This window comes from Gossypium arboreum, chromosome 10 (assembly GCF_025698485.1).
Source record: "Gossypium arboreum isolate Shixiya-1 chromosome 10, ASM2569848v2, whole genome shotgun sequence".
NCBI classification, from domain to species: domain Eukaryota; kingdom Viridiplantae; phylum Streptophyta; class Magnoliopsida; order Malvales; family Malvaceae; genus Gossypium; species Gossypium arboreum.
Window position 1 is genome coordinate 41,588,248 of NC_069079.1, and position 72,089 is coordinate 41,660,336.

The window sequence follows — 72,089 nt, forward strand, 5'->3', positions numbered from 1 at the left end:
ACTTAAATAATTTATCGATTCTTTTTATTTTATTATATTTTATTATTATATGAAATGTGGCTACCTATAGAATGATTTTTTGTTGTAAATTAAAAATTGAAAAAGGACTATGAATAAATTTGTAACATGTTGGAAAGTGAGAAATTTCCTGGTTGAGCCTTCGGAATAGAAACGATACGAATGATCTATAGTAAGGTCACGTGTGTAGTACTAAGTGCAAGCTACTACGTGTACCGGATAATTGATCGCATGTGTAGTACTAAGTGCAGGCTACTATGCATACCCAATAACTTCGATCACGTGTGTAGTACTAAGTGCAGGCTACTACGTGTATCAGATGGTTAGGTCACGTGTGTAGTACTAAGTGTAGGCTACTACGTGTACCAGATAATTGGTCGCATGTGTAGTACTAAGTGCAGGCTACTATGCGTACCAGATAACCTGGTCTACAAGTGTGAAAATATGTGCAGGCAACTGAATATCAGTCATTATTCCGAAGATTTCAACGGGAAAATCGATTAAGTAAAAATACATGTGAACATGATTATATGATGAATAAGTGCAGGTATATGTTTATGAAAATTATGAGCAATGTGCTCGACATTTGAGTGAACTTCGATAAGACAAAATAGATTAAGTGAAATTATGTAAGAGTGAATTTTAGTAGTAAGACAATGTTGGACAGTAGCAGTTGCGTGACTTTGAAAATTCACCAAAATTTGTATAAGTTGAATTAAATTTCAAAAAAATTATGTAATTAAATATTAATGAGTCTATTTTCATATAAAAGAAACATGGGGAGAAAAAGTGTTCTATATTATGTTATATTCTAATTTTTTTGAGATAGTGTCAGAATGAATTCGAGATCCCCTGTTCTGACTTGAAAAAATCGTTTAAAATTGTAAAAAAAAAATAACTATGAGTTATAATTTATATGAATAGAATCCTCAATGAGTCTATTTTCAGGAGGAATGGACAGGAACATCATTCGAGTCCCGAAATATGAGATAAATAATTTTTTGTAAAGAGAGGTCAGAACTGTTGGACAACAAAATAGGGGAAATTTTAATGAATAAACTGTACTAATTGGCTAGACCAAAAATTCTGGAAATTTTATGAGAGAAAGGTATATGAGTCTAGTTTTAAGGAAAATTAACAAAACTAAATTTTGAGTTTTTTAGCTCCAGATATGAATGATTTAGTAAATGTAACTAGATAAAACAGCTTAACCTGAACATGTGTAATTGTACAATTATAGCGTTTTATCTTGAAAAGCATGTTAGTAATTGCTTATTAATTTCATATGGACTTACTAAGCGTAAAGCTTACCCATCCTCTCTATTTCTTTAGTATTGGCAGGTCAGCTCGGGGTTGGAGATCGTCGGAGGCAAAATCACACTATCAAACTATCATTTTTGGGAGAATTAATTCAAATATTAGAAATATCAAGTGAGTGGCATGTATAGGAAGTTGGTTTATGATATTTATTATTATGACTTTGACCATACGTATTAGTCTGCATTGAGTTATCGTATATGATCATGAGATGTGGTCCTTATCCATTATGGTTTATAAGTTTAATTAATCATGCCATGACTTATGTTTTGATGTGATGATATAGTTAACTTTGTTTGTTATGCATGATTGGTAAAACATCAGGTAAGTTAAATGCAAGCCAGTGGATCATGAATTAAATGGAAATGAGTAATGTTGCCTTGAATATGGATGTTTAATGGACAAATTGGTAACTACATTATGATGGTATTAAATGAGAATAAAATTTAGCATGTCTAGTTCTAGTTAATGTAAGAATGTATATTATATATAGGATGGTAAGCAAATATGTTTAAATTGAATGACATGTTATTGCATGATTATGGATGTGTAATTGCTCATTTATGCCATGTTATATGTCTTTAAATATGAGTCTATGCATGTGTTCGAAAAGTTTTAAATTAAATGAAATTTTATGGCCCGGTTTTCGTCTATGTATATGGTTAAGTCTGGTAATGCCTCGTACCCTGTTCCGGCCTCGGATACGGGTAAGGGGTGTTACATTGTACATGTTCATCTAACCATTTTTTTATTATAAAAAATGTAGCCAAACCCAGTTGAGTCTTAGTTCAGTTTAAATCCAACTAAAAATACTAAAAATCATGAAGAAAAATCTAATTTATTATTCTATTATTTGAAAGGGACAAGAATAACGTGAAATCACATTTTCATACAATCCCTTGTCAAAAAATAAGGGTAAACAAACTTTTAAGTTTTCAATTCTTTTAAGTCTATAGGATTAAAATATGTTTATTGAGATAAATAATGTTCAAACAGACATTTTGCTTTTCCAAATCCTTAAAGTGTATAAAGGTAAAATTGATTTATTGCATACATAAAATAAAAAATAGTTATATCAAACTTAAATAATATTTTATATTTTTTCTAATTAATAATATTAATTGATAATAACCAAAAATTTTAACTAATATATTATTTTTACGCACCCTCAACAAATACATCTCAATAAATTATAAAGTATCCAATATTTAATCTTATTTCAAAATTTGTTATCTATTTTATTTACCTTCATTTCAAAATCTACTTTTTTACGAAGAAGTTTTTATTAACTTTCTCTACAATAAATTATATTGTAGTATTTCACATAATAAAACTTTGGATGATAAATTTTCTTAAAGCCTTTTTATTTTAGTTTTTGTTTTCATTTAAAACTTAAAAGATTTACAATTTTAAAAGCTTTTTGTTTTTCTTTTTTTTAATGTGAAGAATTTTTAAGTTTATTTCTAGCTTTTTATCATAAAAATAAATAAAGTAAAAATAATTATTTACATTTACTTTCTTTTGGTTTACAAGAATTGATACGAGTTAAATAGACTTTTCATTTACCATTAAAAAGATAAAAACATTTTAGTTGAGTATATTTCTTATTTTTGTTTAATTATTAAAACTTGTTATTTATACCCTCCACCAATAGGATGTGTGTCAGCAGCATAGCCAACATTGATCTCTTGATTGACTTCACTTAGAAAATACTTTACTTGATCATTCGCTCTTAACAGAAGAGTGTCAACCCTCTACGCCCTCAACCATTCACTGCACTAAGGAGGTCCCTAACTCCCTATTCTCTTCAGGATAGTAGGGCACTCACTTTTTAAGTATAAACACTCCTCAATTGTGAATACGACTTTAAATCTTTGTAGTGCCCACTTGAACAACTTTCTAAGGAGGTCCATAAGTGTTACATCCAGAAATGTTAAAGGTTAAATTCCATGATAATTATGGGTATTAAATTAGAAAAACTTTCTATTTAAGCAGGTTCTAGTGTAAATTAATAAATTTGATGGATTGTTTCACAAATAGTTAGATTTCAACTGTTAGTCATGTTACTTTAGAACTGGGTTACCTTTGTAGCGACGTAAAAATTTTGCTTGGCCGTTAATTGAGGCGATTTATTGAAAATTTGAAAACTGACTTTCGATTTTATTAAAAAAGAGAGTCGCCACTGATCCTTTTTCCTAGGTGTGATCGGACACCTAATAAATCCTCTTTTTTAAAAGAAAATTTATTTTTTTAAACAAAAAGAAGGCCGAGTTTAGGTCTACGTCAAAAGCCAGAGAAAAAATAGGGTTCGGGAGTCGGTTACACACAAGGAAGGTATTAGCACCCTCGTGACGCCCAAAATTGGTATCTCGTTAAACATGTGTTGTCTTAATTTTCAAAAATGTGAGTTCAATGTAACATTTAATCATGATCCGACCGAAACACGAGAAATTTCAAGTTTTTGGTTTTTTTGAAGGATGTCCCATTTTTAACACGAGCCAACGTGATTCACCCAACATAGCGATGAAATCACAGACTTAATGTTAAAATCGGTACGTTGCCTTATTTATTAAAATAAAAAATGTTTCTACAATAATGATAAAAAATTGATGATGTTATTGTAACAAAAATTCATAAGTAAATAAACGATGCAAAATAATGAGGTGATTAATAAAATATTATAACATAATATTAGGATATTAGAGTAATAATAAATAATATTTACAATAAAAGAAAAAAGTAAAAATGTATTAATACCATAATAAAATAATATATGTGTAATAAAAAATAACAATATGTACAAAAAGATATATGTATACCAAATAATACATAATAATATTAAAATAAAATAATAAGGGACAATAGTGAAAATAATAAGTATAATAATAAATATAATGATATATAAAAATAATACTATATATAAAAAGTATATATATACACATAATAAAATATATACTAATATTAATAATAAATATAATAGGGATAAAAATAGATATAATAATAATATGTACATAATATGGTATTAAAAATATATATAATATAGTATTTAAAAATGTATACATAATATATATTAGGACTAATAATAATAGTAAAACAACCATTAATAATGCTACATAAATAGATATATAGTAATAGTATATACATATAAAAATATACATTAATATTAACAATAATAATAATAATAGTAATACTAATAATAATAAAATACAAAAACAAATATGATATAATAATATTAAATATAAAGTAGTAAATAATAATAGCAGATAAAAATAATATATATACGATTTTAGAAGAACATCAAAAGATTATTAAATATAATATAATAATTAATAATAATATTAAAAGAATAACGATATGTTAAAGATAATAATAAAAGGAAAGTAATAATAATATAATCGATACTAAAAAGAAAATATATAAATATATAGGATAGAAAATAATAATAAATATGATAATAATAGATAATAGCAAAAATATAATATTACAAACAATATTGAAAAATAAAAATGGCAAAAAGGACGAAATCAGAATCAAAACAGAGTTCTTGGGGTGCAATTAGAAATAAAAATGGGAAACAGGGCCTTATTACAATGCGCGAAAATAGAGCAGGACCAAAAAGGAAATTTTCCCTTCCTTTCAAAACGCAGCACCTGGTACGGGACTAAACGAAATCCGCGACAACTTCACTGGGCAAATTTTTTTAAAAAAAAACTTGATTGCAAAAGCTTGAAAAAGCGGAAGGACCGCACGCGCAAATTCCTCTTTTTCAAAAAACATGCGGATCCTGAGGCGGGTCGGGTCGAACGGATCGGGTATGATCAAAACGACGTCGTTTTGGCATTTGGGCTTAAGTCCAAAACGACGTCGTTTTGGGTGCTATATAAATAGCTCAATTTTCCCCAAAAACTTCATTTTTCCTTAGATTTCAAAAAAAAAAAAACTTAAAAGCTCTCTGCCCTCTCTCCTACGATTTCCGACCAGAGAGCCGGCCACCATCCGGTCACCAGACCATTGTCGGCATTGTTGTAAATGCATTCATGACCACCACGAAAGTTAAAAAATAAAAAAGGTATTTTTATTTTTATTATTTTGATTTTTATTATTTTTAAAAATATGTGTGCTTTTATAAATAAGTGTATGTAGATTAGAAAATAGATTTTAAATAAACAAATGGAAAAACGATGGAATCGCCTTTGATGTTCAGATCTGGCTGCTAATGCTTTTGCTCTCTGATTTGGGTTGGATTTCTTACTTTAGATCTACTGTTGGTATTTAGAATATTTTCTTGTATTCATAAAAAAATCCCCCTCTTACAAATGTTTAGATTTGACTTTTATAGCCATTTTTACAAGCTTTTTTCTATTACTTTCTGTCTTTTTTTATTGCAGGCAAGTGGACGACGAGATGGTGCAAGTGGCTGATGGAGACAGTGGCGATGGAGCAAGTGCTACAGGTCAGTGACGGCTGGTGGCTAGGTGGCTAGGGTTTCAGCTTTTCTGAAACCCTAGTTTGACTAATGGGCTAATTGGGCTTGGGCTAGGTAGTTAGGTTTTTTTTGGGGGGGGCCTTTGGGATTTGAATTGGGTTAAATTTGGGTTTGGTTTTGGGTTTATTTGTATGGGTTTAATTTTAGTTGTAATGGTTTATTTTTGTAAAAGGCCCATGCTAATTTGGGCTTCTACAGCTGCCCCTCTTTGCTTATTGTCGTGCAACGAGAATAAAGCAAAGACTTTCAAGGAAGACCAAATTTGCCCGGTCTTGCGGAGTTTTGACTTGCCTTGGTGCTTTTCTTTTCAAGTAATCTTATTCCAGTCCACTGTATCTTGTTGCTTTGATCCACTCCACCGCAACTTCAGAGATATGCCTTGTAGCTTCAATCTACTCTAACGTAACTTCAAGGATATGAGATTTGTGGCTTCAATCTGCTTCACTGTAACTTTAGAAAGATAAGATCTACAACTTCAATCTGCTCTTCTACCGTTTCAGTGAGATAAGGTTTGTGGTCTTCTCTTCTGCAACTTCAGAAAGGCAAGATCTGATATCCTCGATCAGCTCCACTGCAACTTCAGGGAGACAAAATCTGGTGTCTTCGATCAACTCCAATCTTTATTATTTACTTGGCCCGTGACCCTCTCGCAATATGAGTTGATTTTGATGAAAAACAGAAATTAAAAATAACTCAGCGTGTCCTGAGGCTCAACTCACCTCTCGCAATATGAGCTGATTTTTTTGAAACATAAATTGAGGAACAAAAATTAAAATTACCTCAGCGTGTCCTGAGGCTCAACTCACCTCTCACAATATGAGTTGATTTTTTGAAAGACAGAAATTGAAAATACCTCAATGTGTCTTGAGGCTCAACTCACCTCTCGCAATATGAGTTGATTTTTGAAAACAGAAATTGAAAATACCTCAACATGTGAGCCGAGGCTCAACTCACCTCTCGCAATATGAGTTGATTTTTTTGATGAACAGAAATTAAAATTACCTCAACATGTCCTGAGGCTCAACTCACCTCTCGCAATATGAGTTGATTTTAAAAAACAGGAATTGAAAATACCTCGGCATGTGACCCGAGGCTCAACTCACCTATCGCAATATGAGTTGATTTTTGACGAACAGAAATTGAAAATACCTCAGCGTGTGAGCCAAGGCTCAACTCACCTCTCGCAATATGAGTTGATTTTTTTGGAAAACATAAACTGAAAAACAGAATTTGAAAATACCTCGGCATGTCCAAAGTTCAACTCACCTCTCGCAATATGAGTTGATTTTTTTGGAAAACATAGTTTGAAAACAGAATTTGGAAATACCTCGGCATGTGAACCTAGGCTCAACTCACCTCTCGCAATATGAGTTGATTTTTGAAGAATAGAAATTTAAACAACAGAAATTGAAAATAACTTAGTGTAACTTGAGGCTTAACTCGTCTCTCGCAATACGACTTGACTTTTAAAAAACAGGAATTGAAAATACCTCGGCATGTGACCCGAGGCTAGACTCACCTCTCGCAATATGAGTTGATTTTAAAAAACAGAAATTAAAACATCAGAGTACCAAAACATGTCATCTGGTGGAACTCAGGTGTCTTTTCCTTGATTCAGTACAACTATCATCACATCCTCTTGCACTGCTAGAGCACCTGTATATGTCATGCATGATGTTATCATGATATGCACATGTTTGCCTTAAATGCTTGCATGCCTACATGATTATGCTATGCGCCTTGGGCTTATTCGTCATGATTTTTGTGGTGATCTGCATTCTTTGCCTTAATTCTTAACTTTCTTTTCATGCTTTGTACCCTTCCTCAAGCTTTACGAGTAATCTATGTTTCTCAGATATCACTCTTTTCCCCCCGGTTGAACTTTGTCCTTGCTTTGAGGCTCTTGTACTTATCAAATTTTCATCTGGGTAATGCTCAACATTTCTTTTGTCCAGAGTATGTCATTTTACTATTTATTATTTAAATAAACCACAAAATGAGATGCATGAAAATGGTCAGGTAGGGACGAAAGGAATACCTCACATTTATTTATTTCAAAGGTAGCAAACAAAGAAAGTTAACTAAGGATAGTAAAAAGTGTCATAAAGAGAAAGGGTATCGCATTCAATGGATACAAATGCTCTAGATATTCAACACATGAACTCTTCCATGTTTCTTAATCAAGAATCCTTTCGAGTTTGGATTCTTGTGTAGAAGATTTCGATCTTTTAGAAATGTTCTAAATACTGTAGTCTCGCTGTTTGACCCACCGTTCAACCGCCTTGCTCTTTAAGCCTAGGTTTGCTTCATTAGGACGCCCTCTCGGGTTTTCATCCTAATTTCTCTTTTTTTTAGGCATAATATTTCTTCACAGCATCTGAATTCACCGGATTAGGTAACTCCTTCCCATCCATCTTAGTGAGAATCAAAGCTCCACTCGAGAATACCTTCTTTACGACGTATGGTCCTTCCCAATTTGGTGCTCATTTTCCTCGCAGGTCTTTTTGTATTGGGAGAATCTTTCTTAGCACGAGTTCTCCTTCGTGGAATTCTCTTGGTCGTACTTTCTTATCATGGGTCACGATCATTCTCTTCTAGTACATCCATCCGTGACAAATTGCCTTTAAACATTTTTCTTCAATGAGGTTTAACTGGTCATATCGAGCTCGAACCCATTCTGCTTCCTCTAATTTCGACTTCATTAAGACTCGTAGAGAAGGGATCTCAACTTCGATGGGTAACACAGCTTCTATTCCATAGACCAGAGAGAAAGGAGTTGCTCCCGTAGATGTCCGCACAGATGTGTGATATGCATACAAAGCAAATGGTAGCTTCTCATGCCAGTCTTTTTATGTCTCGGTCATTTTCCCAATAATCTTCTTAATATTCTTGTTGGCTGCTTCAACAGCTCCATTCATTTTCGGGCGATAGGGTGATGAGTTATGATGCTTTATTTGAAATTGCTCACACACTTCCTTCATCATCTTGTTGTTCAAATTCAAGGTGTTATCTGAAATGATTCTTTCAGGCAAACCATATCGACAAATGATTTCCTTTTTCAAAAACCTGCAAACTGCAGTCTTCGTCATATTGGAAAATGAAGCGGCGTCTATCCATTTTGTGAAGTAATCAATAACCACAAAAATGAACCGGTGTCCATTAGAAGCTTTTGGGGAAATTGGCCCTATAACATCCATGCCCCACATAGAAAAAGGCCACGGAGAAGTCATGAAATGAAGGGGCTGCATGAATTTTATCGTCATAAATTTGACATTTGTGGCACTTTTGTGCATAACTAATACAGTCGCTTTCCATCGTTAGCCAGTAGTAACTGAGTCTCATAATCTTCCTGGCCATAGTGAAACCATTGGCATGCGTCCCACAAATTCTTTCATGGACATCTTCAAGTATTTTTCTAGCTTCAACATCATCCACGCATCTTAAGAGCACTTGATCTTTTCCTCTTTTGTACAGGATGTCCCCATCAAGAACAAATCCCACTGCCATTCTTCTGATTGTTCTTTTGTCATTCTCATTTGCTTGTTCGGGATACTTTTGATTCTTGACATATTCTAAGATATCATGGAACCATGGCCGTCCGTCTGGCTCTTTTTCAATGCTGAAACAATGTGCAGGGACTTCATATATGCTCATTTGCAGAGGCATTATTTCTGTTTCTCTATTCGCTTTGAACATTGAAGCCAAAGTGGCCAGGGCATCAGCCAATTGGTTTTCTTCTCGTGGAAAGTAATTAAAAGTTATTTCCTTGAATTCTTTAATCAGTTCTGCCACTAGATCGTTGTATTTAACTAATTTCGAATCTCTCACTTCCCAATCTCCACGTATTTGGTATCTCACCAACGCTGAGTCCCCGTACACCTTTAAGATTTCGACGTTTCATTCAATAACTTCATGAAGTCCCATGATACATGCCTCATATTCTTCTATGTTATTGGTACAGAATAAATTCAGTCTAGCAGTGAACGGGTAATGGTTCCCTTCTGGTGATACTAAGACTGCTCCAATCCCATGCCCCAATGTATTCGATGCACCATCAAAGCTCATCTTCCGTGACTTCTCTTTGGATGACTCACATTCTTCTCCCGTAAGACACATCAAGTCTTCATCTGGGAAATCAATCTCAATGGTTCGTATTCCTCCGTTGTTCGAGTTGCTAAGAAATCAACTATTGCACTCCCTTTTATCGACTTTTGGCTCACATAGACGATGTCATACTCTGATAGTAAGATTTGCCACCGTGCTATTCTTCCTGAAAGTGCAGGTGATTCCATCATGTACTTTATTGGGTCTAGCTTTGAAATTAACCATGTCGCATGATACAACATATATTGCCTGAGTCTTCGAGCTACCCAAACCAATGCGCAACAGAATTTTTCAATTGACGAATACTTTGCCTCATACTCTGTGAACTTTTTGATGAGGTAGTAAATTGCCTTTTCTCTTTTCCCTGATTTATCATGTTGCCCCAGTACACAACCCATTGAATTTTCAAACACAGTCAGGTACAATATTAATGGTCTCCCTAGAATTGGCGGTACTAACACCGGGGGACTAGACAAATACTGTTTTATCTTGTCAAAAGCCACTTGACACTCTTTATTCCACTCTTTCAGATTATGTTTTCGAATGAGTCAAAAAAATTGGGTCACACTGGTTGGTAAGTTGAGCAATGACCCGAGCGATGTAGTTTAACCTCCCTAAAAATCCTCTGACTTCTTTTTGCGTGCGCGGAGGTGGTAGTTCTTGTATGGATTTTATTTTATCTGGATCAACTTCAATGCCTCTCTCGCTGACGATGAAGCCTAGTAATACACTTGGCTGGATTAAGCTTCAACTGGAACTTTCTCAGTCTTTCGAACAACTGCCTGAGGTTTCCAACATGCTCTCTTTCCCCCCTTGGATTTGGTGATCATATCATCGACATAGGCCTCTATTTATTTGTGCATCATGTCATGAAACAACATCACCATAGCCCTCTGATATGTTGCCCCAGCGTTCTTTAATTCAAACGGCATCACCTTATAACAGAATGTTCCCCACATTATTATGAAAGTAGTTTTCTCTATATATTCAGGAGCCATCTTTATCTGATTATAACCCGAGAATCCATCCATGAATGAAAATAATGAATTTTTGGCTGTATTATCCACCAATATATCGATGTGTGGCAAAGGAAAATTATCTTTAGAACTTGCTCGATTCAGATCGCGATAATCTACACACATTCGTACCTTGCCATCTTCTTTCGGTACTGGGACTATGCTAGCTACCCATTGTGGGTACTTGGAGACTTGTAGGAAGCCAGCATCGAATTGTTTCTTGACTTCTTTTTTTATCTTTAACAGTATTTCAGGTCTCATTCGTCTTAGCTTCTATTGAATAGGTTTGCATTCTGGTTTCAGTGGGAGTCTATAGACCACTACATCATCATCCAATCCTGGCATGTCCTGATATGACCATGCAAATACATCTTTGTACTCATGAAGCAAAGCGATCAAATCATGTTTGGTGTTGTCTGAAATGTAGGTCCCAATCTTCACTTCTTGCTTCTTTTCTTTATTTCCCAAGTTTACTGTCTCAACAGATTCTTGATGAGGTAGAATCTGTTTATCTTCTTGTTCTACCATTCTTAGTAAGTCAGGAGACGAGACATAGTCTTCAACATTTTCCTCAGCTTCCAACTCTCCTAAACAAATAGCTTTCTCAAAATCGATTTCAAGATTTGTAATGGGTTTGTTCATATCGTTTATATCTGAGCACCTAAAAGTTGAATGGAAAAGAAAACTATAGAGGAGCATCAAAGTATTGGGATCAACAAGCATAATTGTATGATGTGAGATATATGCAATGACAGGCTGTGAGAAGAGGGAAAAAGTATGAAGTTAATGAGAATGAAAAGACCATGACAAAATGCATCTCCATTAATGTTCATTTAAATGATAAAGAGCAAATCATAAGCTCTTACAAAAGAATCCCTACTATTACTTAGGGACACACAAAAAGAAGAGTGTTAACATTGAGCATTACTCTGGAGAAGACTTAGAAACTACAAGGAGATCCACAGCAGTCCAAGTTTTCAAAACAAATCCAGGAGGACAAGGGCGTATCATTAAAACATATTTAATTGCATAATTTCCTTTGTCAATGACATTTATACTGATATTCTGAAGACCCTTTTCAATTAATAACAGCGTGCTTCGTGGATTATCTTGTTCAGGGTATATCATTCCTGCAGATGTAAATGTTTTTGACAAAGGAAGGTACGTTATGGGCTCCCATTCTAATTCTTGGCCTAAGACTCTTGTAATCCGCCTTTCTCAATCTTTCTGCAACTATTTTCTTCTTTGTTGCATATCCGGTTTGAACCCTAAACCATATCAAGCCTTATAGGGCATTGGTTTTAGAGCTCTAACTATCCCTTGTTGATATCTTCCCAAACTTTTCATTGCTTGGGCTCCCTTTCCCACAGTCAGCTCAACTCCCATCTTGGTATTCCTTGACAGCTTAGGCATAGGAATTTTATTTCCTTCAGCAACGAATGTAGCATTGATGAATTCAAAGGAACGGAAGGAACATTTTACTGCATCCTTGCTTACTTCGAGGTATGGTGTATCAGCAGAGATAGATGCGACAATGTCTTTCTTACCCACGACAGTGACCAAAAGACCATCCATGATAAACTTCACTTTTTGATGGAAAGATGAAGGAACTGCCCCAGCAGAGTGGATCCAAGGCCTTCTGAAAAAGCAATTATACGAAGGCGTGATGTCCATCACCTGAAACTCGATGTCATATATATAAGGGCCCACTTCTAGAGGAATTTTGATTTTTCCCATGACTTCTCGTCTTGTCCCATCGAACGCTCTTACTGTAGAGTGATAAGGCCTCAGATAAGATAGATCAATTGGAATTCTAGAAAGCGTGGTCAAAGGCATGACATTGAGTGCTGACCCGTTATCAATGAGCACATTCAGTATTATATAACCCTTGCAACGGGTTGTGATATGTAATGCTTTTACGGAGCCCCTACCATTCAGCGGTATTTCGTCATCACTGAAAGAAATAAAATTATCTGCGTTCAGGTTATTCACCCACCTATCAAGTTTTTCGACAAATATATTGCTTGCCACGTAAGCTTGATTTAACACTTTCAGCAAATCATTCCGATGTGGTTCTGAATTCAACAGTAGGGATAATACCGAGATTCGTGTCGGTTGTTTTCTTAACTGTTCCACGACGTTATATTCACTATGTTTGATGAACTTCAAGAATTCATGTGCTTTCTCTTCATTCATAGGCCTTTTAACTTCTTGTTCAGACGGAGTCTCAAGTTCAACTTCAGCCTCATGCATCGGTGCCTTTCCTTTCTACTTCAAGTCATTAGTCTTCTTCATTGGTTCGACCACTTTAGAATAACACCTCCTGCTACGGGTAAAGTGTCCTACTTCACCAACATTTTCAGTCGTGACTTTGGATTTTTCACCTTCAGGTATGATAATGTTGACATCATATTTCCATGGTACTGCCTTGTTGTCTTTGTAAGGGAAAGGAAATGGTACTTCAATTATCATCTTTGGTTTCACTTGTTACTTTTTTGCATCATAATAAATCACCAATGGTCGATTGGCACTATAAGGGAAAACTGATGATTGATTTTCAGAAGTGCATACTTCTCATTCATCTGCCTCTTCCCTTTTGTTAAAGATCTCGACTTCCTTGTTGTCCATCATGTCTTGAAGTAGTTTTCTGAATCATTCACAAGACTGGATGTCATGCCCCTCGATCCCATGAAAATCACAAAAATATTGACTTTTTGTATTTCCTTCTTTGAAAATTCTGTTGGGCTGACAGAACAGCCCATTTTTAACCATTACCTCCCAAATCTTTCGCAGTGGTTTCTTTATTTTAGAAACACAACTTTTGGCACGCCACCTGTCTTCTTTTGTCAACGCGCTCACGTTTCCTTCAGTGTGGTTAGGGAGTGGATTTCCAGCCATATTGCCAGCACCATCAAATCGTAAAATACTTGCATCGATAAGACCTTGGACCCTCCTTTTAAAGGCCAAAACAATTTTCTGTAGAATACCCCTGGTTCCCAGCGTGGTACATGCAACTAGCATTAGGATCGTACAATTTTGGGTATGGGGGCTTCAGGGGTGCCATATAATATGGGGATATTAATTATTTTTCCAACAGTTTTAGGTATAGCTCTCCGTATGACACGGGAATTAGGGTGAACTGGGGTTTTTCAGGATTGGATCTTATCGGTCTTTGTTCATTTTTGGGTTGGCTTTGAATAGGCACGGTATTTGGTGGGAACATGGCAAATGGTCTTTGGTTATCTGTGGCGTAGATGGGGTAAGGAGGAGGTGCTTGATAGTAAGGGCTTTGGGGAGGATAATAAAAGTTTGGAAGCGGGCGATATCGAGGTCGTGGCTGGACTGGGTAAGGATTAGAAGTGTGGTGGCTCTCAGTTCCCACCATATGGGTTTCTGCCTCTTTTTTCTTCATGGGTGCTGTCCTTTTCGAGCTCTCGGGGCCTTCCATCCTTCCACTTTTGATGGCATTCTCTATAAGTTCCCCGGATATTACAATATCTGTGAAATCTTTCATGGCACTTCCTACCAACTTATCATAAAATAGTGCTTTCAAAGTGTTGATGAAGAGGACTGTTATTTCAGTTTTAGTTAATGAGGGTTCTAGTTGGGCCCAGATATCCCTGCATTTTTGGACGTATTGCCTAAAAGTTTCCGTCGGCTTCATTTCCATCATCTGCAGAGTCAGCCGATCAGGCACCATGTCAAATACATGCTTGTTTTGTTCACAAAATGTCGATGCTAAGTTTTTCCATAATCGAATCTTTTCTCTACTAAGCTGATTATACCATCGAAGAGCCGATTCGACCAAGCTATCTTGAAAATAGTGTATTAGTAATTTATCTTCATTCACGTAACCAGTCATCTTACGGTAGAATATGATAAGATGCGCTTTTGGACATCTCATGCCATCGTATTTTTCGAAATCTAGTACTTTGAATTTCGGAGGCAGAACCAGTTCGAGCACTAAACTGAGCTCTTTGGCACTCAATGCAGAGAAGGCTTCAGTACCTTCTATCGCTTTGAGTCTTTCTTCCAAACTTTTATACTTATCCTGAACATCATGATCATCCATTTTCAACCTGCCTATTTCTATCGGATCATCCAAATCTGGAATATTAGAATCGATAGGATTAGCTCCGGGGTTCGACACGAATATACCTTGCCCTAGATGAGCAGGGGGTACAGGTCGTTGTTCCAAGCTTTCAGGTTCTCCTTGAGGACATTCTCTTTGCATTACATGTGCATGAGATGGAGTGAATCCTGGGGGATAGAGCGGATCCTGATCATGATTAGTTCTTGGCTGAGGCTTCATAGTGTCAAGGCTCTGCATAGGCCCCTTTCCTTTAACCAAAGTTGACATCATTTCCATTATCTTGGCCATTTGGTCTTTTTGCTCGAGTGATTCCTCTCGAGATCTCACCACCAGATCTCATGTTTCTTATTATGATTTAGCCAACTGCTCTTGCAATTCTCTTTGGGTTCTTTCTATCCTTTCAATTCTCTCATTGAATTCGACCTCCATGGTTTGATTCCAGACTTGACGTGTCGCAACTGCGGATTATACGGTTTTAACCTCAGTGAATGATTATGGGATATGTACATACAATGAATAGATGAATGAATAAATGACAAATGAATGTTGAATAAATGACGAATGAATGTTAGTCATGAATAAATATGAAAGAATTTTGGTGTTGATTTCAGGATAGCCTCATACTTAGGCATTTCATTTATCAAAAGAGTCTATTACAAAACGTTTCGTCATTTTTTTTATTCAACAGTTACACAAATTTCCTAGCCACATCGCCTTGTTTCTTCACTCGCTCTAAGAACTCTGACATGCTTGATCTTTGGCTCGGAGGGAATTGACAATTGAGAGTTTCGGCTTCATCTGATAATTGCACAACTTGCATAGCCGCCTTGTGAATTTCATTGATCAAAAAGCTGAGTTGCATTTCCTTTTCTTGGAGAGCTCTTTCGTAGGTGTGAGTGTCTCGGTCGTACTGACTATTCTTTTCTTCTAGGGCCTTTAGGATATTATCTAACTGTTGCTGATGAGCTCGCAGTGTATTTTCTAAATCTCATACTTTCCCTCTTAGCTCTTGATGTTTAGACTAACTAGTCACAAATTCTGCAGACACAGTTTCATACTCAGCATTCTTCTTCCTTAACTCTATCATAACACGCGCAGCTTTTTCCTCTTCTTTCCACCTTTGATGTTGCTAATTTCTTCCTTCTATTCTACTGACGACTTGCCTAAACCACTATTTTTTATAGTGTTTCTTAGTTTCTTATTTTCCAAATGAAGGTCCCTTAAGTCGTTTCTCACGATCTCAACTTCTTTTTGAACTTTCATGGATTTGGATTCTTCAATTTGGACCCCGATCTTTAGCTGGTAATTTTCCTCTTGAAGAGAACTAATATCCTGTAACAGCTTGGCTTTTTCACGTTCGAATTCATGTCTCGCTACTTCCAGCTCGGATAGCATTTCTTCTGAGAAAGGATTCTGGAAAGTGTAACTCGTCGGTGAGATTTGTTGACTATTTACTCGTCGTTTTCTCCATAAGTCATAATCCTGCATGATAGTATCAGCATAAAGGGCTAACTCCATTAGGTGAATTTCCAAGACTTTGCAGTATCTCGGACTCTTTTCATGTAGCCTTCACCCGTAAAGGCGAACTCTGATTGTGCCAATCCTCCGGTAGCGGGTATGAACTGTCGTGAAGCAAACTGCCTTTGAACCATTAATGGAATATCCAATTCCTCCCCATAATCCTAATAAAAGCACCCAATCTTGGCTTCCACATTTGTATAATAGAACTGAAGGACGAATCCATGGTGCTCTCCAGGTTATATATTCGGTACGAAGGTTTTGAAAAACTGAAACCCAATGCTGTTTAGTGACATCCTTTGGCCAATCTTTCTCAAGGTAAGCTTTCAATGGAGCGAATGTTTTTGAAAACATGTGGAAAGGTGTGCGCTTCACTTTTCAGAAATGGCTTAGAATCCAGACATTAAGTAACTGCGCGCATCTTATAAAACGTCCTTCCCCTTTCCTCCTACAACCACTTAGAGATCTAAAAGTCTCGGCCAAGATAGTTGGGACGGGGTTGATCCCTTGCTTTAATCTTTCAAAGAAATCCACTACCGCAACTTCTACATGTCCGAGAACCTTTGGGAAGCCAATTAATCCATAAATGACCAAAGTAAATAGATCCATCCTCTTCACAATATCTGGATGGTTTTGAACTAAATCTCGCAGAAAAAACCATGGAACACAACTAACTTCGTTCTTTTTTTTTTATTTGTTTTTCAGCCCACATATCAGTCATTCCCGTCAACCTCACTAACTTTTTCTTGAAGGTCATTGGTTTGGGCTCTTTCACATATATCTTGCTGAATTGTACATTGTCAATGCGAAGCAAGGCAGCATACTCTTCTATGGTCGGAATCATATCTTCCTAATTGAAAGTGAAACATTGGTATGCTAGGTCCCAGAATCGAACAATGGCTTGAATCAGTTGTTTGTCTATGTTGACGGCAATCATGTGAGCTATATCCCCATACTTTTCGGTGAAGATGCCCCTAGTGTCTAAATCCCACTGTTTCCAAATCCGAGTCAAATCCTTGAGGTTATTCTGACGAACATTTGTAGTTACTTGCTCGGGAAGATTGGAGATATATCCTTTCGTTAAACTGTCTCCTTTCGCTTTCTGAGTCTTCAAAGACTAGTCTCGAATCACGGCATTTTTCTCGGTCACTTGTGTAATTGACTCCTCCATCAGAAACCCGTTTTTGGCAACCAATCTCTAATCAACACCTTCCTAATCAAGATGCCTATGATGCATGATGAAACATGAAAATGAAAATCAATAACCTTTGTTAGTAATCACAATAAATATGAACAGAGAAAAAACTATGAAGAATCTAACAAATTAAGTTACCCGGTCCAATAGACCCGATTCCTTTGCAAAAGTATAAATGTAAAAGAAATGAAAGGTAAGAGGCGTTTCTCCCGTGTACTTATTTTGGTAATTATTAACGGACGGAGGTTCGGCAAGGCTCTAGTTAGGTGGCTCATATGGTTCACTATATGCGGTTTCAGTTCTAGACAGGTACTCGAATTGTTCGTACTATCGTCTACTAAGACTAGTACAGAGCCTCGATCGTAGCCCATCACAGAATCGCGAGTTTAATTCGAAGGATTACATTTACTTATGCCTATGCGGAAGGACAAGTTAACTCACGAAAGCATAAGTTATATGTAACCCGGAAGTATTCACTAGCCTGTGTGGAGGGACGAGTTAACTCACGAAGGCATAGCATTTACTTCCACTTAAACGGACGAAGCCCGGGTAGAGAGCTCATCTTATGCAACAATGCAAGTGCGCGGTGTGTGGGGAGAAACTCACAAACCTTTACGTTTTATTTAAAAACCAAACCCAGACTAAAACCATAAAAATTTAGAGCTGAAAAACAACCAGATAAAACAAGTTAGAAGAATATTTACAACACAATACAAATGCATGACTTTTCAAAAACAAAATTTAAGGATCACGACTAAATATTAATTTGAACAAGGAATTTTGAAAATTTTGACAACACGCGTTTAATTCTAGACTAAACTCTCGGAAAAAAAGTTCCCTAGTGGAGTCGCCAGCTGTAGCGACGTAAAAATTTTGCTTGGCCGCTAATTGAGGCGATTTATTGAAAATTTGAAAACTGACTTTCGATTTTATTAAAAAAGAGAGTCGCTACCGATCCTTTTTCCTAGGTGTGATCGGACACCTAATAAATCCTCTTTTTTAAAAGAAAATTTATTTTTTTACACAAAAAGAAGGCCGAGTTTAGGTCTACGTCAAAAGCCAGAGAAAAAATAGGGTTTAGGAGTCGGTTACGCATGAGGAAGGTATTAGCACCCTCGCGACGCCCAAACTTGGTATCTCGTTAAACATGCGTTGTCTTAATTTTCAAAAATGCGAGTTCAATGTAACATTTAATCATGATCCGACCAAAACACGAGAAATTTCAAGTTTTTGGTTTTTTTGAAGGATGTCCTGTTTTTAACACGAGCCAATGTGATTCATCCAACATAGCGATGAAATCACAGACTAATGTTAAAATTGGTACGTTGCCTTATTTATTAAAATAAAAAATGTTTCTAAAATAATGATAAAAAAAGCGGCGATGTTATTGTAACAAAAATTCATAAGTAAATAAACGATGCAAAATAATGAGGTGATTAATAAAATATTATAATATAATATTAGGATATTAGTGGAATAATAAATAATATTTACAATAAGAGAAAAAGTAAAATTTATTAATACCATAATAAAATAATATATGTGTAAAAAAATAACAATATGTACAAAAAATTATATGTATACCAAATAATACATAATAATATTAAAATAAAATAATAAGTGACAATAGTGAAAATAATAAGTATAATAATAAATATAATGATATATAAAAATAATACTATATATAAAAAGTATATATATACACGTATAATAAAATATATACTAATATTAATAATAAATATAATAGGGATAAAAATAGATATAATAATAATATGTACATAATATGGTATTAAAAATTATATATATAATATAGTATTTAAAAATGTACATAATATATATATTAGGAATAATAATAATAGTAAAAACAACCATTAATAATGCTACATAAATAGATATATAGTAATAGTATATACATATAAAATATACATTAATATTAACAATAATAATAATAATAGTAATACTAATAATAATAAAATACGAAAACAAATATGATATAATAATATTAAATATAAAGTAGTAAATAATAATAGCGGATAAAAATATATATATACGATTTTAGAAGAACAGTTATTAAATATAATATAATAATTAATAATAATATTAAAAGAATAACGATATGTTAAAGATAATAATAAAAGGAAAGTAATAATAATAATATAATTGATACTAAAAATAAAATATATAAATATATAGGATAGAAAATAATAATAAATATGATAATAATAGATAATAGTAAAAATATAATATTACAAACAATATTTAAAAATAAAAATGGCAAAAAGGACGGAATCGGAATCAAAACAGAGTTCTTGGGGTGCAATTAGAAATAAAAATGGGAAACAGGGCCTTATTGCAATGTGCGAAAATAGAGCAGGACCAAAAAGGAAATTTTCCCTTCCCTTCAAAATGCAGCACCTGGTACGGGACTAAAATGAAATCCACGACAATTTCACGGGGAAAATTTTAAAATAAAAAAAAAACTTGATTGCAAAAGCTTGAAAAAGCGGAAGGACCTCACGCGTAAATTCCCCTTTTTCCAAAAAACATGCAGATCCTGAGGCGGGTCGGGTCGGACGGATCGGGTATGATCAAAACGACGTCGTTTTGGGTGCTATATAAATAGTCCAATTTTCCCCCAAAACTTCATTTTTCCTTAGATTTCAAAAAAAAAAAAAAAACTTAAAAGCTTTCTGCCTTCTCTCTTGCGATTTTCGACCAGAGAGCCGGCCACCGTCCGGTCACCTGATCGTAGTAGGCAGATTCTTTACCACCGTGCGATTCAAAAAAAGGGTATTTTTTATTTTTTATATTTTTTTTGATTTTTTATTATTTTTTAAAAAATATGTGTGTTTTTATAAATAAGTGTATGTAGATTAGAAAATAGATTTTAAATAAACAAATGGAAAAACGATGGAATCGCCTTCGATGTTCAGATTTGGCTGCTAATGCTTTTGCTCTCTGATTTGGGTTGGATTTCTTACTCTAGATCTATTGTTGGTATTTAGAATATTTTCTTGTATTCATAAAAAAAATCCCCCTCTTACAAATGTTTAGATTTGGCTTTTATAGCCATTTTTACAAGCATTTTTCTATTACTTTCTGTCTTTTTTTGTTGCAGGCAAGTGGACGACGAGATGGTGCAAGTGGCTGATGGAGACAGTGGCGGTGGAGTAGGTGTTGCAGGTCAGTGACGGCTGGTGGCTAGGTGGCTAGGGTTTCAGCTTTTTTGAAACCCTAGTTTGACTAATGGGCTAATTGGGCTTGGGCTAGGTAGTTAGGTTTTTTTTTGGGGGGGCCTTTGGGATTTGAATTGGGTTAAATTTGGGTTTGGTTTTGGGTTTATTTATATGGGTTTAATTTTAGTTGTAATGGTTTATTTTTGTAAAAGGCCCGGGCTAATTTGGGCTTCTACAACCTTTAGTAGGAAAAATTATGATAAGAAACAGTAAATTTGATGTTGATGAATTGGTTTTAGGAACGAGTGTAAGAAGGTTGTATAAAGGAGAGGTGTCATTCTCCTAGGCACATTCTCTCATTTTCTATATTCCATCTTCTTCTCTGGTTTGTTTTGTAAGAGAGAAAGTTTAGATGTGATCTATATGGAGGGAGAAAATAATATGTCAGCTTAAGTGATTGAGGATTTTGCAAAATGCTAATCTTTTAAAGCTTTTTTTATCTTTTGATTTAAGAAAAGGGAAGGAAAATTGAGTATTTCAGTTTAATTTATCGAGCTTTTACTAAAATGTTTAGGGTTGCAGCTAACCTTAAAAATCTTTCTGCATGCAAATGAATTATGGTTTTCTTGCATATGAATGCCTTCGTATTGGTCTTACTATGGTTATTATGTTTAGCTAACCGAAAAGTAGGAGGCTCATGTGATAAGAAGAAGCTAAGCAAGTGTAATCAATACCAACTTTCAGGTATTTTGGTGGTGAGTCCTTGAACTCAATTTCTAATTGGTTATTTTATTTGTTTTCAGTATTTTGTTGTTTAGGTATGTTTGACTTTGTGTTCTGTTAATGATGGGAATTGTTTTATGGTGGGATGCTTGTTGTATTATTGGTGCATGTTTAGCGTTGAGATACAAATGCATGTTTGGCTGTAAGTATAAGTTGGATGTTTTGATGAGATGTTGCTAGTAAAGCTTTATCGAACAAGATATTGTTTAATGGTCAATTAGGTGATACATATAGTATGATTTGCCTTGAGTTATTAATAGCATAGTTAGTTGAATTCTTTTTATATGTTAATCGTGTAAATATATGCAGAATATGGAGGGCTGTATGGCGGATGAAAGAAGAATAAATACCATGTTGTGCACTATGTGCCACATGTTATCTGGATTTGCATAAGTTCGGGTGGATTGTACGGAGAATGTATATACATGATGATATTTGGTTTTACAGAGGATCAGTTGGATGGTATAGAGATATATATGCACATGTATATGATAATCCTACATGGGTTCTTCTAGTATGAGACTCTATGGAGTCTAAAGCTTAAAGCATTATGTATGTAAGCAAGTACCAGGGCCATCTATACACATAAGATAAGATAGTCCACTAGATTTGTTCTCTAACACCATGTTTGGTTCAATGTAATGGTATGTAATCACAACTATATTCTGCGGTCGCAACACAAATAGTTGTTTGATTTAGTGGAATGCCCTATTACGGGTGTATTCCATTATGGGCTTATCCAGGGAAATTTACTCATTTCCATTCCGTCTCCTCTCCACTGAATAGCTGATTCGGTGCTTAAGAAATCCATTTTACCCTCCATACTTTCTCACCTCAAAAATGCTCTTACTCAACTTAACAACCACTCCCTTACTTCCTTCGACTCCGACCACTAGCAATCCTCCTATTCATTGCAGCCTCCTTCTGGTAAACATTTTCTCTCTTCTTTTGTTCCTTTTGTTTTCCTCTCAACTAATTTTTTTTACCCTAAATTTTTTTTACCTCTTTTTGTTACCCATTTAAGCAGAGTTTGCTTCATTCGCCTCCGGCCACTAGCACTCCTCCCCTTATATAGAGTTTAGCTGAGAGTTGTTGGGATTCTATAGCAACAAAAGCAGAGATCAAAGTAAAGAACATAGTAGTAAGATGTGTGAAAGATTTCTTGTACATCGAAACAAGCTAACTAAACAAATCATCACAAGCAACATAGCTAACCATTTCTCAACACGAGTCAATTAGATTGATTTGACCATCCCCATGACTAGTCAACAGTAATGTTAACCTTCACCGAATTTTCTTTTACCAACCTTAGATTTGGTAGGGAAATTTGAAGGACCAAAAGTATGTTTATAGGAGGGGATCATTTTTTATGGTTTTTCTATTAGCTTAATGAGCAAGTTCATCTTTCTAAACTCAACATTCTTTTCTTCTTCTTCGTTAATATCAAACTAAAATCTTGTCCAATGAGTAGATGATTCTACCTTTTGGTAAGTCTCACAGCTTTGTACGTTACGATTACAAAAGGAAAAATTGTTATAGGAAGACCTTACATGGGGGTTGCATGTAGTTGAAATATTAGTAAAATGCCTATAATGAGGATTAGTAAAATGCCTATAATGAGGATTCTAATATAAATATTATGATCTTTTAAGTAGTTGTCGCTACTGGATTAGGAAAGACAATCGAAACAAAAACTCCAGGTCAAAGTAAAGGTAGGTTTTTGGTGGACATCTGAACCTGACTCTTGCATGTTATTTTATATTGATTATGTTATGGTTTATGTTCCTGTGAACGAGTTTTTATTTTAGTAGGGTGATGTAAATATGTGCACGCGTATTTTCTGAGAAATATTTGCAAGTACGTAAATGAAGTGAACAATGTGTGACCTGGTATAACGATGTGTGATATACGTGTATGGGGAATTATGTGTTAGAAAGTATGATTTTATCATAGATATGAATGAGATTTACACACGTGTCTCTACCGTGATGAGTTGGCTCATGGTGTCTACGTAGGTGTAATAAGTTGTGTTGCATCCGTGAGTATGATAAATGTCTAATACCTTCATGTTATACAATTCCAGCACTGACAAATCTGTGTCATGTGAAAATGTAGAAAGAAACTTTTTTTGTTATGCCTCCAATAGGATAGTTTTATTACAAACCAGACTAATAGATCATGACCTGACCTTACGGGCGAATATGATATTTGTAAGATCATGTGGGTGAGGCCTCATGGAATCATTTGATAATACGGCAAGATGGCGAGATAGTGTAAGACCATGTGGGTGGGGCTCTATGACATCCATTATGTTGGTCTGCCAGGATAGTAAACATGAAGGCAGACATGGAAAAAAAGTAGTCTACTAGGATAGTAAACTTGAGAAAACTCTCAAAAGCCTTTGTGGCGTAGAATTTGGAAAGCTTTTGTGATGAATTCCCTGGAAAGCCTCTATGGCGTATCATTTGGAAAGCCTTTATGGTGAATTTTCTAGAAAGCCTTTATGCCAAATTATCTCAAAAGCCGTTGTGGTGAGTTGTTATTCCATCATTGTGGTAAGACTTGGGCATGCCAATAAGGCATTATCCGAAAGAGTTCTCGGTAGTGAACCCGTTTAATGATTCCGTCATGATGACCACCATGATAGGAAACTTGGGATATTTGAAATGTTGGTGGTGCAAGTGTCTACCAAACTTGGACTTTCTCACGTTCGGTATTAAAGTTATTTGGGTTTCTATCGTTTGAATTAAACGTTTCATTCTTCAAAGCAAGTTTGATTGTCTGGATTGATTTGAAAATCCAATGTAACTAGTGTTTTGATAATTGTTGGATTTTGTGAAGGAATACACTAAGAGTAGCATCCGTTGAGTATCATTCTGGAAAGTGTAACCAACTACTATTTGTAATGAAATTGTGAAATGGGATTCCAAATATGGTGTGAGGTTTATGATCCTTTAGTTGGGTGAAATGAGTATAAGATAGTTAGGTGCAGAGATTGACACATGGTTATCTGCCAAGGACTAAGAAGGAATCTAAGCCCTTGAGTCGAAGAATTCTACAACACTGTTTAAAGGTAATAATGAGTGAGGTCCACTAAGTTTATCTGAACTTATATGCATCTTTTGGTATGCAGATTTGAGAATCGAACCAGTGCGCTGAGAAGGACCAAGTCAAGGATGTGCTATGGTGATTGACTAATGGCAATGTTATGCATACTAAGGGGCATTCTTAGAAATATGTTTTTCAAATGAAAAATAGTAATATACGCTACGAATATGTCCATTGAATCAATCATTTATGTTGTAATGTTTTTGTTAGAGTTGTGTGACCCAAATTCTAAGAGATTGCTTGCAAGTCAAGTTAAACAAAAATATATTTTCTTTCTAGAAGTAGCATTTATTTGTATAATATATTTAGCATTTATTAGCATAGTTTATTTGACTTGCTAATTTAGCCTATAAATAGGCTTTTTTACAACCTTAGAATAAACACCCATTAGAGATTAGAACTCATAACACATTTAGAGAATTTTGTGTTTTTGTTTTGAGAGTTCTTTGTTTTCAAGTTTTCGGGATTTAGTCTTTATCTCCATCTTTTGTACTCTTCATTCTTTTTCCATTATAGTAAAATTATCTTTGCTCTTGGTTCTTTTATCTTCTTTGGATGAGTTTTTCCACGTTAAATTTGTGTGTTCAATTTCTCAATTTATTCTGCTTTTTTTTCTTGTTGCTTAATCGGGTTGATTCGTAACAAGTGTTATCAAAGCTAGTTTAATTTTCATAGATCAACTCATTTAGAGATGGAAGCAACAAGATTTGAAATTGAGAAGTTCGATAGTGAGACAAATTTCAATCTGTAGCAAGTTCAGATGATGGCAATTCTAGTTCAATCCGGCTTGAAAAAGGTTGTTACTGGGAAAAAGCCTAAGAATCTAAATAAAACAAAATAGGAAGAGCTTGATGAAAAGGCTTTATCTACAATCCAGTTGTGCCTCGCGAATACGGTATTACAGGAGGTATTGATGGAGAAGACCTCATCCGCCTTGTGGAAAAGGTTAGAAACTCTTTATGCGACTAAGTCTCTAGCTAATCGTTTAGTGTTGAAACAACGTCTATTTACGTTTCCTATGAACGAATGTGAGCCTCTTAGAGATCACATCAGTCAATTCATTACTCTTTTAAATGATTTAAAGAATGTTGAGGTTTATATTGACGATGAAGATCAGGCTATGCTATTATTATGCTCTTTACCCCCTTCATACAAGTCTTTCAGGAAGACCTTGATTTATGGTAGAGACAAACTCTCGTTCGAAGATGTGAAGGGTCATTTTTTTAGTAGAGACAAACTCAACAATGAGTTTTATTTGGATAGCAAGACGAATAAGTAAGCTTCCGTTTTGGTAGCATCAAAAAAATGAGACAAAAGTTGCCGCTATTGTAAAAGTTAGGTCACGTCAAAGTAGATTGTTATAAACTGTGAAATAAAAGAGCTGCTGAGAGTAACGAGAAAGATGTAGCTGGTGCTAATTTGGCAGATGAAAGTGGTGATGATTTCTTGTTAGTGTCAACGAGCGATAACTCCAAGCCTACGTCTGAGTGGATCCTAGATTCGGGATGTTCTTTCCATATGTGTCCCAATAGAGAATGGTCCTCCACATACAGTTCGATTGAAGGTGGAGTTGTGCGCATGGAAAACGATTCATCCAGTAAGGTAATTAATTGGTATTGGTACTTTTAAAATTAGGATACATGATTGGATGATTAGGACACTATCAGATTTTAGGTATATACCTGATTTATGAAAGAATCTTATCTCCTTGAGTATTTTAGACTTGAAAGGATACAGAATCAACATCAAGTCGAACAGTATTAAAGTATCTCGTAGAGCTCTTGTTTTGTTAAAAGGTAAAAGAATTGGTAGTCTTTATATTCTTGAAAGTTCTACAGTGACTGGTGAAATCGGACGTCCATCGTCTGTTATGGAGTCGAAGTCAACTCGTTTGGAGCAGAGGCAACTTGGTCATAGGAGGGAAAAATGTATAACCGTTTCATTGAAGAGAGGTTCTCTTTTGGATGCAGGTTTTGAAAAGTTAGGGCATTGTGTTCGTGAAAATCAGACCCAGGTTAGTTTTGATTTGGCAGTGCAAAAGTCGAAGGCTAGTAGTCTTCTAGCTTCTAAGCACAGATTCGACTCAGTTAATTCCCTGCATAGCTCAAGATAGGCCGGTGGCGGGCTTTGGCAAAGATGGCGTTGAAAGAATTCGTGTTAAGGTGGAGATTGTTAGAGTTGTGTGACCCAAATTCTAAGAGATTGCTTGCAAGTCAAGTTAAACAAAAATATATTTTCTTTCTAGAAGATTTAGTATTTATTAGTATAATATATTTAGCATTTATTAGCATAGTTTATTTGACTTGCTAATTTAGCCTATAAATAGGCTCTTTTACAATTTAGAATAAACACCCATTAGAGATTAGAACTCATAACACATTTAGAGAATTTTGTGTTTACGTTTTGAGGGTTCTTTGTTTTCGGGGTTTAGTCTTTATCTCCATCTTTTGTACTCTTCATTCTTTTGCCATTATAGTAAAATTATCTTTTCCCGTGGTTTTTTTATCCTCTTTGGAGGGGTTTTTCCACGTTAAATTTGTGTGTTCAATTTCTCAATCTATTTCGCTATTTTTTTCTTGTTGCTTAATCGGGTTGATTTGTAACAGTTTTATACTACCTTTGAAAGTCTATGACAAACGATAAATATTGTATTCAAACTTATTTTCCTAGAAAAAAATTAAATAAATAAGAGGTACATTTAGTATGGCTTTCGTAGATTGTAAAAAATTTTGCTAAGTATGTCAATATTGTAACATCTTATATTTGAATCCATTAAACCAAATAGAGTATAAGGGGTTACAGTATTTTTCTTGAAATTTTCAACTTCGAAGCTCAAAATAGTATCGATACTGCACAAGGTTAATGACACGTAAGCCCATGTGTTGAGACACCAATGCTAGTATCGATACTTTGGGCCCCGTTCTGCATAAAAATGTTTCAAAATGAATTTTTACTAAAAAGTTTCACTCGGTTTTAAGTTGTATACTGAAAATATGTTAAAAACATGAGGGTTAAAATATGATCGGAAAAAAAGTTCAAATAATTGAATTTAGCCAAAATTACTCTGGCACTCAGATGTGACATCCTATACTCGACTTGGTAATTGGGTTGGGTATAGTGGTGTTACACCTTCATTTGTTGATGGTGCGATGGAGAAAGACCGGTGGTGGATTAATCAGCCAGATTAGACTCCGGTGTTCGTTGCTTGATGATGGTCCCTAAGATCTAGATTTTTTAAAGGACAAAGATGTTTTCTAATGGGCTCCTAATTCTCTTGTTTCTGATGCGTCAACTAAAGTTATTGAGCTCATTTTTTGGCTGAATTTTTTTTTTTTTTGTTTGGGAAACATTTTATCTTCCTTCACAACTTTTCAGTTTTGGTTTTATTTTCTCTTTTATTATCGTATTGAGAATTATTCCACATCAAATAAAAGTTTAACAATTTTCCATAAAAAAATTATTTCATTTTAACAAATTATTTTAAATAAAATTTAAAAAAACAATTTAAAATTTTAATTACATATTTAAAAAAAGATTAAAACAACATATGGAAATGCATATGAGTAGAAGTGCTCATCGGCTAGGCCGAGTTGCGTTAAGTTTGGGTCTAGGCATGATATTAACACACTTTATGCTTCCCCAACCCTAGCCCGACCTAAATATGGGTCTAAAATTTTACCCAAGCCTACCCATATTTGTAAATGGCTAACCTAAGTCCATTTTAGTCTAGTATATTATTCATCTTAACATTTTTTTTATGTTTACATTATAATAGCATATAGTATAGATTATAATATAAGACATTACAAACTTTTAAAAAAATGGGTCAAACCCGAGCCTTAAACGTTTAAGCCCAAGCCTGATCTACATTCTAAACGGACCTAATTTTTTGCCCAAACCCATTTTTCAACCTTAATAATTTTACGTAAACCCTTTCAAATTTCTAGTGGACCTTAAGCTTGTATATGTAGCTCGACCCACGAACATGATGACAAGTTGGAAATTTATTCATAATTTTATACAAAACATATTAAGTCATTATACATATTAAAATACATAGAACAATTTAGAACAATTTTATAGAAAGTATATTAAATTATTATATACGTAGAATAATTCAAAGCGACTAATTTAATTACAAAATGGCAATACCTTATTTTCCCTAAAAAAAATTCCCCCCCCAGATTGTCTTATGTTAGGGTGACAAAGAAGTAAAAGAGGAGATAGAGGAATTTTGCTTTTGGCGTTGATACGTGTTTTTCTTTTTAATACTTTAAAGATAGTGATGGAAATACTCAAGAAAATAACAAAATATAAACACGAGGTGGGAAGGAAAATGAGAGACCAAGAAACACAAGCTTCAGTTGATATTATTATTTTGGTGAAACCAAACTAATCTTATAAAAATTAATTTTCTCACTGTTTTTCACAAAAAAAAAATGACTTGTTGATTTTATTATTGGTGTTGTTTTGTTCTTTTATAGAAAACTTATATTTAAATATGTAGAAGTTTTCACACCGGCCGGCAATTAATTATGAGAAAGTCTTTTTAACAACGTAAAATTATATCATTACTTACAAAAAATATGGGTAAATTTATGTTTTGATCACTTAATTAAAAAAGTTATAATTTTATCACTGAATTATTCGAAAATTTTAATTTAAGTTATTAAACTATTAAAATTGATGCAATATAGTTTTTTTTTTGTTCACACCGCCTATACTAATTGAAAGCTCTATTTCCCTTCTTGTTTACAATTCAAATTTTCATGAAACAACTTTAGATATCATGATTTTACGAACCAAAATTCAAATATTTTTTTTTTTTAATCTCTAACAGTAACCATCAAATCAACTTAGATCTAAGACATATTTTTCTACTCAGTCAATAGATACTAACCTATCATAAAATTGTTACTTGAAACTAATAACTTAAAAAAATTACCTTACCTAATATTTAATTTTGTGTATTCCTTTTAAAGTTATTTTTTTCTTAGAAGAAGCGTTATTATGTGGTTAACTATTTAGATACTGATAGAATATAATATTTTAATTGTATTTTAAATAATAAGCTCTGACTTTGATTTTGAAAAACAATAAATAAAATAACAAGAGCAATGAAAATTAAAAAGGAAAAAAAAAACACTAAATAGATCAAACTTTACGCCAAGTTACATGGTAAGCAGTTATTGATATAAAAGGGTGAGTATGGAAGTCATACTTCTCCTCCAAAAGAATCTGCGGTTGGCTTCAGCCCAGAAATCAGTTTTACAGCGGCCAAACATGGCCTACAAGATTTTCTCGGTGCTTTTTATACTATTCCTACTGCTATCGTTTTCTCTACTCTTGCCTCCATCTTCACCAACAAACACTCACTTAATGGGTAAGTTGAATTCAAACTATATATAATTTGTTTTAAGTTTCTTATATATCATCTATTTTCTTTTTCTGGGTTTATAATTGCAGTGCAGAAGATCAATGAAGTGATACGTAGGAATTTAATCGGAGCAAAACCACCTCCAAATGATCATCATCCAGGTGGAGGGCAGAATGGTGTTAATAATGGTTGTTGTTATTATTATTTTGGTGTCATGGGTTGATTAGGATTGAATCCAATATTTTCTACTTATAATATAATATTATTAAGATGTTGTTGGTGTAAATACTTGTTAGTAGATCCCATAACTTGTGTATTTGTATTGTTTTCCATATTGCAATCCTGCTTAAAACATTATATATTTTAGATAATTTCAGTACGTTATTATTTTATGTAATATATATTTTAATATATTTGTATATTATAGCATTTTTAAATATGTATTTTATTTTATTTTATTTTATATTTTTATTAATAAGCGGAAAAGTAGAATGGAGTTTTTATACAAAGAGTCAGAGTTAGATTACATATTGTCTTTGTACTAAAAGAATGAGTAAATTAATCTCTATACATTAGATTAAAAAGCAGATTGGTCCTTTTATTTATAATTTCATCCATTTTACAATTAAAAGCTGATGTAGTGACAAATAACTAAACAAAAAAATGGATGAAATTTTAAATAGAAGAATCATTTTACACTCTAATATACTTAATTTTAAATAAAGAAAAAATATAATCTAACTTCTAATATAATGATCTCTATAATACTTTTACCGATATAAAAGTAATTATGAATTCAATATTAGTATTTATATATGTGTGAGTACACGTCATATAGGCCTTTCTGATTAAGTGGCATTAATCTAACATATGTAGTTTTTATGGTTGGCATTAATCTAATATATATATTATATTTTGAGGTTAATAATTAGATTAATGTTTTATATTTTCGGTTAATAATTAATTTTAATCATTAAGTTATAATATAATTGAGGTTAATATTATATATCTTACTGTTTTTATTCGTTATACAAAATCAAAAGGTTTAAATTTGGGATTCAATTACGGACGAGAAAAGTTATAATAATTTTTATAACACTTGAAAATCGATATATTATTAAACATGTATTGCCTAGAATTTGAAAGATATAAGTTCAAATTTCCTATTTAAATATGATTAATAAAAATTAAACTGATTTTTTGGTTAAATATGTCATAAGTCTTTGTACTCTTCACAAATTTGAAATTTAGTTCTTATACTTTTATTTCTAGAAATTTAGTCCTTCTACTTTTCAATTTTCAAAATTCAGGTCCAACTATTTTTTTAATTTGTTGGTGTGATATTTTGAAATAATAAACAAAATATTCACTTGGTAGTCATGTAACAAAGAAGGATATACTAATGTACCTAAATCTAACAAAATAATTTTAATAGTATTAATGGTTAGATCTAAATTTAAAAATCTAAAAAGTAGAAGGACTAATTTTAAAAATAATAGTACAATGACTAAATTCTAATTTACAAAAATATAAGGACTTATGGCATTTTTTAATGTATTGCAATAACAGGATAAAACCCAAACAACAAATGTAACTAGCGTGACTCAAAGCCAGACCACACTTGGACAATAAACATCGTTGACTATCAAACTATCACATAACATAATAGGGTTCAAGAAAAAAACATTTTAGTTCCCCAATATTTGAAGTAAAGCAATCAGTCATTAAAAACAATCCATGGGATAGTTTCTCGGTAATTTGGGCAAAAGTCCAATTAATTAACTTGAAATTTGTTGCCTTACTTTAAAAATTAATTGAGTATTTTATAAAACCAAATTATGGTTGTGAAAATATTGGGTAATATAAATTTATAAGTAGATAATATAAAAATTAAATGTGACTTTTATTAAAATGATAACATTACATTAGTAAAAGTATGATAATTTGAGTTAAAATCTTATTATTCTAATTATGTATATTTATTTTTCTAAATTTATTAAAATATAAAAATAAAATATTCCTAAAATAATATTTTCTTAATTTATAAAAATAGCTTTTGGTAATTTCCTAACTGCATAATGACACAATTTGCTCTTAACGTTTATCATATTTTACAATGTTCTCCTTATCGTTTCTTTTTTCTAGCAATGCTATTCTTATTGTATCATTTTTTGTCAAGTAAAGTCAAAATGGATGGACATCGTTACTCAACTAACAGTCAACATTTTTGTTGAACATGACATTCAATCTTAGCGGATGATTATGCTTATGTGGCATGATACGTTAGTGATTTTTATAACATGAAAAAATTCAAAAAAAAAAGTAATTATTGTTATAGGCCAATTTTGGGCCGTTTATGAGACTCAGGCCCAAATACATTACAATAGGACTTAGCTAACCCAAACAACAATATTAGACCCACCTAAGCCCATTAAACCTAACTAAACCCATTCAATAACCCCCAAACCCTTACAAACCCAAAACCCAATACACAGAAACCCAATAACCCCAACTAACCTAAACCCATAACACCATTTCAAACCCGAATGGCCCATCGAACCTAACCCTAGCCCCACTTGCGTCGACCAAAGACCGAACCCCACCAAGACGGCCAACCTTGGCCACCACGCCCATACTGTCGACATTCCCATCACCGCACCTCCACACCGCACATAAACAAAAGAGGACAGAAAGGAACGAAGAAGCATGCGAAGCGAAAATAAAATAAGCAAGAGAGCGTTAGGAATCACATGTAATCGGCTATAAAGCCGAGAGAGAACTAATGTAACGGGTTCTAGTTTTTTTTGAAAAAATAAAAACGATGAAAGGTTCGATTATAGAGCAAAAATAGCAGCCTAATTAGAGTTTGAACACAAAATAACATCCAAGCAGTGTAATACAAAAGATCGAAGATTCAAAAGTGAGTAAAACCAAGGTAGTTCTTCATTTCAATAACTGTTTTAAGTCTATTTTTTCACCACAAATACATAAACATTTACAAATAAACATAAAGAAATAAAAGCAAAAAAGAGAAAAAATAAAAAATTACCTTTTCCGGCCACCACGTGCGGTGGCCGGCGCCACAGCCAACATAGTCGGCAATCGGACCGAGCCCTCCCCTTGGCGGAAATCGCTCCGGCTCCCTTTCCTTCTCTCCTTTTCTCTCCTTTTTTTCTTTCTCCCTAACTCAAATGATTTTTTTAAAATTTTTGACTTTTATAGGGGTCAAAACGCACCGTTTTGGACCCCCGGTTTTAATGAACAAAACGACGCCATTTTACTTGGCCCGACCCGATTCGACCCGAACCCGCCTCAGGATCCGCGTGTTTTTAACTCAATGGGATATTTGTGCAATCGGTCCTTCCGCATTTTTTGTTGTTTGAATCAGGTTTATATTTATTTACAAATCGACCCTAAAATTTAAACTGATTTGTGATCTAATCCCTATTGATGCGCTGCGTTTTGATAGAGCGGATATATTGTTGTTTTAGTCCCCCCATGTTTCATGCGCATTTCAATTCGGTCCCGTGGCTTATTTTATTTCGAATTTCGCCCTAAAATTCTGTTTTGAGCTCGATTTAGTCTTTTTTGCTAGATTACGGTTTTATTTTCAAATTATTTGTTTCTTATTTTCTGTTAATTATTATTATTAATTATAATCTTTATATTCTTATTATATTTACTATATTTAATATATGTAGTGGTGTATATTGTGTTATGTATGATATGCGTATGTGTTCTATATATATTTATGGAATATTATTATTAGTTATTTTAATATGTGTATTATGTAAATATTTTAATATTGTATTCTATACATTATTCCACATAATATTAAAGAACACGTGTTCTCAATATAACCATGTGCATTTAAATATATACTGTATATATTTGGGGAAGCATTGTCGATAGTTTTTTATTATCTTTTAACATGTATGTATCATATAAATATTTGAGTGTTATATTATGTATATATATATATATATATATATATATATATATATATATATATATTTCAATGTGTATATTTTTATTGTATTTTTATACGTCATATATATTTTTCAAGCTATATTACATTTCACATATTATCATATAAATATGTACATATATTTTAACTACTTTACATACATTATTTTTAACTTCACATTATGTATATATTTTGAACACCATACATATTGAGTATTTCTAATGTCCCGTTTATTTATACCCACGCATTTAACATATCCATGTAATGTACTAGTAAGTTCATTCTATGTCGTTATCATTTCTAATGTATATGTATATTTCATGCAATATAATTAATAGTTACTCTTTTAACATTATTTTGAAGTACGTGTATATTATATGTATTCTTTTAATATGTATTACATGTATATATATAAATATATTCGATTCTACATTGTGTATATATATATTTTCAATGTTATCTTTTTAAATCATACGTCGTTTTATATATTTTCCATAGTCTTAACTAGATTTTATATTTTTATATGTATATTATTACATTTATTTTATTCTTATCATATATATTATCAATACATGTACTTTATTATATGTATATATATACGTCATGTACACATATTAATATTATTATGTAAATCTTTTCATCCCTATTTTTACGTATATATTCGTAATGTCACTTTTACATATGTATATTCAATGTTTTTCGTTTTCAATATTATTGTCATATTTAATCTTGCATGCGCAGTTATTGTTTTAATATTTTTGTGATGTTTGTCATTTGCTTAAATATGTATACCTAGTCCTTTCATTTGTTTATTTATTTCGTATTCGTTTTGTCTTACACGCTTAAAAATCACGTTTTTGTTTCTAAATTAATTTCGATAATCAAAGGCAACATATCGGTTTAATACCAAGTCGACGGTTCCATTGCTATGTTGAGTGGAATTTGTCGGTTCGTGTTTAATCGGTATACCCTTCTCAAAAAAAGGGAAATCAAAAATTGAAAGTTTTCGTGTTTTGAATCGGATCACGATTGAATATTACTTTGAACTCATATTTTTGAAAATCAAGACAACACTTGTTTATGAGATACCAATTTTTGGGCGTCGCGAGGGTGCTAATACCTTCCTCGCGCGTAACCGACTCCCGAACCTTAATTTTTCTCTGATTTTTAACGTAGACCTCAACTCGGCCTTTTCCTCGTTTGTAAAAAAAAAAAATCTAATAGGTGTCCGATCACACCTAGAAAAAGGATCGGTGGCGACTCCTGGTTCATTCTAAAGCCAAATTTCAACTTCCAATTTTCTAAATCGCCACAATTTAGCGACCCGAATCCAAACTAAAATTTTTACGTCGCTACAGCTGGCGACTCCGCTGGGGACAAAACTTGCGAGTCGAGTCGAATTAAACACGTTTTGTCAAAATTTTCAAATTTCTTTGTTCAAAGTAAATATTTGGTCGTGATCCAAAAATCTCGCTTTCAAAATTCATGCATTTGTATCGTGTTGTAAATATTTCTTCTAACTTGTTATTTGGTTGTTTTTCGCTTTTCAATTTTATGGTTTTAATTTTGGTTTAGTTCCTTTAAGTAAAACGCAAAGGTTTATGAGTTTTCCCCACACCGTGCACTTGCATTTTCGCATAACATGAGCTCTCTACCCGGGCTCCGTCCGTTTAAGTGAAAGTAAACGCTACGCCTTCATGAGTTAACTCGTCCCTCCGCACAGGCTAGTGAATACTTTCGGGTTACATATGACTTATGCTTTCGTGAGTTAACTTGTCCTCCGCATAGGCATAAGTAAATGTAATCCTCGAATTGAACTCGTGAGCTGTGATGGGTTATGACCGAGGCTTCGTGCTAATTTTAGCAGATGATAGTACGAACAATTCGAGTACCTGTCTAGAACCGAGACTGCATATAATGAACCATACGAGCTATCCAATTAGAGCCATGTCGAACCTCTGTCCGCTTATAGTCACCAAAATAAGTACACGGGAAATGCCTTTTGCCTTTCGTTTACACTATTTATGCAAAATAATTGGATCGGGTAGTTTAGTTTATTTTTCAAATTATATTTGTTGTGTTTACTAACCAAGTTTGTTTATTTTTATTTTTATCATGCATCATAGCCATCATATTAGGAAGGTGTTGATTAAAGGTTGGTTGCCAAAAACGGGTTTCGATAGAGGAGTCAATTACACAAATCACCGAGAAGAATGCCGTGGTGCGGATCGGTCTCTAAAACTCGAGGGACAAGGGGATAGTCTTGTGGAAAGGTGTCTGCCAATTTTCCCGAACAAATAACTGTGAATGTTCGCCAAAATAACCTCGAAGATTTGGTTCAAATTTGGAATCAGTGGGATTCAGACACTAGAGACATTTTCACCGAGAGGTATGGAGATATAGCTCACCGATCACCATCCGTGTGACGAACAGTTGATTCAAGCCATGGTTCGATTCGGGACCCACTTATCGTTGTTTCACCTTCAATCAAGAAGACATGACTCAACCATAGAAGAGTATGTTGCTTTACTCGCATCGACAATGTACAATTCGACAAAATATATGTGAAGGAGCCTAAGCCGATGACCTTCAAGAAAAAGTTAGTAAGACCGATGACATGACCGATGCATGGGCTGAAAAACAGATAAAGAAGAAGAACGAAACCATTTGCATTCCATGGTCCTCCCTACGAGATTTGACTCGAACCATCCCGACATGCTAAAAGGGTAAATCTATTCGCTGGCCATTTATGGTTTGGTTATTTTCCCAAAGGTTCTCGGACATCTCGAAGTTGCAGAGTTGATTTCTTCAAAGGTTAAAACAAGGAATCAACCCCGTCCCAACCATCCTAGCCGAGACCTTCGTGTCCCCGAGTAGTTGTCGAAGAAAAGGGGAGGGACGATTTATCGGATGCGCGCAGTTGCTCAATGCTTGGATTTTGAGTCACTTCTGGAAGGTAGAGCGCACTCCATTCCATATGTTTTCTAAAACATTCTCCCCGCTAGAAGCTTTCCTCAAGAAAGAATGGCCGAAGGAAGCCACCGAGCAACATTGGGTATCGCCTTCGAAATCTTCGCCGAGGATATAACATGGAGAGCACCCTGGATCCGTCCTTCTGTTCTGCTATACAAATGTGGAAGCCAAGATTGGGTACCTTTACTAGGGTTATGGGGAGGAGTTGGATATGCTCCGCTATTGGTCCAAAGGCAATTTTCTTCGCGACAATTCCTCCTCGCAACTGGAGGATTAGCACAGTTCAAGTTCGCTTTCGCAGGTGAAGGATATATGAAGAGAGTCCGAGACACTGCAAAGTCTTGGAAGGAAATTCATTTCATGGAATTAGCCTTGTATGCTGATACCCTTACCCAAGATTACAACGTATGGAGGAAGCAACGGGTAAATAGTCAGCAAATCTCGACAACAAACCACCCCATCCAGAATCCTTTCTCGAAGGAAATGCCGTCTGAGCTAGAAATAGCAAGACAAGAATTCGAGCGAGAAAAGGCCAAGATGTCTCGAGACCTTAGTGCCCTTCAAGAAGAAAACTATCAACTGAAGATTGAAATTCAGTTGAAAGATCCGAATCGAAAAGGTACAAAGAGAAGCCGAGATTGTGAGAAACGACTTAAGGGACCTTCATTTGGAAAATAAGAAATTAAGAAACACTATAAAGAATGGCGGGTTGGGCAAGTCGACAGAGAATGGAAGGAAGAAATTAGCAATATCAAGGAGGAATGGAGTTTTGGAAGGAAAAGCAAAGAAAGAGGAGGAAAAGGTCAGCGCTTTGATAGAGTTAAGAAGGAAGAACGCCGAGTATGAAATAGCGATCGCAGAATTGGCAAATAGTCGGTCGAACATCAAGAATTAAAAAGGAAAACATGAGATCTAGAAAATATGCTGCAATCTCATCAACAACAATTAGATAGCCTCAAAGGCTCTAGAAGAAAAGTGTGAGCGATGACGATAGGGACATTCACGCGTATGAAGGATCTCTCAAAGAAAGAGAAATGCAACTTGACTTCTTGATCAATGAAATTCGCAGCGGCTATGCAAGTTGTTCAATTATCAGATGAAGCCAAGTTCTCGCTACCAATTCCTCCGAGCCAAAGATCGAACATATCAGAGTTTTTAGAGCAAGTAAAGAAACAAGGCAATGTGGCTAGGAAATTTGTGTAACCGTTGAAAAATGGAAACTTTGTGTAATAGGCTATGTTGATCAATGAAATGCCTAAATATGGGGCTACCTTGAAATTAACACCAATTTTTTGCATTCCTTGCATAATTAACATACTAACATTTTGACATTCGTACATTCATTCATGCATTCATCCATACATTGCATATCCCATACTCGGTCATTGAAGACAAAATATATAATTCACAGCTTGTAATACCACAAGATGGAACCACGCTATCAAGATAAAACGCGCCAACGAGCTAGAGTGATGGAAGCTGAATTCAATGAGAGAATTGAAAGGATGGAAAGGACTCAAAAAGAATTACAAGAGCAACTGGCCAAATCACAACAAGAGACGAGAGACCTAATGATGAGATCTCGAGAGGAATCACTCGAGCAAAGAGATCAAATGGCCAAAATTATGGAGATGATGTCAGCTCTAGTTAAAGGGAAAGGACCCATGCAGAGCCCTGACATTGAAGAATCTCGATCAAGAATTCACCACGATCAGGATCCACTCTATCCCCCAGGATTCACTCCACCATTCGCATATACAACACAAAGAGGGTGTACTCAAGGGGAACCCACCGGCTTGGAACATCGACCCATGCCACCTACTCCACCCACTAATTTGGGGCAAGGAATATTCGCGTCAAGCCTAGGGGCTAGTCCTGCTGATCCACTAGTTCCGCACTGGATGACCCAAACAGAGGTAGCCAAGTTGAAATCGGATAACCATGATGCAAAATATAGGAGTCTAGAGGAAAGACTCAAAGCGATAGAAGGCATCAAGTCTTCTCCGCACTAGGTGCCAAAGAACTCGGCCTGCACCGATCCGATTTTGCCCCAAAGTTTAAAGTGCCCGATTTTGAGAAGTATGATGGGACAAAATGTCCAAAGGCGATCTAGTCATGTTTTGTCGAAAAATGACTGGTTATGTGAACGAGGACAAACTACTCATACATTGCTTTCAAGATAGTCTAACAAGGTCAGCTCTCCGGTGGTACAATCAACTTAGTAGAGAAAAGATTCGATCCTGGAAGGACTTGGCGTCAGCATTTTGCGATCAGTACAAGCATGTATCGGAGATGGTGCCAGACCGTATGACCTTGCAAATGATGGAGAAGAAACCAGCAGAATCCTTTAGACAATATGCACAAAGATGGAGAGATATCTCAGCCCAAGTGGAGCCTCCACTGACTAAGACTGAGATAACAGTCCTTTTCATCAATACTCTGAAAGCACCGTTCTATGACAAGCTGGTGGGAAGTGCTACGAAGGATTTTTCGGATATTGTAATATCTGGTGAACTCATAGAGAATGCCGTTAAGAGCGGTAGAATGGAAGGATCAGAAGGCTCAAGAAAAGCAGCACCCGTAAGGAAGAAAGAGCTAGAAGCCCACATGGTGGGAACTGGGAGTCATTACGTTCCCAATTTGTATTCTAACCAACCCCGACCTCGAAATTATCCACCCCCGAATTTCCATTACCCACCTCAAACACCTTACTACCAAGCATCACATCCGTCCTACCCTGTATACGCCATGAATAACCAAAGGCCCGTCACCACATTTCCACAAAACACTCTGCCCACTCAAAGCCAACCCAGAAATGAACCAAGACCAACAAAGCTCAATCCCGAGAGACAGCAATTCACCCCTATTCCTATATCATATGGGGAATTGTACCCAAAACTTCTGGAGAAACAATTGATATCTCCCCATTACATGGCCCCCCTTAAACCTCCATACCCGAAATGGTATGATCCAAATGTTAGTTGCGCATACCATGCGGGGAACCAGGGGCATTCTACTGAGAATTGTCTTGCTTTCAAAAGGAGAGTTCAAGGGCTCATCGATGCGGGCATTTTGCGATTCGATGGTACTGGCAGTACGACCGGGAATCCATTCCCAAACCACACCGAGGGGAATGTGAGCGCAGTAGGAGAGGAGGATAAACAACAAAATAGAAGATGGGTTTCTGAAGTACGAACACCTCTGCAGAGAATCTGGGAGATACTAAGTGAGAAAGGGTTGCTCTGTCGTTTTAATGGAGTATCCAAAGGAGAAGATGCAAAAGGTCACAGTTTTTGCAAGCTCCATGGTATTGGGGAGCATAACATTTAGTCTTGTAAGGAATTCAGAAGTTTACTGCAAAGTATGATGGACAATAAGGAGATTGGGATCTTTTGTAAAGCCAAAGAGGCCGACAGTGGAGAAATATGTGCCTCTAACAATCAATCATCAGGTTTCCCATATAGCGCCGACCGACCGTTAATAATCTATTATGACGCGAAGAAGGAGCCGGTGAAACCAAAAATGATAATTGAAGTACCATCTCCTTTCCCTTATAAGGACAATAAAACAGTACCGTGGAAGTACGATGTTAACATTGTTACACCTGAAGGTGAAAAGCTTGAAGCCACAACTGAAGACATTGGGGAAGTAGGTCATTTTACCCGCAGTGGACGGTGTTATTCTAAAGAAGTTGAACCGATAAAGAAAAGTAGCGACTTGAAACAAAAAGGGAAAGCAGTGATGCACGAAGTCGAGGTCGAGCAAGAAATTCCACCCATGCAAGAAACTAAAAAACCTGTGAATGAGGAAGAAGCTCAAGAATTCTTGAAATTTATTAAGCACGGCGACTATAGTGTGGTGGAACAATTGAGCAAGCAACCAAAGACGAATCTCGCCTATCTCTCTCATAAATTTAGAGCCACATCGGAATGCTTTATTGAAGGTGTTAAATCTAGCTTACGTGGCCAACAACATATCTGTCAAAAAGCTTGATAGATGGATAAACAATCTGAATGCGGACAATTTCATCTCTTTTAGTGATGATGAGATACCGCCAAATGGTAGAGGCTCAGTGAAAGCGCTGCATATCACGACTCGCTACAAGGGCTACATAATACCGAACGTACTCATCGATAATGGGTCAGCATTAAACGTCATGCCATTGGCCACGCTTTCCAGAATACCGATGGATTTGTCCTACTTAAGGCCTGTCATTCCATGGTAAGGGCATTCGACGGACGAGGCGCCAAGTCATGGGAAAGATCGAAATCCTTTGGAAGTGGGCCCTTACATCTATGAGGTCGAGTTCCAAGTCATGGACATTACACCCTCTTATAATTGCCTTTTGGGAAGACCTTGGATCCATTCTGCTGGAGCAGTCCCATCATCCCTCCATCAAAAGGTGAAATTTATCATGGATGGTCGTTTGGTCACAATCGAGGTGAAGAAGACATTGTCGCATCTATCTCTGCTGATGCGCCATACCGAAGTAAGCAAGGACGCAGTGGAATGTTCCTTTCGATCTCTCGAATTGTCAATGCCACCTTCATCGTGAAGGAAACAAAATTCGATGCCAAACCGCCGAAAAATACCGAATGGGTGTCAAGTTGATCAGAGGAAGAGGAGCTCGTGCGAGAAGAGGTTTAGGAGACATCTACAAGGAATAGTTAGGGCTTTAAAGCCGCAGTACCACAAGGCCCGATACGGTTTGGGGTTCCACGACATGCGCCAAAGAAGAAGACAGTGGAAGAAGGATCAAGAGAGAAGAATTGCAAGAACTTTAGGCCGAGAACCAGAATGGGAACCGATAGAGTACCCTCATTTGTCAAAAACATTTACATCTGCGGAATGTTGTACCGGACAAGATGATCTACGAAACATGTCAAGTTAATTGAAAGGGTTTTCGAATGTCGAGATAAGTGTCATCGACAAAGAAGCTGGTGCAAGTAAAGATGTCTCGAGGATACGCCTTTGCCCTCCTGGTTTTATGTTGAACAATTGGACTACTGAGGAGCTTCTTGTAGTTTATAAGTCTTCAGAGTAATGCTAAACATTAACCTTCTATTGTGTCCTTAGATATAATAGAATTCTTTTGTAAGAGCTTTCATTCGCTCTTTATCATTTAAATAAATATCGATGAAGATGTATTTTGTCACGATTTTTCGCGTTATCACTAATTTCATGATCATTTTCTCATTTCATAGCCTATCTTTACATTTGCCTCATTACCATGACATAACATTTTGTTTGTTGTTTCCAATACTTGGATGTCCCCCTATAGCTTCCTTTTCCATTTCAACTTTCAGGTGCTCAGATATTGACGACATGAATAAGCCCGCTCTTTAATCTTGAAATCGATTTTGAGAAGGTCTGTTTGCTTAGGAGAATTTGAAGTCGAATAAAATGTCAAGATTATGTCTCGCCTCTGAATTGTTAAGAATGGTGGAGCAAGAGGATAAACAGATTCTCGCCTCATGAAGAATCAGGAAACAAGAAATTTGGGCAATCAAGAGAGGAAACAAGAAGTGAAGATTGGGACTTCTATTTCAGAGAGTACCGCATAGTTTGATCACTTTACTCATGAATACAAAGATGTTTTCGCATGGTCATACCAGACATGCCGTGCTAGATGAAGATTTAGTGGTCCATAAGCTCCCATTAAAGCGAATGCAAGCCCATCCAAAGAAAAATTAAGATGGATGAGACCCAAATGTTGTTGAAGATAAAAGAGGAAGTCAAAAGCGCTTGACGCGGCTTCCTACAATCCTCCAAATATCCGAATGGGTGGCTAACATAGTCCCTGTACCAAAGAAAGATGGAAAAGTACGAATGTGCGTGGATTATCATGACTGAATCGAGCAAGCCCAAAAGATAATTTTCCTTGCCACATATTGACACGTTGGTGGACAACACAAGAAAACATTCATTGTTTTCTTTCATGGATGGATTCTCGGGTATAATCGATCAAGATGGCCCCGAGGATATGGAGAAAACTACCTTCATAACAATGTGGGGAACGTTTTGCTACAAGGTGATGCCATTCGGGTTAAAGAATGTCAGCAACATATCGAGGGCTATGGTAACGTTATTCCATGACATGATGCACAAAGAAATAGAGGTCTACGTCGACGACATGATTGCTAAATCCAGGGAAGAAGAGCATGTGGTGAAACTCAAGAAGTTGTTCGAGAGGTCGAGAAAGTTTCACTAAAGCTTAATCCACCAAATGTACATTCGGGCTACCTCGGAAAGTTGCTAGGCTTCATTGTCAAGAAAAGAGGTATTGAGGTTGATCCGGATAAAATAAAAGCCATCCAAGAATTACCACCTCAAGACGCAAAAGGAAGTTAGAGGACTTTTAGGAGATTAAACTACATTGCCCGATTTATCGCTCAACTTACCAACCAATGCGACCCAATCTTTCGCTTCTTCAAAACATAACCCGGAGAATGGAACGAGGAATGCCGGTGGCCTTTGATAAGATAAAACAATATTTGTCTAGTCCTCCAAAGCTAGTACCGCCAACCCCGGAAGACCTTTGATATTGTATTTGATCGTGTTCGAAAGTTCAATGGGTTGCATATCGGGCAACACGACGAGTCGAAAGAAAGAAAAGCGATCTACTACCTCAAAGCAAAAGTTCACCGATTATGAGGTAAAGTATTCGCCCATTGAGAAATATTGTTGTGCCTTGGTTTGGGTAGCTCGGAGACTTAGACAATACATGTTGTACTATACGATATGGTTGATTTCAAAGTGGACCCGATAAAATACATGATGGAATCGCCGCACTATCGGGAAGAATGGCGCGATGGCGATTCTCCTCTCGAATATGACATTGCCTATGTAAGTCGAAGTCGATAAAAGGAAGCGCAATAGCTGATTTTCCAGCAACTCGAACAATGTAAGAATATGAGCCTTTAAGATTCGATTTCCCGATGAAGACTTAATGTGCATCTCGTAAATAGAATCCGAGTTATCAAAAGAGAGGTCATGGAAGATGTGCTTTGATGGTACGTCGAATGCGTTAGGGCATGGAATTGGAGTAATCTGGTATCACCAGACGGAATCATTATCCTTTCACCGCAAGACCGAACTTCTTCGTACCAATAATATCGCAGAATATGAGGCCTGTATCATGGGGCTTCGTGCAGCTATCGAACGAAACATTGAGATCTTGGAGGTGTATGGAGACTCAACCCTAGTGATTTACCAAATTCGTGGAGAGTGGGAAGTGAGGGACTCAAAATTGATTAAGTACAGCAATTTAGTGGCTGGATTAATCAAGGAATTCAAAGAAATAACTTTTCATTACTTCCCACGAGAAGAGAACCAACTAGCGGATGCCTTGGCCACTTTGGCTTCAATGTTCAAAGCAAGTAAAGAAGCAGAAATAATGCCCCTCAAAATGAGCATATACGAGGTCCCTGCACACTGTTGTAGCATTGAGAAAGAGGCAGACGGACGACCATGGTTCTACGATATCTTAGAATATATCAAGAATCAAAGCTATCCCGAACAAGCAAATGAGAACGACAAAAGAACAATCGAAGAATGGCGCAGGATTCGTTCTTGATGGGGATATCCTATATAAAAGGGAAAGGATCAAATACTTTTAAGATGCGTGGATGATGTCGAAGCCGAAAAGATACTTGAAGATGTCCATGAAGGAATCAGGGACACATGCCAATGGTTTCAAGATGGCGAAAAGATTATGAGACTCGATTACTCTTGGTTGACGATGGAAAGCGATCGTATTAGTTTTGCGGAAAATGCCACAAATGTCAAATCTATGGCGATAAAATTCATGTAGCCCCTTCGCCCCTTCACGTCATGACTTCTCCATGGCCTTTTTCTATGTGGGGCATGGATGTTATAGGGCCAATTTCTCCAAAAGCATCAAATAGACATCGATTCATTTTTGTGGTTATCGATTACTTCACAAAATGGATAGAAGCTGCTTCGTTTGCTAATGTGACGAAGACTGCAGTTTGTAAGTTTTTGAAAAAGGAAATCATTTGCCGGTATGGTTTGCCTGAAAGAATCATTTCAGATAATGCCACAAATCTAAACAATAAGATGATGAAAGAAATGTGCGAGCAATTCAAAATAAAACATCATAATTCCTCGCCCTATCTCCCAAAGATGAACGGGGCTGTTGAGGCAGCTAACAAGAACATCAAGAGGATCATTGGGAAAATGACTGAGACATATAAAGATTGGCACGAGAAACTTCCATTTGCTTTGTTTGCATATCGCACATCCGTATGCGAACGCTCACGGAGCAACTCCTTTCTCTAGTCTATGGAATGGAAGTCGTGCTACCCATCGAGGTTGAGATCCCTCTCTGCGAGTATTGATGGAATCGAGTTAGAAGAAGCGAAATGGATTCGAGCTCGATATGATCGCTTGAACCTCATTGAAGAAAAACGTTTAAGGGCAATTTGTCACGGGCAAATGTACCAAAAGAGAATGATCGCAGCCCATGACAAGAAGGTACGACCAAGAGAATTCCACGAAGGAGAACTCGTGCTGAGAAAAATTCTCCCAATACAAAAAGATCTGCGAGGGAAATGGGCACCAAACTGGGAAGGACCGTGACGTCAGAAAGAAGGCATTCTCGGAGGAGCTTTGATCCTTACCGAGATGGATGGGAAAGAGTTGTCGAATCCAGTGAACTCAGATGCAGTGAAGAAATATTACGCTTGAGATAAAAACCCGAAAAGGGCATTTTAAAAAAAAAAAAAAGAGAAGAAAAAAGGGATCAGAGTGAAAACCCGAAAAGGGCGCTTTGGTTAAACATAAAAGATTAGGATGAAAACCCAAGAGGGCGTTCTAATGAAGCAAATATTCGGCTTACAAGGTAAGGCGTTCTAAATCAGACGACAAACAAGTGAGACTACGGTATTTGAAGCATCTCTGAAAGCTCGAAATCTTCTACGCAATGAGCCATACTCTAAAAGATTCTTGATTGAGGAACGTGAAGAGTTCATGTGTCGAATATCTAAAGCATTTGTATTCATTGAATACGATCTTTTCTTTGCACATTTGTACTATCATTAGTTAACTTTCTTTGTTTGCCACATTTGAAATAAAGGAATATGAGATATCCTTTTGTCCTGCTCGACCATTTTCATGCATATCATTATGTGTTTATTTACATGATAAATGGTGAAATGACATGCTCTAAACAAAAGAAATGTTAAGCATTACCTGGATGAAAATTTAATAAGCGCAAGAGCCTCAAAGTAGGAACAAAGTTCAATTGGGGACAAAAGAGTGACACCGAGAAACGTCGATTACCCGTGAAGCTTAAAGACATGTACATGGCAAAGAGTCAAGTAATGAATGCGACCATCACAAGAATCGAGACGAAAAAAGACATACGACAAACATACTTAAAGAGCACTTTGCATAATCATGTAGGCATAAAGGTATTTAAGACAAACATGTGCATCATGCATGGCATATACAGGTACTCCAGCAGAGCAAGAAATTTGGAATGAGAGTCACATTGAATCAAATGAAAAGACACTTGAATTCTACCAAATGACAGGTTTTGATATTTTTGATGTTCAATTTCTGTCCTCCAATTTTGTTTTTTCCAAAAATCAACTCATATCGCGAGAAGTGAGTTGAGCCTCAGGGCACGCTGAGGTATTTTCAATTTCTACTTTTTAATTCATGTTTTCCAAGAAAATCAGCTCATATTGTGAGAGGTGAGTTGAGCCTCAAGACACGTTGAGGTAATTTCAATTTATGTTTCAAAAATCAACTCATATTGCGAGAAGTGAGTTGAGCCTCAGGGCACGCTGAGGTATTTTCAATTTCTGCTTTTTAGTTCATGTTTCCAAGAAAATCAACTCATATTGCGAGAGGTGAGTTGAGCCTCAAGACACGTTGAGGTAATTTCAATTTATGTTTCAAAAATCAACTCATATCGCGAGAAGTGAGTTGAACCTCGAAACGCCGAGGTAATTTCAATTCCTATTAAATCTAAAATCAACTCATATTATGAGAAGTGAGTTGAGCCTCGAGGCACGCTGAGGTAATTTCAATTCCTATTAAATCTAAAATCAACTCATATTATGAGAAGTGAGTTGAGCCTCAGGGCACGCTGAGGTATTTTCAATTTCTACTTTTTAATTCATGTTTTCCAAGAAAATCAGCTCATATTGCGAGAGGTGAGTTGAGCCTCAAGACACGTTGAGGTAATTTCAATTTATGTTTCAAAAATCAACTCATATTGCGAGAAGTGAGTTGAGCCTCAGGGCACGCTGAGGTATTTTCAATTTCTGCTTTTTAGTTCATGTTTCCAAGAAAATCAACTCATATTGCGAGAGGTGAGTTGAGCCTCAAGACACGTTGAGGTAATTTCAATTTATGTTTCAAAAATCAACTCATATCGCGAGAAGTGAGTTGAACCTCGGGGCACGCTGAGGTAATTTCAATTCCTATTAAATCTAAAATCAACTCATATTGCGAGAAGTGAGTTGAGCCTCAGGGCACGCTGAGGTATTTTCAATTTCTACTTTTTAATTCATGTTTTCCAAGAAAATCAGCTCATATTGCGAGAGGTGAGTTGAGCCTCAAGACACGTTGAGGTAATTTCAATTTATGTTTCAAAAATCAACTCATATTGCGAGAAGTGAGTTGAGCCTCAGGGCACGCTGAGGTATTTTCAATTTCTGCTTTTTAGTTCATGTTTCCAAGAAAATCAACTCATATTGCGAGAGGTGAGTTGAGCCTCAAGACACGTTGAGGTAATTTCAATTTATGTTTCAAAATCAACTCATATCGCGAGAAGTGAGTTGAACCTCGGGCACGCCGAGGTAATTTCAATTCCTATTAAATCTAAAATCAACTCATATTGCGAAGTGAGTTGAGCCTTGCATGACACTAAGGTATTTTCAAATTCTATTTTCAAAAGTTAATTCATATTGCGAAAGGTGAGTTGAGCCTTTAATTTTCGTTTTTCAAAATCTACTTTTCAAAGATCAACTCATATTGCGAGAGGTGAGTTAAGCCTTTAATTTTCGTTTCTCAAAATCTACTTTTCAAATTATTAACTCATGTTGCGAGAGGTGAGTTGAGCCTTTTAATTTCTGCTTTTAATTTCTATGTTTCAAAAATCAACCCATATTGCGAGGAATATGTTGAGCCTCTGTTCACCTGCTGAGATTTGGATACCACAAGTGCGGTGAAGTAGGTCAAAGTTGCAGTCCGGTCTCCTTGAAGTTGCGAGAGAGCTGATCGAGGATATCGATCTTGCCTCGCTAGAGTTACTGAAGAGAAGATCACGAATCTCGCCTCATCAAGTGATAAAAGAGCGATTGAAGTCGCAAATTTCATATCCTTAAAGTTACAAGACATATATCGAAAATGCGTGGATTGAACCAAAGCTACAAGATGAGATGGACTAGAAGGAAACTATTTGAACAAGAAGAGCACCGATGAAGTCAAGACTCGGCAAGACGGAGCAAAATTGGCCTTTTTTATGTCTTTGCTCTATTCCTGTATACCGACAATGAGCAAAGAGGGCAACAAGATAGGCCAATTTTGGGCCGTTTATGAGACTCAGCCCAAATATATTACAATAGGACTTAGCTAACCCAAACAACAATATTAGACCCACCTAAGCCCATTAAACCTAACTAAACCCATTCAATAACCCCCAAACCCTTACAAACCCAAAACCCAATACACGTAAACCCAATAACCCCAACTAACCTAAACCCATAACACCATTTCAAACCCGAATGGCCCATCGAACCTAACCCTAGCCCCCACTTGCGTCGACCAAAGACCGAACCCCACCAAGACGCCTAACCTTGGCCACCACGCCCATACTGTCGACATTCCCATCACTGCACCTCCACACCGCACATAAACAAAAGAGGACAGAAAGGAACGAAGAAGCATGCGAGCGTAAAATAAAATAAGCAAGAGAGTTGGGAATCACATGTAATCGGCTATAAAGCCGAGAGAGAACTAATGTAACGGGTTCTAGTTTTTTTTTTCAAAAATAAAAACGATGAAAGGTTCGATTGTAGAGCAAAAAATAGCAGCCTAATTAGAGTTTGAACACAAAATAACATCCAAGCAAGTGAATACAAAAGATCAAGATTCAAAAGTGAGTAAAACCAAGGTAGTTCTTCATTTCAATAACTGTTTTAAGTCTATTTTTTCACCACAAATACATAAACATTTACAAATAAACATAAAGAAATAAAAAGCAAAAAAAGAGAAAAAAATTAAAAAAATTACCTTTTCTCTCCTTTTTTTTCTTTCTCCCTAACTCAAATGATTTTTTAAAATTTTTGACTTTTATAGGGGTCAAACGCACCGCTTTGGACCCTCGGTTTTAATGAACAAAACGACGCTGCTTTTACTTGGCCCGACCCGATTCGACCGAACCCGCCTCAGGATCCGCGTGTTTTTAACTCAATGGGATATTTGTGCAATCGGTCCTTCCGCATTTTTGTTGTTTGAATCAAGTTTATATTTATTTATAAATCGACCCTAAAATTTAAACCGATTTGTGATCTAATCCTATTGATGCTACTGCGTTTTGATAGAGCGGATATATTGTTGTTTCATCCCCCATGTTTCATGCGCGTTTCAATTCGGTCCCGTGGCTTATTTTATTTCAATTTCGCCTAAAATTCATTTTGAGCTCGATTTAGTCTTTTTGCTAGATTACGGTTTTATTTTCAAATTATTTGTTTCTTATTTTCATTAATTATTATTATTAATTATAATCTTTATATTCTTATTATATTTACTATATTTAATATATGTAGTGGTGTATATTGTGTTATGTACAGATATGCGTATGTGTTCTATATATATTTATGGAATATTATTATTAGTTATTTTTAATATGTGTATTATGTAAATATTTTAATATTGTATTCTATACATTATTCCACATAATATTAAAGAACACGTGTTCTCAATATAACCATGTGCATTTAAATATATACTGTATATATTTGGGGAAGCATTGTCGATAGTTTTTTATTATCTTTTAACATGTATGTATCATATAAATATTTGAGTGTTATATTATGTATATATATATATATATATATATTTCCAATGTGTATATTTTTATTGTATTTTTATACGTCATATATATTTTTCAAGCTATATTACATTTCACATATTATCATATAAATATGTACATATATTTTTAACTACTTTACGCACATTATTTTTTAACTTCACATTATGTATATATTTTGAACACCATACATATTGAGTATTTCTAATGTCCCGTTTATTTATACCCACGCATTTAACATATCCATGTAATGTACTAGTAAGTTCATTCTATGTCGTTATCATTTCTAATGTATATGTATATTTCATGCAATATAATTAATAGTTACTCTTTTAACATTATTTTGAAGTACGTGTATATTATATGTTTTCTTTTAATATGTATTACATGTATATATATAAATATATTCTGATTCTACATTGTGTATATATATATTTTCAATGTTATCTTTTTAAATCATACGTCGTTTTATATATTTTCCATAGTCTTAACTAGATTTTATATTTTTATATGTATATTATTACATTTATTTTATTCTTATCATATATATTATCAATACATGTACTTTATTATATGTATATATATACATCATGTACACATATTAATATTATTATGTAAATCTTTTCATCCCTATTTTTACGTATATATTCGTAATGTCACTTTTACATATGTATATTCAATGTTTTTCGTTTTCAATATTATTGTCATATTTAATCTTGCATGCGCGTTATTGTTTTAATATTTTTGTGATGTTTGTCATTTGCTTAAATATGTATACCTAGTCCTTTCATTTGTTTATTTATTTCTGTATTCGTTTTGTCTTACACGTTTTAAAAATCACGTTTTTGTTTCTAAATTAATTTCGATAATCAAAGGCAACATATCGGTTTAATACCAAGTCAACGGTTCCATTGCTATGTTGAGTGGAATTTGTCGGTTCGTGTTTAATCGGTATACCCTTCTCAAAAAAGGAAATCAAAATTGAAAGTTTTCGTGTTTTGAATCGGATCACGATTGAATATTACTTTGAACTCATATTTTTGAAAATCAAGACAACACTTGTTTATGAGATACCAATTTTGGGCGTCGCGAGGGTGCTAATACCTTCCTCACAGAATCGAATTCTCGAACCCTAATTTTTCTCGATTTTAACGTAGACCTCAACTCGGCCTTTTCCTCGCTTTTTAAAAAAAATCTAATAGGTGTCCGATCACACCTAGAAAAAGGATCGGTGGCGACTCTGGTTCATTCTAAAGCCAAATTTCAACTTCCAATTTTCTAAATCGCCACAATTTAGCGAATTCGAATCCAAACTAAAATTTTTACGTCACATACATTGGCGACTCACTGGGACAAAACTTGCGAGTCGAGTCGAATTAAACACGCTTTTGTCAAAATTTTCAAATTTCTTTGTTCAAAGTAAATATTTGGTCGTGATCCGAAAATCTCGTTTTCAAAATTCATGCATTTGTATCGTGTTGTAAATATTTCTTCTAACTTGTTATTTGGTTGTTTTTCAGTTTTCAATTTTTATGGTTTTAATTTTGGTTTAGTTCCTTTAAGTAAAACGCAAAGGTTTATGAGTTTTTCCCCACACCGCACTTGCATTTTCGCATAACATGAGCTCTCTACCCGGCTCCGTCCGCTTAAGTGAAAGTAAACGCCACGCCTTCGTGAGTTAACTCGTCCCTCCGCACAAGCTAGTGAATACTTTGGGTTACATATGACTTATGCTTTCGTGAGTTAACTTGTCCTCCGCATAGGCATAAGTAAATGTAATCCCTCGAATTGAACTCGTGAGCCTGTGATGGGTTATGACCGAGGCTTCGTGCTAATTTTAGCAGATGATAGTACGAACAATTCGAGTACCTGTCTAGAACCGAGACTGCATTTAATGAACCATACGAGCTATCCAATTAGAGCCATGCCGAACCTCTGTCCGCTTATAGTCACCAAAATAAGTACACGGGAAATGCCTTTTGCCTTTCGTTTACACTATTTACACCAAAATTTTAGTTTACACTATTTATATAATAATATATAAAATAATGTAATATGAATTATGTATAAATGTATATAAAATAATAATGCATAAAAGTATTTGCAATAACCATCGAATAATCTAAAACAAAGAATATAAATAAAATAATTAATTCTAACATAATAAACTATATAAATACAACCACATGAAATAATATACAAAAGAATATATAAAAATGACAGTTGATATAGCATAAAATCAAAAATAATTCCATAGAATATTTATTAAAACAAATTTTTCTTTGAAGAAAATCATGATCACCCTAAAATAATTTAAAAATAATTAATAATATAAAAAATGAATAATGACCCATTTGTAAAATAATTTAAAATAAATAATATAAGAACAATTTTACAAAAAAAAAACTAAAATTAGAAGGAAAAGGACTCAATTAAAGTAAAACAAAATCAAAAGGATAATTCACAAACAAATAAAACGATTAAACAACATCGAGGACTAAAATACAATGCGCAAACCAATAGGGATTAAAAACGCAAATGTCCTAAATCCCAAAGCGCAGCGTTTAGGCGCGGACTAAGTTGAAATGGTGTGCAAATTCTAGGGAAAAAATAAGAAAATACAAAAGAAATAGAAAAAGGACTCAATCAAATGACAACGCGAAAAGGAGGGACTAATCGCGCAAATATCCCTTCACCGCAAAAACACGCGGATCCTGAGGGCAGCAGGTCAGGTTGCACGAGTTTGGTGCCTAAACGGCTCCGTTTGGCCTCCAGAACTATGGCATAAAAACGGTGCCATTTCATAAGTTACATAAATCTAAAATTTTTTACAAAACTGCTTTCGGTTTCTTGACCCTTTTTTTAAAAAAACCTAATGCCCCCATTTCTCTGCTAGGGTTTTGACCCAAAAATCACGCCATCGCCGAACCACCACCATATTTGGTGGCCGATAAAGCGCAAAAGGTCCTTGTTTCCAACGAAAAGCCCGATTGACGAAGGCTAAACATAGAGGTAAGTATTCCTTTCTTTACTTCTTTTCATACATTAAAATAAATAAAAATAATAAAAAGAAAAGCTTGAAAACTAAAATCAATCGAGAATCACCTTTTCTTTTTGAGTATATTTTCTTTTTTGTATTCGTATGTATGCGTAAAATATGTGAAAAAGATCCCTGTACACTCTTTGCAATCGGCTTTATATAGCCGAAAAAATGAAACTACAAAATAATTTTTATATTTTATGTTATTCACTGCTATTTGTTAATCTCTGTCATTTGCTGTCAATTTGCTGTACATTGTTGCTCTTGTTATTCTATTTCTTTTTGCAGGTAAACCACCGTACAGAGAGGGCTGCGGACATGGCAATGATGCGTTGGGGACCCTTGCTGAAGAAGTTGCGGCGCTGGTCCTAGGGTTTCAGTTTCTGAAACCAAAATTTGGACCGTTTGGGCTCGTTTTAGGATTGAGCCATTAGGCCATTAGGTTGAGGTTATATATATATATACATTTGGGCCTTTGTATTTGGGTCTATAAAAATATTAAGCCAATCGGCTTTGTATTTAATGGACTTACTGGACTGTTACAAATTGAATTTTATTTATTGGTTTTTTTTCTATTTTGGTTTTTAATTTACTTCTTGAGTTTATTTATTTGCTGTAAATAATTCTAACGGCCTGGGCAAAATAAGCCTTCTACAACTGTCCCTCTTTGCTCATTATCGTGTAACGGGAATGAAGCAAAGACTTTAAAAGGATCGATTTTGCCCGATCTTACTGAATCTTGACTTCTTGGCACTTCTTTTCTTCAACTAGCCCCATTCTATCCCACTGCATCTATTCCACTGCAACTTCAGGGAAATAAGGCTAGTGGCTTCAATTTGCTCCCCTACCACCTTGGGAAGATAAGATTCGCCATCTTTAATCTGCTCCACTACTGCTTAGAGAGACAAGATATACAATCTTTAATCTGCTCCCTTGCTTCCTCAGGAAGATAAGTCTCACCATTTTCGATCTGCCCCACTACTATCTTGAGGAGACAAGATCTACATCATCAGTCTGCTCCCTTGCTATCTCAGGAAGATAAAAATACAACCATTAGCCTGTTCCCCTTGCTACCTCAGGAATGAGACTACAATCTGAATCATCAGTCTGCTCCCTTGCTACCTCAGGAAGATAAGACTACAATCATTAGCCTGCTCCCTTGCTACCTTAGGGAGATAAGGCTAGTGGCTAAAATCTGCTCGCTTGCTACCTCGAGAAGATAAGATCTGTCATCTTTGATCTGCTTCGCTACTGCTTAGGGAGATAAGATCTACAATCTTCAGTCTGCTCCTTTGCTACCTCAGGAAGATAAGACTATAATCTTCAGCCTGCTCTCTTGCTACCTTAGAGAGATAAGGCTGGTGGCTAAAATCTGTACGCTGCTACCTCGGGAAGATAAGATTCGCCTTCTTTAATCTACTCCACTGTTATTTTAGGGAGACAAGATCTACAATCTTCAGTCTGCTTCCTTGCTACCTTAAAAAGATAAGACTACAATCATTAGCCTGCTTCCTTGTTACCTCAGGGAGATAAGGCTAGTGGCTAAAATCTGCTCCCCTGCTACTTCGGAAAGATAAGATTCGCCATTTTCGATTTGCTCCACTACTGCTTAGAGAGACAAACTCTGAATTCACCGATGTTACTACACCATCCTCTGGGACATATTCTGTAGACTCAGTTTTATATGCCTATGTTTATGCCAAATAATTGAGATACTATGATTGAAATGAATCAAATGCTCTTAACTAGATGTGTTATGAATAATATATGAATGCAGAAATGAGAATGATCTTTTGTTAAAAGCTTAAGGTATCATCATTCATTGTGTATTATCACTGACGTATTACACTACAATCTTGTTTGGCTGGTATTTTGATAGAAAACCCAAATAAACAATCAAATTCTGGTCAACAAGCTTGCCCCGCTGTAATTTCGAAGTCCCTTTCATTGTATCTTCTGGAACATAAAGTTTATACTGTCCATTGTAACTCAGTGGTGTAGGATCTAAATTTTCCCCATTAATTCAGTCTATTACACCATTCTCCGGGTGTCATTACCAAACATGTATGCCTGATATTTGCATGAATGTAAAATATCATTTTTCTTTTCTCGGGAATCATTTTTTGTCGAAATTGTATCACTAACGCAATATCTTGTCCTTTTGTTCAATAACCATTTTGGACAAAAAAAATCCGAAGAGATGATCCTTCCTCCTCAGATATTTCCTTAAGCTGGGTGAGTTCTAAACAATAGTCCTGTTTCAGGTTCTTGTATTATTTAGAAGCTTCTAAAGTAATATGTGAAACTTCTGTTGTGAAAATATTATTAGTCTATTAATCATTATTCCAATGCAACATGCTTGCAACAAATCATAACGGTGGATAAGAATAGAATTGAATTGGAGCATAACTCGAAGTGAATAAATTATCAAAGATAGAAAAATAAAAATGGAAATTGATTGGGGATGCATATCTTGAAAAGGAAAAATATTTCAAAGATAGCCAATTTAATATGAATATGTTAATTTGAATAAGATAAAGACTAGGTACCCCCGATATCGCAACCTGAGTTTCTCTGTACGAACTTCTTGAAAACCAATTTGAGCTTGACATGTGCTTAGGAGATCAGAAGTACTTCGTCAAATCCCTAAGATGTAGCATACCCTTTTCCTTGTTAATTCAGGTATAGCAAGATCACCGCCTTCCCCATCCTTGATCAAAATTTGAGCCACCCTTTTCGGGTTTTTAACTCAAATCCCCTTTGGTCTCAAGGTGCCCTTTGCGGGTTTTCACCTTGGCCTCTCTTTTTTTTAAGGTCTCAAAGCGCCCTTTGTGAGTTTTCACTTTGGCCTCTTTCCCTCTTTAAGTGTAGTACTTCTTGACTGAATCTGAATTCACAGGATTGGGCAAGTTTTTCCCATCCATTTCAGTCAAAATTAATGCTCCTCTAAAGAAAGCCTTATTCACCACATAAGGCCCCTCCCAATTTGGCATCCATTTCCCTCTAAAATACTTTTGTATAGGTAGAATCTTTTTCAAAACCAAGTCTCCCTCATGAAATTCTCTTAGGCGAGCCTTTTTGTCATAAGCCCGCATCATACGTTTTAGATACATCTGGCCATGCTGGATAGCCTTTAACCTCTTTTCCTCAATTAAGTTCAACTGATCATATCGAGACTGTATCCATTCTGCTTTATCTAACTTTAGTTTTGACAAAACTCGAAGGGAAGGTATCTCTACTTTAATGGGTAAAACTGCCTCCATTCTATAGACCAATGAGAAAGGTGTTGCCCCAGTAGAAGTTCTGACAGATGTTCTGACAGATGTTCAATAAGCATAGAGAACAAATGGTAACTTCTTGTGCCAATCTCTATAAGTTTCGATCATTTTCCCCACAATCCTCTTAATATTTTTATTGGCTGCTCCTACCGCACCATTCATTTTTGGGCGATATGGTGATGAGTTATGGTGTTTAGTTTTGAACTAACTGCAGACCTTTGCTATCGTGCTATTGTTCAAATTTAATGCATTGTCAGATATGATCCTCTCAGGCATTTTATATCGACATATAATTTTTTTCTTTAGAAATTTGCTGACTGCTGACTTAGTCACATTGGCATATGAAGTAGCCTCTACCCACTTGGTGAAATAGTCGATGACCACAAAGATGAACTGATGCTCATTCGAAGCCTTCGGCGAGATTGGCCCTATGACATCCATGCCCTACATGGAGAAAGGTCATGGGGAAGTTATAACATGCAAAGGTGAAGGAGGTACATGAATTTTTTCACCATAAATTTGACATTTGTGATACCTCTTGGCATAATTGATGCAATCTCCCTTCATGGTAGACTAGTAATATCCAAATCTCATAATTTGTCTTTCCATTGTAAAACTATTAGCATGCATTCCAAAAACACTCTCGTGTACTTCTTCCAAGATTTTCTTAGCTTCAACAGTGTCCACACATCTCAATAGCACCTGATCCTTTCTTCTTTTGTACAGGATCTCCCCATCTAAGACATAATCACAGGCTCGCCTTCTCAGTGTCCTTTTATAATTCTTGGTTGCTTGGGTAGGATACTCACGATTTCTAACATATCACAATATATCTTGATACCAACGGTGGTCATCTCCCTCTTCTTCCTCCATGTTGTAACAATAAGATGGGGCCTCATAAATACTCATCTGAATGGGCTTTATATCCTCTTATTTGCTCACTTTGATCATGGAAACCAAAGTAGCCAAAGCATTGCCATTTGGTTTTCATCTTGGGGGAGATAATTAAAGGTAATATCATCAAACTCTTCGATTAACCCCAGAACTAACCTTCGATAATTAGTCAATTTAGAGTCTTTTCTCTCCCATTCACCTTTAAGTAGATAGATCACTAGTGCAAAATCTCCATATACTTCTAGTGCTCTGATCTTGCGTTCTATGGCTGCACGGAGTCTCATGATACATGTCTCATACTCTGCCATATTATTTGTGTAATCAAAATCCAATTTACATGTAAATGGATAATGATCTCCATTTGGGAATACCAGGACTGCTCCAATTCCGTTACCCACAACATTTGAGGCTCCGTCAAAGTTCAATTTCCAAGGGTGATCTTTTGTAGCGTCCTCTTCAATAACTGCTACATACATTAGCTCTTCATTGGGGAAATCAAAATTCAAGGGCTTGTAGTCTTTTAGAGCTCTGCTGGCTAAAAAATCTGCTATTGCGCTCCCTTTCACGGCCTTTTGGCTTACATAGATTATGTCAAATTCAAAGAGCAGAATTTGCCATCCAGCCATCCTTCCGTTTAAAGCATTTGACTCCATCATATATTCTAAAGAGTCCAACTTCGAGCTTAGCCAGGTCGTATGGTACAGCATGTATTGCCTGAACCTTCGAGTTGTCCAAATTAAAGCGCAACACAATTTCTCAATCAATGAATATCTCCATTCACACTCAGTAAATTTCTTACTGAGGTAATATATTGCCCTTTCTTTTCTTCCCGACTCATCATGTTGTCCGATCACACATCTCATAAAATTATTAAACACTGTTAAATACAGTATTAACGGCCTATCTGGACTTGGAGGTGACAGCACTGGGGGACCTGATAAGTACTTTTTAACATTATCAAAAGCTTTCTAGCATTCATCATTTCATACACCTAGGTTGTGTTTTTTAAGAAGACGAAATATGGGGTCACATTTCTCAGTTAATTGTGAAATGAACCGAGCAATGTAATTTAGCCTTCCAAGGAACCCTCAAACTTCTTTTTGAGTACACGGTGGAGGCAATTCCCGTATAGCCCAAACTTTTTCTAAGTTAATCTCAATTCCCCTCCCACTGACTACAAAGCCCATTAGTTTTCCTGATCTAGCTCCAAAAGTACGTTTTTTTTTGGGTTGAGCTTTAGTTGAAAATTTCTCAATCTCAAGAACAACTTTTTTAGAACTTGGATGTGTTCCTCTTCGATTCGGGATTTGGCAATCATGTTGTCGACATAAACTTCTATCTCTTTATGCATCATATCATGGAACAAGGTCACCATGGCCCTTTGATATGTCACTCCTACATTCTTCAGCCCAAACAATATCACCTTATAACAGAATGTACCCCACAAGGTTATGAAGGTAGTCTTTCCCATGTCTTTAGGATGCATCTTTATCTGATTATATCCCGAGAAGCCATCTATAAAGGAAAACAACGAGTAGCCAACCGTATTATCCACTAGAGTAACATTGTGAGGCAAGGGGAAGTTGTACTTTGGGCTAACCTTATTTAAGTCTCTATAATCCAAAAACATTCATACCTTTCCATCTTTCTTAGAAACAGACACAATGTTAGCTACCCATTCTTAGTATTTGATCACCTGCAGGAATCCAGCATCAAATTGCTTTTTGACTTCTTCATTTATTTTTAGCACAATGTCTGGCCTAATCCTTCGAAGCTTCTGCTGAACTGGCTTACAATCTTCTTTTATGGGAAGGCGATGTACTACAATTTCAGTGTTTAACCTGGGTATATCCTGGTATGACCATGCGAAGACATCTTTAAATTCTTGAAGTAACCCAACAAGGTCTCGCTTTGTTTCTTTGGTTATGCACGTTCCAATTTTTACTACTTTTCCTTCTTCCAAGGTCACCATGTCCACTGTCTCCTTATGAGGTAGATTTTGTTTTTCCTCCTGTTCTACCATTCTTAATAAGTTTGGAGATAAGTCACAATCTTTGTCATCTTCAAAGTCCTAGGATCTCTCTAAACACATGTCTTTCTCAAAAGGCGATTTTGAGTCAGTAACAGCATCGCTCATGTCATTGATATCCAGGGACCTATTGTGGGTACAAAAATATAAAAAGAATGAATAAATTTAAGAATTATTATCTGTATGGTATGATTATGAATGAAATGAAAGAATGATTTAGAAGAAAGTCTAAAATGACCAAGATAATTACTCGTAGGGAAAGAATAAAATAATTACTTGTATGGAAAGAATGAAAGAATATTTGCTCAAAACGATAGCAAAGATGTACTTCATTGAAATAATAATGTTTGGACATGAGCCTATTTTACAAAAGAATTCTTATTGCTTCTAGGCTTAAAGCAACAAGTGTGTTTTGAACATTACTCTGAGTAAGTCTAAATACTATTGGAATTTCTTTTGCAGTCCAGTTGTCCAAAACACTCCCAGGTTCATAAGCACGAATATCTGACAAAGTCCCTTCTTCAGTTGCTTCTTCAAATATGGTATTGATGTGAACATTTCCTAACATTTCTGCAATGTTTTCTTTCCCTGGCGTCCTTCGCTCAGGATGAATAATCCCTCCTAATACAAAAGTTTTTGATATGTGAGGAATTATCATGGGTTCCCACTTGATTTCTTCACCACTCAAACGTGCCTTTCTTTTTTTGTGCCTTTTTTTTCCAATTCCCTCTTTCTTTGTCTCGCGTGTGGCTTGAACCTAAAGCAAAACGATCATATTTGTCCTTCAGCATTTGAACCTCAACTCTTCCCTAGAGACGTTTCCTAAGTCCCTTTCCTGGTAAATCTCCCCTTCCTACCATCAACTATAGACCCATTCTTGTAGCTTTGGATAATTTCGGTGTCGGAATCTTACTTCCTTCAGTGATGAATGTTGCATTTACAAACTCCCAAGACCAAAAAGAACATTCGATTACTTCATCATCTGTCTCCAAATATGGCGCTCACTGGTTACAGCTACAATAATATCTTCTTCGGCGTTTATCGTTACCAGCCACCCTTCTAATACTAGCTTTAACTTCTGATGTAACGATGAAGGAACTGCCTCTGCTGAATGTATCCAAGGTCTTCCTAAAAAGTAGTTTTAGGAGGGTTTAATATCCATCACTAAGAAGTCCACCTCGTATGTAGTTGGGCCAATCAACAAAGGTATTTCTATTCTCCCCATGACCCTCATTTCTATGCCATCAAATGCCTGCACAATATTTTGACATCCTTTCATGTGTGAACTATCCACAGGTAATCTATTTAACGTAGACAAGGGTACTACATTTAGTGCTGACCTATTGTCTATTAAGACTCCTGGCAATGTGTATCATTTGCATCTGGTAGTAATGTGCAGAGCTTTAGTGGATCTCATTCCCCTTGGTGGTATTTCGTCATCATTGAAAAAGATGAAGTCATCAGCACTTATGTTATTAACCAGCCGATCTAGTTTATTGACAAAGATATCATTGGTCACGTATGTCTTGTTTAGCACTTTCATCAATGAACTTCGGTGTACCTTTGAACTTAGGAGCAAAGCTAGTATAAATATACGAGCCGGTTGTTTATGCAATTGTTCTATAACACTATACTTACTGTGCTTCAAAAATTTCAAGAACTCTTTAGCTTCCTCTTCTTTTACTAGTTTATTTACAGGCAACTCAGGTTCGACTGCTTTTCCCTTCTTTTGTTCCACTGTCGGAGTTTTTCCTTTTATAGGTTCTGTTCGGGAATTTATCAAATCATAGTGTCTTCCACTATGCGTGTGAGAACCTACATCCTGATCATCTTTAAAGCGCCGGCTGAACTCTCCTTTTCCGGGACTGTCACATTACAATCATAATTCCAGAAGACCCTTTTACTATGTTTATAAAAGAAGACTACTGGTTTCTGGATTATGATCTTTGGTATCATCTACATCCCAGCTTCATTACTTTTAAGACGTGAAATAATAACCACATGATAATTGACTTTTGAGACCTTCATTGTTGATTCTAACATGCATATGTTTCCTTCTTCTTTAACTTCTTCACAAAACTCTATCTCTTTATTGTCATTAGACCCTGCACCTAAGCTCTGAATTCTACGCATTCTTGAATTTCGTGCCCCACCTCATGATGGAAATCACAATAGTTCCTTATTTCTTCGCAATTGCTTTCTAGATTCGAAATAACCAACCCCCTCTTTGCCACCTCCTTTCAGACCTATCTCAAAAGATTTTTTACTTCTGTAATATATGTTTTGATCCTTCTCCCTATATTTTCACCTATCGCGTTTACCCCATTATTTGGGTAACGGGTTTTCCGTACTAGCTGCATTATCAAACATCACAATGCCCATTTGAATAAATCTTTCAACTAACTTTTTAAAGGTAGTGTAGTTGTATTTGCATCGTACCATTTGGGGTATGGGGGCTGTAGTGGCTAATAAAAAGGGGCCACTACATACACATCAAATAAACTTTGATATAACTCCCTATATGTCATTGGGATTGACGTAAATTGGAGTTTCTCAACATTTTGCTTCGCACCAGATTCTTGTCTTAATGAGCCCTGACCAGCAGCCATCGCTCTTGGTTGGCTTATAGTAACTGATTTTGAGTACCCCATGTTTGTATTGTTCACCTTGTTTTCCTTTTTTCTTGGGGCCGACTTTTTGGAATTTTCCCCTGCCTCTATCCTTCCTCTTCTTATTGTATTCTCAATCATTTCTCCAGTCATTACCATGTTTGAGAAGCTTTTTGTAGTACCTCCCAACATGTGAGTAATGAACGGGGCCTTTAAAGTATTGATAAAGAGCATCATAGTTTCTTTTTTTAAAAGCGACGGCTGAACCTGGATGACCACTTCCCTTTATCTCTGTGCATATTGTCTAAAACTCTCATTTGGTCTCTTCTCCATATTCTGTAGAGTAATCCTGTCAGGAGTCATATCCGTCACATGGCTGTACTGCTTTATGAATACTTGTGTTAAATCTCTCCATGAACTAATCCTAGTACGACTCAATTGATTGTACCATTTGGATGCTGCCCCTACCAAACTGTCTTGGAAGCAATGGATCAGTAGTTGATCGCTGTTAACATACCCAGTTATTCTTCTGCAAAACATGGTAATATGAGCTTCAGAGCAACTAGTCCAATTATACTTCTCGAATTCTGGTGTTTTGAACTTGTAAGGAAGTATTAATCTGGGACCAAACTCAAATCTTTAGCGTCAATTCCATTATGACTATCAGTACTTTTCATTGCCCTGAACTTTTCCTCCAGCCATTTACATTGGTCCTCTAACTGCTTTTGTGATTCTATCCTTGCCCTTTCTCCTTCCACAACTTCATCCAAATCAGGAACAACTGGATTATTTAGGTTATCTCCTAGGTTAGAGCCTAAGCCAGCTTGGAAATTCATTGCTATCAAAGCCCCAACCTAAAACTATTGAGGCCTGGTCATAACAGATAGTCTTTATGGGTGTACTTCTAGTGGTACTTGAGCATGAGTTGGGGTAAAACCCGGAGGATAAGGAGGCTCCTCATTATTCTCTTCATCATTGATCGTAGGATTTTTCCCTTTTTCCTGCCCCCTAGTCAGCAATTGGGATATCTGATTCATCATATTCCTTTGGGACTCAATCCCATTTAGAAAACGTTACTAGAAAACAAAGTTCTTTACCTAGAAATGGATTACAGATACAACCTAGCCCTAATGCTCAAAGATTTCACTTTCCTAAGGAACCAAGCCAATTCCCGGCCCTGGTCTGATTCTAGCTCGTATTTCACACTCAATACATCTACTTGAACTGCTAAAGTCTGTAGATGGTCGGCTACCTCTCGAATCTGGGCAACAGCTTCACCCATAATGTAGTCTCTGTCTCTAATTTGACTCTGAGATCGATGGTGTTGCTCATCACACTGCTCATTACTTGCTTCAAGAAACTCAATCTGGAGCTCACTGTTTTGTAGCGCAATTTTGAGTTCTTGAACCTTACTTTTCAGTTCTTCAATTCTATCTAAGCTCACCTTTAGCTCTATTACAGAGTTGCGGCTACGATGTTGATGAAGTGGTTTTTCTAGTTCGACTATTATAACCTTCAACCCGATCTTCTCATCTTGGGCTTCCAACAACCTCCTTTCTAGGGCCTTATTTCGTATTTGAGCCTCTTGAAATTTCTTTTCTCACCGGTTAGCTTTGATATTTTCCTCTCGAATCTCTTGACGCCACTGCTCTAAAGTTTTCCCCAACCCGGCAATTCTCATCGATAGATGTAGCTTCTTATAATCTGTCTTTCAACTATCCAGATCCTCATCGACCTTATTCTTTCCTTTTCTTAATTTCTCAATCTCCAATTTCTGAACATCGATATCTAGTCTTAAATGCATCTTTTCGTCTTCTAATTGTTCTATCTTCTTACTAAGCTCTGAATTCTTCCTTTCAAAGTCTTACCTTATAATCTCTAGCTCTGATAGGACCACTTGCAAGTATTCCTCCATTGATCGAGCACCTTCTAAACTCAGCCTAGGGATATTATCATTAATCCTTTTACTAAACCATCTGTTGTATTCAAGAGTCATCATTGAGCCAACAGTCAATCTCTTCATCTAACGAGTCTGTTTTCAAGCATAAAAAATGTCTCGAACCTTTTTCTTATAATTGTCCCCCTTATACAAGAACTCATATTGAGCTAGCCCGTGCGTCATCGGTATAAACTGTCTTGATTCGTACTGCCTTAATACGAGCAAAAGGGCATATCCAACGGCTCCCCAAATTCCAAGCAAAGGTACCCAATCAAAACTCCCACACCGATAAAGGATCTCGTCAGGGACCATCCAAAAGGCTCTCCATTCAACATCCTCCTCTTTGAGATTTTGAAGAATTGCCACCCACCTTTCCTCTAATATGTCGTCCCTCATTTGCGTAGTTGCTTCCTCTTTTAATGGGGAATAATTCACAGAGAAGACTCGGTAAGAGACTTTGTCCACCTTCTAAAAATGACCATGAAACCATACAAATAATAACTGCGCGCATCCGATAAATCTACCTTCGCTTGCCCTCTGACACATGTTCAAAGATCTGAATGCCTCAGCTAGAATTACAAGTACAGGTGTGACCCTTTTATCAAGTCGATCAAATAAATCAGCGATTGCTTCATCTATATGTTTTAAAGCTTTAGGAAAGATTACCATAAATACTCAAGGCAAAGACGTCAACTTTCTTCTTTACATCCGGATGTGCTAGAATCAAGTCCCTCAAACTTACCTAAGGAATGCATTTACTATCCCCTTTTTGTTGAATTTGGGCTGCAACCCAATGTTCACTCATCCCAGTAATATTCATTAACTTCTTCATAAAAGTTGAGACATTAGCAGCCCTAGAGTAAGCTTTACAGACTTTGATCTCTGGACAGCGAAGCGAGGTAGTATATTCTTCCACAGTAGGCACCAAGTCCACCTTCCCAAAAGTGAAACAACTATAAGCAGGGTTCTAAAACTGAGCCATAGCTCGAAATAAATGCTTTTCCACCTTGATGTCGAGTAAGTAAGGTATATCGCCATAATTATGGTAGAACAGTTGCTTAGTCTCATCATCCCAATGTGTGACACTGATATAGGTGAAGTCCCACAACTCCGATGTACATCCCTCAGCTAGACTATCCCCTTTCTCTAATTGTAATTTCTCTGACCATATATGGACAGCCGCATTATCCTTCACTTTATTAAGAAATTCGTTCTCCATGACAAGCCTTTTAACTTAGCAACCGAACACAAATCAAAACCTCCTTAAATATGCAATGTCATACAATTACAGCCAAAACAAAACACAATAGGTCAGTATCATATACAAATGATAAAATTCAAAGCAAACAAAGAAAAATAATCAAACACCTATCCGGGTAACCGCTAAGGTTCAGCATAGCTCTACCTAGGGTGGGCTCTTAGGGTTTGCTATATACAGTTCAGCTCTAAAGAGAGGGTACCTGAACTAGTAGATTCCTCAATCCTCACCCATTATAGGCTCATATGGATCGAGTTCAGTTCAGGGGAATACATTTCCCTATGGCCATGCGGAGATGAAAATCTCACGAAGACATAGGTACGGATGTGTCCTGGAAGCAGTCCACTAGCCCATGTGGAGGTGAAAACCTCACGAAGGCATAGCTTCTCACTCTCATTTAAAAGGTATAACCACAATGGTCATGCAATGTAATACAAGGGTATTCTACGAGACTCAAACCATAGCAACCAAAAGGATCACAAACAAATAGAACAAAAGAAACATGATTTTCCAAATCAAATTTTCAATTTTCGATAAAAGGACAGAAAATAATCAACTTTACGGCTTGACTCTCTTATTATTCCCCAGTGGAGTCGCCAAGCTGTCGAAACCATTTTTAATTTTATTTGAAAAATAGAGATGGACTTTAAAAACAAAATATGGAGTCGCCACCAATCTTTTTTGGTTTTGGTGTGATCGGATCACCTATAAAACATTTTATTTTATTAAAATATTAATTTTGGCCTATGAAATTCAAGAAAATAAATTCGAAAGTCGGTTACGTGCGAAGAAGGATTAGCACCTTCGCAGTGCCCAAAATTGGTATCTTATTGATTAATTAATGTCCTAATATTGAAAATTTGAAAAAATTTTAAAATATAATTCTTTTTTTAAAAAATGTTTGGATAACTTGAACTGGATATTGAGATTCTCTTGTTTCGATGGAATAAAATATCATATCCAGCACGTTAGGATACCACATTTCAGACCCTCGATACCAAGATTGTAACACCCCAAACCCGGCCTAGAAGTTAGGCCCGAATCTGGCTTGTCACATTGAAGTGTTTTTCGAAAACCATGTTCTCATTGAAAACCCTTCTTACTACTCAAAACCTCTGGCCATTTTAAAACTTGTGAAACGTTAATTCCCTTAAAACTTTATTTGCTGCAGAAGCTTACTTTTAAACAGTTGCGGAAACGTGATATTTTGAAAACTAGTTGTTGTTTTGGAAAATCGTGCCCTACTTCTAATAGATATTAAGCATACTAAATAAATTTCCCAAATAAAATGTTAAGAAAATAAAGAGGCCTTAATACAACCTAAATAAAAACCAGAGTACTTAATTAAATAAACGAACTAGAAAAACATGTGCAGTTGTGTAGTCGTCTCCAAGTCCCTCTGCAACACCGATCCACCTAACATTGGGGATTACCTGCACAGTTAATAAACAGGGTGAGTTTACGAAAACTCAGTGTGTAATCCCTTACAAGAGTAATGATTAATAAATGCATGCAATTGAGAATCGATGGGCGAGCCCATTACAAGATATAATGACAGTCTAATTCAGAGCATACGTGGGCCAAAGCCCGTTATAATATCATTTGGGTCACAGCCCATAACAGAATCAATTGGGCCTAGCCCATCTTAGCCTCAGTTAGGCCGAAGCCCACATCGCAATAATATCACAATAATATCATACATGCAATAATGTGTAACCTGCCCCAATAATCCAACCGCTACACACCAACTCCGTCCCCCGGTACACATCATGTGGGGATATAAATATCGACCCACCCATCCGAGACACATCAATGGTAGCCCAGTTGCGGTACTACCTTCATTGCAGCTAGCTTCTAATCAAATATTAGGCTTAATAGCCATCGGTGGATCCACGGTCATCAAGTAACCATGCGATCCTCATATACTTCCTCTGTTCCATAATTCCTAACCCATGCAATATGTCATGCTCAACCATCACGCGTGTATGCAGAATGGCCATACTCAGTAACAGTCTTTTAAACATATATTTAGAGCATATCAGTCATACAACCACAGTCAAGTCAATTAAAACCCAATCATACATTCATAATCAAATCAGTCAAATTCGAAGTTTAAGTTGGTCATTTACCCTCAAGGGCAAAATAGTCATTTTACCCTACAGAGGTATGTCGGTCATTTTACACTACAAGGGTATTTCGGTAATTTTATACTACAAGGGTATTTCGATAATTTTACAAAGTAGGAGTGTTTCGGTAATTTTACAAATCGAGGGTGTTTCGGTAATTTTACAAATTGAGGGTGTTTTGGTAATTTTACAAATTGAAGGTGTTTCGGTAATTTTACAAATCGAAGGTGTTTTGGTAATTTCACAAATCGGGGGTATTTTGGTAATTTTACAAATTAAGGGTATTTCAGTAATTTCACAATTGAGGGTATTTCGATAATTTTACAAATTGGGGGTATTTCTGTAATTTCTCTTTATTATGGGTTTATTACTTACCTTGGCCTGTTAACAAGTCCTCGTTGGCTAAAGTGAATAGATACTATGCACCAGGTAGGATTCCAGAGAAGAGGAGATGAGTCATTAAGACCGCTTAAGTACCAAGCTCTCCCTAGATCAAATCCTAGGCATGCATATACCCATTGCCACACCTTAACCTTATGACTCGTCCACGGTCGCGATTAATTAATTATTTAAGTTTTATTCTTGCTTGAGTAGTTACCAAAAACTAGGTCCATAACCCCTTTACTAAACACTAACAGATCCACACTTATTCATTTGGCCCCTTTAGGCCCAATCTCGTTCACATGGCCCATCAAGGCCAACTACTTCCCACCTAACAGTTAGATTTACACAAGCAGGGCCATGAGCCCATCGAGGCCCAGCACACGAGAATGCTCGTGGCGACTTTAAGCTTTTGTCGGTTTCTAACAAAGAAGGGCGTGAATACACACCTATTTATGAGAATGCGCTGAAGTCCACGATCACCAACCTTGGCACATCCTGCATTGGGTCTTAATCACCTTTTTTCTTTTTCACCAACTCATCTGGTTCGCTCTATTTAAAGCCAGCTTCTCACCAAGTCCCATATTAGCTTTCCGATGTGGGATTATTTTCAACCATTAGGAAAATTCCTTATTTTCTTATGACCACCTCAACCATAGAGTTCCAGTGTGACAACCCTAAATTGACCCTAGTCGGAAAGTGGTTTCGGGACCACTAAATCGAGTCATAAAAATAATTAATTGTTATATTCTATGCTTACTATATGTGTGCATGCATATGTGGAAGTTTCATTCTCTAATTTTACCAATTTTGTGAGAAATTATTAAATAGGGATCAATGTGAAACATGGTGAAATATGATAGGCTAATTTTAAATGGCTTATTAGTGCATGTTAACACAAAGGTGGAGTTGCATGTCAAATAACCCATTTCTTAAGGTTAGTGGCCGCCATGACATGATGATGGTAAAGAAAACATGTCCTAGACATGTTGGCCTAGTGCATTATGGAAGGGAAATAAAGAAATGAAAAAAAAAGAAGAAGGGAAAATGATGAAGAAAAATGTGTGTATGGATACTCTTGTGCCGTGACAAAACAAAGAAAAAAAAAGGGGAAGAAAATTGGTTGTTCATCCTTCCTCATTTTTGTTACAATTGCCATGACTTGAAAAGATGAAGGAATAGGGGAAATCTCCCTAAAGCAAATCGGCATTCTTCTTTAGCTAGCAAGAGGGTCATGAAAACAAAGCTTGGAACTTAAGCTCTTCTTGGCCGAATGTAAAGAGGAAGAGGGGAGAAAGACTTTCGGTCATGGAAGGAGAAGAAAGGTTAGTAAAAAGTGTTAGATTTGTTTTGAAATTCAAGCTTGTTTTAGGTTAATCATCTTGCTTCTTACTTAACCCAAGCCAAAAGAATCTTGAAATCTTGATGGAGGTATGGTACATTCGTTTATGGTTAATGGGAGAATAATTTGATTTTAGCCTTTAAACCTTGAGGAAGAAATTGTTGTTGCAAGAAGTTGAGCTTATTGATAGTATAAATTTCTAATGCACCTAAGGTAATAGCCGAACATTTAGTGGTTTAATGCCTTGAACAAGTGTCGTTTAGATGTTCTAAGATTGTCTAAATTAGATGTTTAATCATCTAAGGGTTCGCATGGTGCATTCTTGAGAAGAGTTTGATTTGAAATCATGAGATCTTGTTGACTTGTGTTTAAGTTGTAATCGGCCATGGGCTATGGGTGTTTGCTAATCCGGTTTTGTTGCATAGGTGTTAAATACCTGTATTGGGAATTTGATGAATAAGTAGCAATAAATTAAGATGAGATTGAGTAAATTTTTAGCTTAGTTGTGTTAAGTATTCGGCAATAATCATAATAATGTATATGAATGCCGTATGTTTGTGTTTGATGGAGAGGTGAATTGTTTGATTTAGCTCGAGCAAAGGGGGACTAAATCGGACAAAGGAAAGGAGAAAGCAAACGAGTAGCTGAATTGGAACCGTTCTACTCTACATAATGTAAGTCATTAAGCATATATTTGGTGTTGATGTAAATGACCATAATATATACGCAATTGTGTTTAAATGAGTTGATGTGTAAATGAAAATGTATGTGTATGGAATGATGCCATTGTTGAATGTATAAAGGCAGCAAAATGCATAAGGTATTGGTCTCGGCACTAAGTGTGCGGGTATAAATGGACACGGTGACAAGATTGGCACTAAGTGTGCGGGTTTAAATTGTACAGCACTAAGTGTGCGAGTTTGATTATATAGCACTAAGTGTGCGAGCTGAAAATTATATAGCACTAAGTGTGCGAGCTGAAAATATATAGCACTAAGTGTGCGGATTCACTATATGCTCTTGCATTACAATTGGCACTGAGTGTGCGACATTATCGAGCTAATCCCGGACAGCGGATCGGGTAAGTACCTTGAGCTCATGACGAATAGGCAATACGTTCATGCTCGGGGTTGAGCTTGGTAAGCTTTAAATCTATGTGATGATTGCAATTGTATGATTGTGGTGTGAATGAGTTGGTGTGTAAAAATGCCTCAAATATCTTATTGTATAGAATATGAAATGTGGATGTATGACTTGGTATGAGATTGAACCGAAAGGTCCGAGGAATTACGGTATACTTTCGATATGGATGAAGTACCTAGCCTCGTTTATTGTTTGATGTTGTGAAAATTTTATTAATGGATGGTTGATGAATGCTTATGACTTACTGAGTTATAAACTCACTCGGTGTTTTCTTGTCACCCATTTTAGGTCTCTTGGACTCGTATTGTTGCGTGCTCGGAACCGTCGTTGAAGTCATCACACCGCTGGAAATCTTTTGGTATTGTCTTCGTAGTTGAACTAGGAGAACATTTGGCATGTATAGGCTATTATGTTTTGTTGAATTGTGGGTTGTAAACTTTAAGCCATGTGAAAATGGCCTATGTGGTCGTTGAGTGGGATGCTAGAACCTATAGCCACGAGTCTTAGAAACTTTAATTTTGATAAGGTGGCCATAATTTGTGTCATGTATGATGGATGATTAGTAAGGCCAAGGAAAGATTCATGAAATTGGCATAGTCTACTGCAGTAACTGTTGCGGACAGCAGCAGTGATATGAGATTGAAAAATCACTAAAAATAGTAGAAGTAGAATTAAATAGTGAATAAATTATGAAATTGAACCTTGATGAATCTATTTTCATATGGACGAAACGAAACGACCATATGAGCAGTATACTGAGAGATATTAAAGTTCTCGTGAAATAGGGCCAGAACAGTTTCTGGATCCCTGTCTCGACTTTGAAAATTTACCATAAATTATCCAGAAGGAATTAGAAGTCGTGCCTTATATGTGCAGATTCCCCTTTGAGTCTAGTTTCATTAGAAACAAACTACATGAGCATTGAAGCCCTGTACGAGAATATATCCAGGTCGTAATGCGCGAAGGTCAGTGTAGTCGACCCCTGTAACATGGGCGACTTTAACTAATAAACTGTACCAATTTGCCTGACCAAAAATTCTAGAAATAAATCCAGGGATGGATATATGAGTCTAGTTTCAGGGAAAATTTACGGAACTGATTTTCGAGTTCTGAAACTCGAGATATGATTTCTAAGGTGACAGTGACGCAGTTAGCTAGCCTGCCTGGAACAGAAATCAATTATTTCAAAGAGAGAAATAAGGGAAGTAAGCCCGGTAACACCATGTGGTCAAATCCGGTGACGGTCACGGGTTTGGGGTGTTACATCCAGTCCAACTCCACCTCCTACACAGCTCAAACAGCAAAATAAATACTCCATTACGCATCCCAAGACTTAAACCTTAGACCTCACAGTTACACAACACGCCACCTTGCCACTCCACTACAGGCTCTTTCTGTGTCATATTTTATCCTCAATTAAATATAAGGTCTATAGGCCAGAGTCCAGGTTCCTTTAAAAGAAAAACCAAAATAAATTGCAAGAGCCAAGACTTGAACCCAGGCTCCCTTACAACCTTAATGACGCCACAACCACTAAGCCACAAGTTTCCTTGCGTCATTTAGTTACCACAATAATTTAAAAGACCTTCATCCAAGTACCCAGGGTTTTATTCACTTATTACCAAAATTTTTGCTAAAGCCCAGGTTTGTACCCAAGATTTCTCCAACACTTCTCAGGGCCATTAACCACTAAAGCAGACATTTAATTGTGTCATTTCCTTGTACAATTAAATGCTTATATACAACCTCCTTACAAACCCATACTAAAGGCCCAATACTTCTAGGCCCAAATTCGTGGTGTTACAAAGATCATCTCATGATTTTCAAAACTCATGCATTGAAATTTTAAAAGG

General features: G+C 36.0%; 1 protein-coding gene across 1 annotated transcript; it reads left to right on the top strand.

Moving 5' to 3' along the window:
• The first annotated feature begins 29,997 nt into the window (after positions 1-29,997).
• On the top strand, positions 29,998-30,588 carry LOC128281399 (uncharacterized). Its single transcript, XM_053019624.1, has 2 exons — positions 29,998-30,197; positions 30,281-30,588. Exons 1-2 carry the CDS (start codon positions 30,023-30,025, stop codon positions 30,412-30,414), a joined length of 309 nt encoding a protein of 102 aa, XP_052875584.1. The 5' UTR covers positions 29,998-30,022; the 3' UTR covers positions 30,415-30,588.
• Positions 30,589-72,089: the final 41,501 nt, after the last annotated feature.

What these genes read in the sequence shown, in the direction of transcription:
- LOC128281399 (XM_053019624.1), top strand. Translation starts at nt 30,023, where the DNA reads ATGGAAGTCATACTTCTCCTCCAAAAGAATCTGCGGTTGGCTTCAGCC. An exon ending in AACAAACACTCACTTAATGG is followed by an intron (nt 30,198 to 30,280) that starts GTAAGTTGAATT and finishes TTATAATTGCAG; the next exon opens with TGCAGAAGATCAATGAAGTG.